Below are 72,089 nucleotides of genomic sequence, written 5' to 3'. Positions count from 1 at the left end.
AGTCGGTTACATTGGTAGGAGATCTACATATCCGTATCGCCAAGCTTGCCTTCCACGCCAAGGAAAGTCCCATCCGGACACAGGACGAAGTCTTCAATCTTCTATCTTCATAGTCTTTGAGTCCGGCCGATGATGATAGTTCGGCTATCTGGACACCCCCTAGTCCGGAACTCCCTCAGTAGCCCCTGAACTAGGCTTCAATGATGACGAGTCTGGCGTGCATATTGTCTTCGGCATTGCAAGGCGGGTTCCTCCTCCGAATAATTTACAGAAGATTGTGAACACCAGGATAGTGTCCGGCTCTGCAAAATAAATTCCACATACAACCGTAGAGAGAATAATATTACACAAGTTCAATTTGCTGACGTATTTTGTGGCGTAACGTCACACCACTACAAAGCCTTCAAATTGTTTTTATTGTTCCATCTCAGCGCGTTTAGCGAGGCGGTTTCCTTGGCACGTCTTGTCGAAGCAGAGATCGTGTTCCCCTTATTCCGGGATTCCCATCAATACGGACGTGGGCAAACCAACCGCGCCATCAATCGCGACGCTTGGGGGATAAGCGAGTTTTACCAGGCCGGTGGGGACGCGTGTTTCTGTCCGCCCATATAAGGGGATAAAGATCCAACCTTTTTACCTGCGCCTTCTTCCTCCTTGGCTTATCCATCTCTGTGAACTCGAGCTCTAGCGCCCAAGCCCGCACATCTCACCTCAGCCTTCTCCAAATATGTCCGGAGTGGGAGGCAAGTGGATGGCCTCCTCCGTCACGGAGGGGCATATCCAGAAGCTGCGCAGCGCCGGATACTTGTCCAGCGACATCGTGCATCGGCTCCCCAAAGAGGGAGAGCTCATCCCCACCCCTAGGCCCCATGAGAGGGTAGTATTCCTTCCCCATTTCCTCCGCAGACTAGGCTTCCCACTTCATTCCTTTGTCCGGGGGCTCATGTTCTACTACGGCCTAGATTTCCATGATCTGGCCCCGAATTTTATTCTCAACATCTCGGCGTTTATCGTCGTGTGCGAGGCCTTCCTCTGCATCCAGCCCCACTTTGGCTTGTGGCTCAAGACCTTCAGTGTCAAGCCGAAGGTTGTGAAGGGCAGCCAAGCGGAGTGCGGAGGCGCCATGGTGGGCAGGATGTCCCACGTTACATGGCTGGAGGGCACCTTTGTGGAAACCATCAAGGGGTGGCAATCGGGGTGGTTCTATATCACCGAGCCGCGTGATCCTGAATGGGCAGCGGCCCCCGAATTCAGATCCGGCATCCCCACACGGCTCACCTCCTGGAAAGAGAACGGCCGGATTTGGGGTGATTCGGAGGAGTTGTCCGGACTCCAAGCCTGCGTCCAAAAGCTGGTGGACAAGAAGCTCAAGCTTGTCAACGTAGTCCAGGTCATGCTCATCCGCCAGATTCTCCCGTGCCAACGACGGGGCTTCAATATGTGGGAGTTCGATCCGGCGCAGCACCAGACTTTGAATGGGCTCTTCGACACTACGTATGAAGAGGTCTGGAAGGTGCTGTTCAAGGGCGCCGAGGCTCCCGCATCCGCTACCGAAGATCGCGGATTCAGCTCGCAACATCCAGCTGACGAGGTAAGTGATATTGTCCTTTACGGGACGCTTGTTATTCATAGCTTGACTCTATGCGGGATCTAAACTCCCTTTCCTTTGACAGGGCTGGCTGAAGAAGGCCGCACAGGCTATCTGTCCGGCCCCATTGCCAGAGGACCCAGCTGACGCCCGCCTAACGGGGCTGCTGGCTCCGGCACCCGACATGGTGCCGGAGAAGAAGGCCAAGAAGAAGGCCACGGGGACTCGGAAGAGTTCCCATTTTCAGGTGCTATCGGACAATGAATCCGAGGCCGACTCCTCCCACCAAGGCGAGGAGGAGAAGAAGAAAGCCTCTCCCCCAGCGGGGCGAGGGAAGAAAAGGAAGGCCTCCCCAACAAGGGAGGCCGAAGGGTCCAAGAGGGGAAAAACTCTTCCCTCGGACTGTTCCACCAACGCCAGTGACGACGACAAGGACTGGCCTCCAAGGGCCAAGCCCATGGCGAGATCGTAAGTATCCGAACTCCCGAATAACTTCAAGGTTTTCGTTTTCCGTCACATTATGTCTTTCTAATGCCGCATACAACCCTGCAGTCCGCCTAAGGATGATCTCCCCACTTTGTCGAGCGGGTCCATAAGGGCGTCAGATATGGATTCTCTTCCGACTGCCTCCACCCATGATGCGGACGATGCCGAGGTGGGATCCCAGGAAGGGAGCCACCAGGAGGAGAGGGCCCCGGAGGTGTCGCAGGACAACCTCCTGGACTTTGCACCGGACTCAGCCCCGGAACCCATAGTGGCTCCGGAGTCCGGCAGGCGACCCCTTCGGAAGAAGGGCAAGACCGCGACGCCGGTTGCCTCCGTCCAACCGGAGGTGCCGGATAATTTGCTGGAGGCGCTCAACGGTGCCCTCATCAAAGAGGAACACCGCACTGTTATGAGTGTGGTGATTCAGAAGGTTCAGCTCGCCAAAAGCGGGCTGACCGAAGCCTGCAGCAGCCTTCTAACAGGCTTTGAGGTAAGAATTTCAATATATGTAAAATGGTATCACATAGACAGTAGCCCCTGATGCTCGGTTTGGTGTTCGGAAAGAAAAGCCGGACTGAGGATCTTTAGAAAGATAAACGCAGGAGTCATGAAAATATGTCAATATGGGATTGCAGGCTGCGCTGCTGACCTCTGCCGCACTGACTGCGGAGGTCAAAACTTTGAAGGAAAACCTCGAGCGGTCCGAGAACGAGCTCGGCCATGCCAAGAAGCAGCTTGAGGAAAAATAAGGTGAGTAATACCTTATGAAAATTGTACCTTACAGAAAAGGATTTGGTTGCAAGAAAAATGACAAGGATAACTGGGGTATTGCAGGGTCCACTAACGAGGTGGCGACCCTGAAGGAGGCGGTGGCCGCGGAGCGCACCGAGCGAGAGAAACAGGAGGCGCGGGTGGCGGAGGTACAGCAAGAGCTCCAGGATCTCGTGAAGAAACATGAGAGCCTGGAGCGTGACTCGAAGACTCGAGAGTCTGAGCTTGCAACGGCTCTTGAGAGTGCCAAAGCCGCTAAGGCCGAAGCCTACAAGGCCCTCCAGGAGATAGAGGCGGTGAAGAAAATAGCAGCGGGTAAGGCATTTTTCATGCAAAGTAAGCATTGGAGTGTTGATTACCTGTTGCTTACCCAAATTCGGAGCTCTCCAGGGGCGTTCGCAGATCTTCCCCGCAGCGTGTCTGATGCTGCCGCATTCTACCGGGTCGAGGAGGGGAGCTCAACGGAGAAGGTCTTCTGGTCTCAGTATGCTGAGGCTGGACATCCGGTGCCCCTTAGCGACCAGCTGAAGCAGCTGGTTGAGCTCCACAAGGCGGCCGAACAGGCCATGAAGGGCCTCATAGTTCGGCTGTGGCCTAAGGAGGCTATGCCTGGGAGCTACTTCGGCCTGGTGCGGCGGCTGGTGGACGCGTGCCCATGAGTTGAAGTTATCAAGCACTCCGCCTGTATCGAGGGTGCGCGTCGGGCCCTTGCCCGCGCAAAGGTGCACTGGGGCAAGATGGATGCCCAGAAGCTTGTGACGGACCCCCCACCAGAGGGCAAGGAGCATCGCACGCCCGAGATGTATTATAGGAGTGTGCTGAAGGGCGCCCACATTATTGTGGGTGAGTGCTCCAAAGATGTAATATTTGAGTAGACTCGCATTTTGTTATCCTGTGCGCTGAAAACTTGGTTCATATGCGCTAAGCAACGCTTGTTAATTTAAAATATTACCTTTTGTGCGGCTGTTTATCAAATCTGAGAGATGGCAAGTCGTCGGCTTCAGCCCCCATGCCACGAGTGCTGGGGTGTTCGGGATAAACTCGAGCGCTCTTGTTCCCATTTTTGGGTCCATCTAGGGAGGCGCTTGACACAACGAACAAGGCAACCGGACTTATAATGCTTGAACACTCTCACTTAGCCATAGAATTCTATAATTTTAAATTTTGGGGAAGCCCCTAGTTTTCGGAAGGCCGAATTTGGGGCGCTATCCACGCCTTGACCGGACAGAATCCGGCTCCTCACTCGAAGCGGCATAAGTCTTTAGGGACTCGCAAAGAACCTCTCGAACAGTGACCAGCTCTCGCCTCATCATGACGGTCAGTTTTAGCTTTCTCCATTGAGGCGTTAACCCAGCTCAACTGGGGCGCAATCGCAGTGGTTCTCCCAGTGCTACCTTAGCCGATAAAACGGAACATAAGGTACCAAAACATGGGAGCCAGGCAAACCCAACTATTGACCCAAGAACATGATTCGGAGCCGATGCATATAATGCTATAAGTTCGGGGTGCCGCACTTGTGAAAGTGTTCGGACTTATCACACCATAACGCGGGAAACATAAGCCCCTGGTGTATTTAGCCGTACCAAAACGTACGGATGCAACATGTCATAGATGAACATATGTGTAAGAAAGAAATGCAATTAGAAGCAAAAATGTGTTGCATTGCTTTATTCAAATAAAAACTGATGTAAGTGCAGGACGATACAAGTGGTGCGGTGAGCAAGGGATGGGACTGTTTAACATGTCCCCCTCCAGGGGTAGGCTACGAAATAATGCATAAAAACAGATTTAATGCTCATAATGGAGACCACCTGGATTTTTGTTGTAGCCTTTCTCCTTCCCTGGCTGTTGTATCGTGGGTTCGGCATGTCTACTGCCGGACAGGGCCTCTGACGAACGGAGTCCTGTGGGTAAAAAATAAAAGGAAAAGAAAAAGAAATGACACACTTAAGAGCCCCTGGTGTGGTTGAGACGCAGTTTGGGCTTACCGTGGTCGAGCCCATTGCCCCATGCCCATGGTATCTTCAGAGCGCAATGGAGTACGCGAAGGGTCTGTCTTAATGTTTTATAGGGGCTGGGGTTGGGGCCGCACTGCTACACGTGCTCGGAACGCGCCAGGTGGTCGTGTTGTAGGTTACACCGGGCACGCTTAGCTATGTCCGGCCTCTTAGCAGCCGGACTCGAGAATTGCCTTAAAAGGCAGCTTTGTACTTGTGCTGCGAGAGCCGCTGTATGTTCCTCCGTTCGGAAGGAGCGTTCAGTGTTTCTGTTGACCGTGATGACTCCTCTAGGGCCTGGCATCTTGAGCTTGAGGTATGCGTAGTGCGGCACCGTGTTGAACTTTGCGAACGCGGTACATCCGAGCAAGGCATGATAGCCGCTGCGGAACGGGACTATGTCGAAGATTAACTCCTCGCTTCGGAAGTTATCCGGGGATCCGAAGACCACTTCCAGTGTAACTGAGCCTGTACAATTGGCTTCTACACCTGGTATGACGCCTTTAAAGGTCGTCTTGGTAGGTTTAATCCTTGAGGGGTCTATGCCCATTTTGCGCACCGTGTCCTGATAAAGCAGGTTTAGGCTGCTGCCGCCGTCCATCAGGACTCTGGTGAGATGAAATCCATCGACGATTGGGTCTAGAACCAATGCGACGAACCCACCATGGCGAATGCTGGTGGGGTGGTCCCTTCGGTCAAAGGTGATCGGGCAAGAGGACCATGGATTGAACTTCGGGGCAACTGGCTCCATCGCGTATACATCCCTGAGTGCACGCTTCCGCTTCCTTTTGGGTATGTGCGTGGCATATATCATGTTCACCGTCCGCACCTGTGGGGGGAAACCCTTCTGTCCTCTATTGTTCGGCGGTCGGGTCTCTTCTTCATCGTCGCTATGTAGCCCCTTGTCGCTGTTTTCGGCAATTAACTTGCCTGCCTGCTTGAACACCCAACAGTCCCTATTGGTGTGGTTAGCTGGCTTTTTAGGGGTGCCATGTATCTGGCACAAGCGGTTGAGAATTCGGTCCAAATTGGACAGACCCTGAGTTGTTCTTTTGAATGGCTTTTCCCGTTGACCGGGTTTAGAGCCTCTGAATCCGGCATTGACTGCTGTATCCTCACTGATATCGCCGTTAATGCGGAATTTGTTTTTGTAGCGACGCGACCTGCCACTACGGTCCTTGATATCCGGACTGCCAGAATTTTTGTTGAGGTTGTTGCTGCGTGCTAGCCAGCTATCCTCACCCGCACAGAAGCGGGTCATGAGTGATGTAAGGGCTGCCATGGATTTCGGCTTTTCCTGTCCCAGGTGTCGGGCAAGCCACTCGTCGCGGATGTTATGCTTGAAGGCCGCGAGGGCCTCGGCATCCGGATAGTCGATGATTTGGTTTTTCTTGGTTAAGAACCGTGTCCAGAACTGTCTGGCCGATTCGTCTGGCTACTGAATTATGTGGCTTAGGTCATCTGCATCGGGTGGTCGTACGTATGTGCCTTGGAAGTTATCGAGGAATGCAGCTTCCAGGTCCTCCCAACTCCCGATTGACTCTGCTGGTAAGCTGTTAAGCCAGTGCCTGGCTGGTCCTTTAAGTTTGAGTGGGAGATATTTGATGGCGTGGAGATCGTCTCCGCGGGCCATGTGGATGTGGAGGAGATAGTCCTCGATCCAGACCGCGGGGTCTGTTGTGCCATCATAAGATTCAATATTGACGGGTTTAAACCCTTCTGGGATTTGATGATCCATTACCTCATCTGTGAAGCACAGTGGGTGTGCGGCGCCTCTGTACTGGGCAATATCGCGACGGAGCTCAAAGGAGCTTTGTTTGTTGTGTTCGGCCCGGCCGGACTTACTGTGTTCGGGGTGACGGTGATCGTCACATATCGTGGGGCGCCCACGTGATCCATAGATCGATCTTGATTGTCTTGCCTTATCCTCCAATATGTCGCGCAAGTCCGGAGTGTTCCCCTGTGGCCTTGTGCTTTTCAAGCGATGCCGGGGTACGGGTCTAGTGAAGGGCCTTGAGGCCTCTCTGTCGCGACCACGGGGTGGTCAATCAGCCGTATTGTCTCCTGGTGAAGCAGGATCATATGCCTCCACCTCTAATCGGGGGAGCAGCTTACGTTTGGGGTAGCTCTTGGAGGGGCGTTCGAGTTCATGCTCTTCGGCCGCGAGGACTTCGGTCCATCTGTCGGCTAGCAGATCTTGATCAGCTCTAAGCTGCTGCTGCTTTTTCTTGAGGCTGTTTGCCGTGGCCATAAGCCTGCGTTTGAAATGCTCCTGTTCGACGGGATCCTCAAGCACGATGAATTCGTCGTCGTCGAGGCTTGCCTCGTCTCCGGAGGGAGGCATATAGTCCTCTACCTCTTCTTCGGCTGCTCTCTCATGAGGGCTGGCGTCCCCCTCCTCCTGTGCTGGATCTTGCTGGAGTGGGTTGTCTTCGGCACTATCCGGTGTATTATTGTCTTCGGTGCCGGAATCCTCATTCTTGCTGTGGCGGGATTTAGAGCGGCGCCGCTGACGCTGGCGCTTGGGCTGTTTCTTGGAGGGGTCATCCTCCGCTATTCCTTCGCCGTTCCCATCCTTTGGGATATCCACCATGTATATGTCGTATGAAGAGGTGGCTTTCCAGTGCCCGGTGGGCGCTGGTTCTTGGTCGTCTCTGGCATCGTCGTCCATACCGTCGATGTCCTCAGAGTCATAATCTAGCATGTCGGTTAGATTGTCGACAGTGGCTACCAAGTGGGTGGTGGGTGGGCTCTGAATTTCTTCGTCGTCCGCATCCCAACCGTCCTGGCCGCAGTCTGGCCAGGCCTCTCCTGATAACGAGAGGTACTTTAGCGAACCCAAGATGTCGCCAAAAGGTGAGTGTTGAAAGATGTCCGCCGCGGTGAACTCCATGATCGGCGCCCAATCGGATTCGACTAGAGGGGGCGCAGGAGGTCCGGAGTCCGGCAAGGAGTCCGGCGCCTCGGAGTCACGAGCTTCATGGGGGACAAGATCGGTGTTCGGCCCTATCGCCGTAGAGGTTGCAGCCCCCGAGGTGGTGTCTAGCCATCCATCCTTGGTCTGCGCAGCCGGCGCCGAGTCGAAGATCGGAGCGGGCTCGAGTGCGGCCTCCAGGGTACTGTCCGGCTGCAGAGCTAAATCATGCCCATCGCGACAGTACGGCACGCTTGGCTGTGGCTCAAATCCGTCGAGGATCAAGTCCCCGCGGATGTCGGTCGTGAAGTTCAAACTTCCAAATCTGACCTGACGGCCAGGGGCGTAGCCTTCGATCTGCTCCAGCTGGCCAAGCGAATTGGCCGGCAGTGCGAAGCCGCCGAATATGAAGATCTGTCCGGGGAGGAAGGTCTCACCCTGGACTGCATCGTTGTTGATGATCGAAGAAGCCATCGAGCCTATCGGTGACGACACAGAGGAACTCTCAATGAAAGCACCAATGTCGGTGTCAAAACCGACGGATCTCGGGTAGGGGGTCCCGAACTGTGCGTCTAGGCGGATGGTAACAGGAGACGAGGGACACGATGTTTTTACCCAGGTTCGGGCCCTCTTGATGGAGGTAAAACCCTACGTCCTGCTTGATTAATATTAATGATGTGGGTTACAAGAGTAGATCTACCACGAGATCAAGGAGGCTAAACCCTAGAAGCTAGCCTATGGTATGATTGTTGTTCGTCCTATGGACTAAAGCCATCCGGTTTATATAGACACCGGAGAGGGCCAGGGTTACACAGAGTCAGTTACATTGGTAGGAGATCTACATATCCGTATCGCCAAGCTTGCCTTCCACGCCAAGGAAAGTCCCATCTGGACACGGGACGAAGTCTTCAATCTTCTATCTTCATAGTCTTGGAGTCCGACCAATGATGATAGTTTGGCTATCCGGACACCCCCTACTCCGGAACTCCCTTAGCCACCATGCATTATTTTTCATACATGTCACTCTTGATTCATTGCACCATCCCGGTACACCACCGGAGGCATTCATATAGAGTCATATCTTGTTCTAAGTTTCGAGTTGTAATCCTTGTGTTGTAATCAATAGAAGTGTGATGATCATCATTATTAGAGCATTGCCCAAATAAAAAAAGAGAAAGGCTAAAAAAAGAAAGGCCCAAAAAAAAGAAAATAAAAAAAGGGCAATGCTACTATCTCTTTTTCCACACTTGTGCTTCAAAGTAGCACCTTGTTCTTCATGTAGTGAGTCTCATATATTGTGCTTCAAAGTAGCACCTTGTTCTTCATGTAGTGAGTCTCATAAGTTGTCCTTTTCATACTAGAGGGAATTTTTCATTATAGAACTTGGCTTGTATATTCCTACGATGGGCTTCCTCAAATGCCCTAGGTCTTCATGAGCAAGCAAGTTGGATGCACACCCACTAGTTTTATTTTGTTGAGCATCCATAGCTCTAGTGCATCCGTTGCATGGCAATCCCTACTCCTCATGTTGACATCAATTTATGGGCATCTCCATAGCCCGTTGATTAGCCTCGTCAACGTGAGACTTTCTCCTTTTTTGTCTTCTCCACACAATCCCCATCATCATATTCTATTCCACCCATAGAGTTATATCCATGGCTCACGCTCATGTATTGCGTGAAAGTTGAAAAAGTTTGAGATTATTTAAGTATGAAACAATTGCTTGGCTTGTCATCGGGGGTATAGAAGTTGGGAACATCTTTGTGTGATGAAAATGAAGCATAGCCTAACTATATGATTTTGTAGGGATGAACTTTCTTTTGCCATGTTATTTTGAGAAGACATGATTGCTTTGATTAGTATGCTTGAAGTATTATTATTTTTGTGTCAATATGAACTTTTGTCTTGAATCTTTCCGATCTGAATATTCATATCACAATTAAGAAGATTTACATTGAAATTATGCCAAAGTATCACTCCGCATCAAAAAAATCTTTTTTATCATTTACCTACTCGAGGACGAGCAGGAATTAAGCTTGGGGGTGCTTGATACGTCTCCAACGTATCTATAATTTTTGATTCCTCCATGCTACTTTATCTACTGTTTTAGGCAATATTGGGCTCTATTATCCACTTTTATATTATTTTTGGGACTAACCTATTAACCGGAGGCCCAGCCCAGATTTGTTGTTTTATGCCTATTTCAGTGTTTCAAGGAAAAGGAATATAAGACGAAGTCAAAACGGAACGAAATCAACTGGAGAAGTTATTTTTGGAAAGAAAGCCACCCAATGGACTTGGAGTGCACGTCAGGAGATACAGGAGGTGCTCACGAGGGTGGGGGGCACGCCCCCTGCCTCGTGGGGCCCCCGTAGCTCCACCGACGTACCCCCTGCACCCATATATACTCACGTATCGTAAAACTTCCAGAACAGAACCTAGATCGGCAGTTCCGCCGCTGCAAGCCTCCAGAGCCACGAAAAACCAATCAAGACCCTATTCCGGCACCCTGCCAGAGGGGGATCCCATCATCGGAAGCCATCTTCATCATCCCGGCGCTATCCATGACGAGGAGGGAGTAGTTCACCCTCGAGGCTGAGGGTATGTACCAGTAGCTATGTGTTTGATCTCTCTCTCTCGTGTTCTCTCTCGTGTTCCTCTATGGCATGATCTTGATGTATCCCGAGCTTTGCTATTGTAGTTGGATCTTATGATGTTTCTCCCCCTCTACTTTCTTGTGATGAATTGAGTTTCCCCTTTGAAGTTATCTTATCGGATTGAGACTTTATGAGAACACTTGATGTATGTCTTGCCGTGATTATCTGTGGTGACAATGGGATATCATGTGCCACTTGATGTATGTTTTGGTGATCAACTTGCGGGTTTCGTGACATTGGGAACCTATGCATAGGGGTTGGCACACGTTCTTGACTCTCTGGTAGTAGCTTTGGGGCACTCTTTGAAGTACTTTTATGTTGGTTGGATGAATCTGAGATTGTGTGATGCATATCGTATAATCATGCCCACGGATACTTGAGACAATGGAGTATCTAGGTGACATTAGGGTTTTGGTTGATTTTGTGTCTTAAGGTGTTATTCTAGTATGAACTCTGTGACGGATTGAGCGGAAAGAATAGCTTTGTGTTATTTTACTACGAACTCTTGAATAGATAGAACAGAAAGGATAACTTTGAGGTGGTTTCGTACCCTGCCATAATCTCTACGTTTGTTCTCCGCTGTTAGTGGCTTTGGAGTGACTATTTGTTGCATGTTGAGGGCTTGTTATATGATCTATCTATGTTATTATTGTTGAGAGAACTTGCACTAGTGAAAGTATGAACCCTAGGCCTTGTTTCCTATCATTGCAATACCGTTTACACTCACTTTTACCGCTCGCTACCTTGCTGTTTTTATTATTTCAGATTACAAATACCTTTATCTACTATCTATTTTGCACTTGTATCACCATCTCTTCACCGAACTAGTGCACCTATACAATTTACCATTGTATTGGGTGTGTTGGGGACACAAGAGACTCTTTGTTATTTGGTTGCAGGGTTGCTTGAGAGAGACCATCTTCATCCTACGCCTCCTACGGATTGATAAACCTTAGGTCATCCACTTGAGGGAAATTTGCTACTGTCCCACAAACCTGTGCACTTGCAGGCCCAACAACGTCTACAAGAAGAAGGTTGTGTAGTAGACATCATATCTCTATTAGCAAGCTTAATAGTAACATCAATATCTTCTAACATACAGGTGCAATATCATGCATAATCTCTTGGTATAAGGAAATAGGTATTGCACTAGCACTAGCACCCATATCACATAAGCCATGATAACAATGGTCTCCTATTTTAACAAAAATAACAGGCATGCCTACAACGGGTCTATGTGACTTAGCATCTGGTTTAACAATATTAGCAGTTTCACCACAAAAGTAAATAACATGTCCATCTAAATTATCATCCAAGAGATCTTTAACCATAGCAATACTAGGTTCAACTTTGATTTGCTCAGGAGGTGTATAAGTCCTAGTATTACTCTTACGAACAACAGTTGAAGCTTTAGCATGATCCTTTATCCTAACAGGGAATGGGGGTTTCTCAACATAAGTAGTAGGAACAATAGGATCACTATAAGTGATAGTCTTTTCTTCAACTGTAATAGGTGCAACTACTTTCACTTCAATAGGAGGATTATATTTAAACCACTTCTCTTTAGGGAGATCAACATGAGTAGCAAAAGATTCACAGAAAGAAGCTACTATCTCAGAGTCAAGTCCATACTTAGCGCTAAATACACGAAAAGCATCGGTATCCATAAAAGATTTAACACAATCGAACTTAGATGTCATACGTGACTCCTTACCATCATCGGAACCCCAATCTTTAGAGTTGCGTTTAATTCTTTCCAATAAGTCCCATTTGAAATCAATAGTCTTCAGCATATAAGAACCAGCACAGGAAGTATCGAGTAGGTTGCGATTATTAAGAGAAAGCCGAGCATAAATTTTTTGAATAATCATTTCCCAAGAGAGCTCATGATTGGGGCATGAATATAACATTGACTTAAGCCTCCCCCAAGCTTGAGCGATGCGTTCTCCTTCGCAAGGCTAGAAATTATATATGTAATTACGATCACGATGAACAAGATGCATAGGATAGAACTTCTAGTGAAATTCCAACTTCAATCGCTTATAATTCCAAGATCCCGTATCATCACATAGCCTAAACCATGTCAATGCATATCCTTCAAAGATAAAGGGAAGACCTTCGTTTTGACAACATCATCGGGGATACTGCAAGCTTAAATAATCCACAAACTTCATCCACAAAGATAAGGTGTAAATCGGGATGCAACGTTCCATCTCCTGCAAATGGATTAGCTAGCAGTTTCTCTATCATACCCGAAGGAATCTCAAAATAAAAAATTTCATAAAGTTCAGTAGGTTGAGGAGCAACTCTTTGATCTACTGGTCGGGGCCAAGATGCCCTGAACAAGCCCCTCAAAGGATTAGTTTCCATAGTAACAAGTAACAAAAATTTCAGCACACTATATAAATGTTTCCTTACCAAGTTCCACTCACCAAAAGCGCTACACTCCCCTACAACGGCACCAGAAAAGAGTCTTGATGACCCATAAGTGTATGGGATCTATCGTAGTCCTTTTGATAAGAAGAGTGTCAAACCCAACGAGGAGCAGAAGGAAATGATAAGTGGTTTTCAGTAAGGTTTTCTGCAAGCACTGAAATTGTAGGTGATAGATAGCTTCGTGATAAGATAAATAGTAACGAGTAACAAATAAACAAAGTAAATAAAGTGCAGCAAGGTGGTCCAATCCTTTATGTAGCAAAGTATAAGCCTGGACAATTTCTAATAATGAGAAAGGAGCTCCCGAGGACACATGGGAATTATCGTCAAGCTAGTTTTCATCACGTTCATATGATTCGCGTTTGATACTTTGATAATTTGATATGTGGGTGGACTAGTGCTTGGGTACTGCCCTTACTTGGACAATCATCCCACTTATGATTAACCCCTATTGCAAGCATCCGCAACTATAACAAAAGTATTAAGGTAAACCTCACCATAGCATGAAACATGTGGATCCAAATCAGCCCCTAACGAAGCAACGCATAAACTAGGGTTTAAGCTTCTGTCACTTTAGCAACCCATCATCTACTTATTACTTCCCTATGCCTTCCTCTAGGCCCAAATAATGGTGAAGTGTCATGTAGTCGACGTTCACATGACACCACTAGAGGAGAAGACAACATACATCTCATCAAAAAATCAAACGAATACCAAATTCACATGACTACTAATAGCAAGACTTCACCCATGTCCTCAGGAACAAACGTAACTACTCACAAAGCATATTCATGTTCATAATCAGAGGTGTAATAATATGCATTAAGGATCTGAACATATGATCTTCCACCAAGTAAACCAATAAGTATCAACTACAAGGAGTAATCAACACTACTAGCAACCCCCAGGTACCAATTTGTGGTTTTGGATACAAGATTGGATACAAGAGATGAACTAGGGTTTGAGAGGAGATGCTGCTGGTGAATATGTTGATGGATATTGACCCCCTTCCGATGAGAGGATCATTGGTGATGACGTTGGTGATGATTTCCCCCTCCCAGAGGGAAGTGTCCCCGGCAGAACAGCTCTGTCAGAGCCCTAGATTGGTTCCGCCAAGGTTCTGCCTCGTGGCGGCGGAGTTTCGTCCCATAAGCTTGCCCACGATTTTTTCCAGGGTAAAAGCCTTCATATAGCGGAAGATGGACACCGAAGGGCCACCAGGGGGGCCAGGAGACAGGGGGGCGCGCCCCCACCCTCCTGGCCAGGGTGTGGGCCCCTTGATGTACTTCTTTCTCTCAATAATTCTTAATAAATCCAAAAATATGTTTCGTGGAGTTTCAGGACTTTTGGAGCAGTGCAGAATAGATTTCCAATGTTTGCTCCTTTTCCAGCCAGAATTCCAGCTGTCGGCATTCCCCCTCTTCATAGTAAACCTTGTAAAATAAGAGAGAATAGCCATACGTATGGAGATATAATGTGTAATAACAGCCCATAATGCAATAAATATTGATATAAAAGCATGATGCAAAATGGACGTATCACCCCGCCATTTCATAAGGTGACGATGGACTTGGGACGCTGGCGACGCGTTGGGGCCACAAACATGAAATGCAGTGTTGGCTTTGCATGACGAGAGACCGGAGGCAACCATGGAAGCAGTGAGGCACGTTGTATTAACCAAGAACTATGTTGAACTAATAGATGACGCATGCAAGAGCGATGAGATAGCGAGGGTGGCAGAAAAACACAGGAAAGCCCTGAAAAGAGAGCTTGATGAGAGCAAAAGGAGGAACGCCGAAGAAGCCTTACACAGGTTCCCCCGCACCTCAAGTGTGCCTTCGTACATGGGTTCGTAATCTGAAAACTCGGAGGTAGGGGTCTGGAACAGAAAGCACGCAAACCCAAGTCAGGAACCCGCCCTGTTCCATCACAAAAGGGCATCCAAAGGAGATAAGATACAAATCAGGGTTGGAAATTCAAGCAAAACACAAGAAAACAAAGAAAGGGGCGGGCAATCCATAAAAGCAATTGTGGAGGATTATAACTTATGTGTTGGTGACATTTTTTGTAAGGTATATGGTTAAGATTTTAGAAATTCGACAATGACTGTTGGTCGATAACAGAATTTGTAAGAAAATGGCATGTATGCACACATGTGCTGCTAAATGTGACATGCAGCTTCCATCGAATCCGCCATGTGATTTCTACTGAATCTGCCATCGTGCATATTTTTCGTTTAGACCACGCATTTTGTTTCTATTTTTTGACATGCCGATCTATAGAAAAGTGGCAACCGGGTAAATTGTAAGCATGAAAAAATCGTAGTTGCCATGTGAAATCATCTACAGTCACCATGTGAAATCCTAAATACAGTTACCTTGTGGACTGGTATCTAGTTGACATGTGACACAAAACTACAATTGCCATGTTTTATGAACTGCGTTTGCCATGTCATATGTTATCCATTTCTCATGTCAAAAATATCATGAAGTTGCCATGTCAAATATCACGCAATTTCCCAAAAAAAGAAAAAAAAACTGAACGATTACTTTCACTAACCATGTCTGAATCTGATCAACTATATTTGCCATGTTTTCGGGCATCATAGTCACATTCAAACACCCAACTGGTACGACCAACCACAAACACATAAAAAGTAGTGAAACATAAACGTAGTTGCTATCAATACCTAAGTAGGTTCACATCCACACATATATTACAAATACGTTCAATGCCACTCACACGCCACCACTATATACTAGACTACGGAAGGGTTGCAGCCATAACATAGTATACGGACATAGTTTTAAAAAAGAACAAGTTGGTACCTTACATTCATCAACCATAGAATGTAAGGTAGGTGTGCGGTATGGAGCACTACGTGATCACTTGTACTTCTTGTTGGGTTTTTTGACAGCTTCCTCTATGAACTCCCGTGCGTTGGCACGCGTGTTGAAATCTTCAGTCATCAACCAGTTCCATGTGTATATTTTGTGAAGCTCAACGACCATTGCAGCTGTGATGACAGGGACCCGTCGGCCTTCCCACTTAGCAAGGTATTCCAACGCATGAAACTCGCAGTCATGCCTATAAAAGAAAAAAGAATCAGGCCAACTCGATAGAACAGAAAAAATCATAAACTTTGATGCACAGGTAACAAAAAGGTTTAGGATTGGTGTGGAGGACACATGAAAAAAAAGATAGTAATTACGGGTTCCCTTGCTTCGTAGTCGCTACATACTCGATTGGAAAATGACTGATCTGGACCCTTGAGTTTCCGTAGTGACGGGTCCACGTCTCTTTGAGGTTGTTGATGAAGAACTTAGCATGTGTGGTAAGTTCTGCATCAGCTTCTGATTGCATCGAATCGAGCACCTCAAATCGTTGGTTCTTTAGGTCAAGGCAAATCACATAGTGGTGACCACACTTGTCATGAGGGTCATGTGGTGCAAGCTCCTGGAACATGGGAAACAATACCTGCAAGTGAAAATAATAGGAAAAGAAAAAGCAGATTTCAAATCAATGGCAAAAACCAGCAAAGTGACCAAAAAATACCCCCACATAGAATGTTTATTTGCCATGTGTAATTAAAAGAAGTTGCCATCCATGTATTGACAAAGTTGCCCACTATTTTAATTCAAGTTGCCGCATGATTTACATTAAAAAACAGTCAAACATAGTTTGCATGGAGGTTGTTGCCACATGAAAACATCTGTCACAAAAACAGTATGAAGCCCAAAGTGTGAAGCATATCTACTAACGAAACATAGCATTGAGAAAAAAGATGTGCAAAACAAGAAGGGACACTCATGCATTTCTTCAGTGTGAGCTTGAAATCACCATGTTGGGCAAAATTCTTCCTCAGGATTTTATGACTGAAGTCGCCATCCGATATCCTGCAGGTCACACTGTACTGCATGATCGTTTTGTCAGAAGACATATCCATATGCCTGTTGATGAAGTCAACCCCACACGCAACTACATTCTTTGACATTTTTCCAAGTGGCCTCACAAACTCGGCAAGATCACCCAGGTCAACGTACGTTGCATCACATTGAATGACTTTGGTTCTGTCCAAACATAAGATGTATGAAAATGATATAACATGAAAGAATCATGTCTATTAATTAAAAAAAATAAAAAAAACATAAGCAAAAGCATGTCTGTAATAGCAAAAAGGAAAGCAAAAGTAAGAGAAAAGCAAGTGAGGGGTATGTGGTGTGGACATTACGCTTTTAGCTCCTTCATGTGCTTGCTACTGAACCTTGCATTTCCAAAACGCTTGACAATATCATACAGCTGGTTCTGCTCCTTTGTGGCCTTGACTTCGGGCACGTAGTCACCCGTGGGAGGTGCGTGAACTACCCTATGCTGCCTCACAGATCTAGGGGTGGCACTTCTAATGGTATCTTCGGATACCGACTTAGCAGCCACGTTAGAACTTGATTGCCCCTGACCCCGTGAGGACCTCCTATTCAATGCTTCATCCTCAATCCTATAGTAAGTGGCATCAAGTGACGCCGAAATCTCATCTGGGGTAGCTGTAAGGATCAAAAGAGTGTGTTAGGATGCTTGGAAACAAACAAGTTGATGTGAAAAAAGGATGCATAATATGAAATGTAGGTGCAAAAAAGTAGTGAGTTGCTGCGCAGAGACAACTGCAGTTGCCATGTGGCAGCAACTGCAGTTTCCATGTGGCAGCAGCTGCATTTGCCATGTGCATTGAACTGAAGTTGACATGTCGCAACAACTCCAGTTGCCATGTGCTTGGCGAATGGAATTGCAACATGGCAACAAACTGTAGGTGCCATATTGTAGCAACTCCAGCTGCCATGTGCATTAGATCAGATTTGCCATCACTGGTGACAAACAAAAAAAACTTGGGACAAACTTCAGACTAGAAAAAAATGTAGAAACTAAAATGATAAACAAGCAAAGAAATGTATCTTGAACTATCGGCTCTGCAAACTTCACAGCCTTCCTGCCCTCAGTCATTGGCTGTGCCATCATTGGAGCTATGCCTGCCGGGAAAGCAAAGGCAACTGCCATATGATCTTGCGCCACTAGTTCATCTTGACTGCGATCGATGCCAAGGCTACATCTCGGTGGGGTGAAGGCCATTGCATGCCTGTCCTCCCTACTAGCCGGACCATGAACGAGATGTCCGACAGAATCCAGGAGTGAAAGATTAACAAACATTTCTGCCTCATCTGTTGCAGTATCATCAGGCTTATTAGTAGGGCAGGGCATGCTACCATCGACATCACCAACACCTTTCTTGCCAATCTTCTTGTTTGGGCTGTACAGGACACCAATGTTGACCGGTAGCTTAGGAGTGCGCAGATTTAATCTGGGTTCTCCGCAGTGCTGAGAGACGCAGTTTGCTCTAGACGTTCACCTCCGTCAGTCGTGCCCAGCATGCTGCGTGCCTCGGTTGTACCCTGGACTTCCGTTTTCTCCATAACATTGCTTCTGGCAGGTGGTGGGAACAGTGTAGAAGCAGGCACATACCCAGAGTCATATCTGCTGCTCCTGACTACATCTGGTGCATTGGGTATGTCTGCAGATTGCTTGCGGGGGCTACGACGCCTAGGTGGAAGACCAGCTCGCGCAACGGTCGCCGTAGCAACCTCTAGGCCACCGGAAGCTGGAGCTGTTGTGCCATGAGACTCACCTGTGGATGGCATCTCATTCTGAATTGTCGCCACAACCCTTCCTTTTGTAGACGCGTGAGTGCCAGCAGCCACGCGCTTGGAATCCGTATCAGATGAGTGGGAATCTTCCTTGCCTAGGTTCATATCGGGAGCATCCACTTCTACACTTGTTGATCGGGTGGCAGGGGTCACAGCAGCATCCCTCATTGCCAACAGAGTGGGCAATATCTTAGCAGTCTTGGAAGATACTGAATCATCACTCCCAGATGTACGGATGCCTGTTGTTGTAGCATTGAAAGTGCAACTACCCCTAGGTGGTTTTGGTAATTAATAACAACATATAGCTCATTGAGCTAATGCTATTCCAAGACATGTATTCCAGGAAAGCTCAATGAATGGCATGGCATGGATGATGAAAGTGGATCCCTCAAAATATCAAGGACAAAGGATTGGCTCAAGCTCAAAAGCTCAAGACTCTTCATTTTATATTTCAGTGATCCAAGATCACATTGAGTCTATAGGAAAAGCCAATACTATCAAGGAGGGATGAGGTGTTGCTTAATGACCCTCTTGCTTCATGTGCTTAGTGATATGCTCCAAAACCCTCAACTACTTTCTCACATCCACATATGACCTAAACCTAAAGCCAAAATCGGTCACACCGATTCTTTCTATCCGGCGCCACCGAGTTCAGATGTCATAGCCACTGCCACAAACCCTAGGCAAATCGGTCTCACCGATAGGGATCTCGGTCTCACCAAGATGGGATTGTAATCTCTCTGTTTCCCTTCATAACCTTTCGGTCTAACCGAAGTGAGCGATCGGTCCCACCGAGATTGCAATGTAAACTCTCTGTTTCCCTTTTGTAACATTTCGGTCTCACCGAAAAGATCAAAACGGTCCCACCGAGTTTACCTGACCAACTCTCTGGTTAGCTAATTACCAAAATCGGTCCTACCGAGTTTGTGTAATCGGTCTCACCGAGATTATGTTATGCCCTAACCCTAACCATATTGGTCTCACCGAGTTGCGTTTCGGTCCCACTGAAAATCCTAACGGTCACTAGGTTTACTAAATCGGTCTGACCGAGTTTATTGATTCGGTCCCACCGAGATTGGTAAATTGTGTGTAACGGTTAGATTTTGTGTGGAGGCTATATATACCCCTCCACCTCCTCTTCATTCAAAGAAAGAGCCATCAGAACAAACCTACACTTCCAACTTACCAGTTCTGAGAGAGAACCACCTACTCATGTGTAGAGGCCAAGATATTCCATTCCTACCATATGAATCTTGATCTCTAGCCTTCCCCAAGTTGCTTTCCACTCAAATCTTCTTTCCACCAGATCCAAATCCTATGAGAGAGAGTTGAGTGTTGGGGAGACTATCATTTGAAGCACAAGAGCAAGGAGTTCATCATCAACGCACCATTTGTTACTTCTTGGAGAGTGGTGTCTCCTAGATTGGCTAGGTGTCACTTGGGAGCCTCCGACAAAGATTGTGTAGTTGAACCAAGGAGTTTGTAATGGCAAGGAGATCGCCTACTTCGTGAAGATCTACCGCTAGTGAGGCAAGTCCTTCGTGGGCGACGGCCATGGTGGGATAGACAAGGTTGCTTCTTCGTGGACCCTTCGTGGGTGGAGCCCTCCGTGGACGGACTCGCGCAACCGTTACCCTTTGTGGATTGAAGTCTCCAACGTGGATGTACGATAGCACCACCTATCGGAACCACGCCAAAAACATCCGTGTCTCCAACTGCGTTTGAATCCTCCAAACCCTTCCCTTTACTTTCTTGCAAGTTGCATGCTTTAATTTCCGCTGCCTATATACTCTTTGCATGCTTGCTTGATTTGTGTGATGATTGCTTGACTTGTCCAAAGATGCTAAAATCTGTCAAACTCTAAAATTGGGAAAAGGTTAAGTTTTTAATTGGTCAAGTAGTCTAATCAACCCCCCTCTAGACATACTTCAAGGTCCTACAAGTGGTATCAGAGCCTTGGTCTCCATTTGCTTTGATTTCCATAGCTTTTGATGGTCATAGCCTTGGTTTCACAACCTAGGAGAGTATGGCGTCTAGCAAGGGAAATTATCACCGTAGAGGTCCTTACTTTGATGGAACTAATTTTGCTAGTTGGAAGCATAAGATGAAAATGCATATTCTCGGACATAACCCCGCAGATTGGGCTATTATTTGTATTGGCTTACAAGGTGACTTCTTTGATGGGAGAGAGCCGAACCGTGAAGCTAATGCGGAAGAATTTAAGATGTTGCAATACAACGCTCAAGCTTGTGATATCATCTTCAACAGATTGTGCCCTGAAGAATTCAACAAAATCAGCCTTCTTGAGAATGCAAAGGAAATTTGGGACACTTTGATTGATATGCACGAAGGTACCGACTCCGTCATGGAATCCAAGTTGGATGTGCTCCAAAGTCAGCTTGACAAGTTCAAAATGAAGGATGGTGAAGGTGTCGCTGAAATGTACTCTAGGCTTGCTCTTATCACAAATGAGATTGCCGGCTTAGGGAGTGAAGAAATGACCGACAGATTCATCATCAAGAAGATCCTAAGAGCATTGGATGGAAATATGATACCGTGTGCACATTGATTCAAATGATGCCCAATTACAAGAATCTCAAGCCAACGGAGGTCATTGGTAGAATTGTTGCTCATGAGATGTCACTCAAGGATAAGGAGGGACTTCACAACAAGTCAAGTGATGCTTACAAAGCCTCATGTGAAGCCCCCACATCATCAAGTGAGAAACAAACCTTCAATTAAGAATTGAGCTTAATGGTGAAAATTTTCAACAAAATCTACAAGAGTAGAAGCAAAGAAAGAAGCTCTAAGTCAAGGTCCTACAATGACAAAAGATCTTCCAGTCGAGAGCGCAACTGCTACAATTGTGGGAGACCCGGACACTATTCCAATGAGTGTACGGCACGCTACAAAATAAGAGAAGATTCTCCAAAAAGAAGAAGTAGAAGAGAAGAATCACCACCAAGAGAGAGAAGGAGTAGAGATGATCGTTATGGACGAAGACCCTCACGGAGAAGCAAAGATTCGGAAAGGAAGGACAAGTCATCAAAGAGCTACACAAAATGAAGACATCAAGCTCATGTTGGTGAATGGGTATCCGGTTCCGAATCTGAACATCACTCCGAGAGAAGCTATCACTCCGACTCCAAACATACTCAAGATGAAGGTGTTACCGGTCTAGCACTTGTGTCAACCAACTCCTATGACATATTTGACTCACCAAATGAAGGAATTGGAAGATGCTTCATGGCCAAAGATCCAAAGGTAACACATCCCGAGTATGTTGATTTCAATAGTGAAGAAGATGACTTGCTAGGTGATGATGATTTACTTATTGACAACTCTAGTGATGATTGCTATGATGAAACGTCAATTAATCATGCTAAAAAGGATAAAAACGAATGACAATGATAAGGAGAAGATTCAGCTTCTAACTAAAGAACTAAACACTCTTAAGTTAGCTCATGAAACTATCTTTGAAAATCATCGAGAACTTTTAAGGGCTCATGAGAAGTTACGTTTTGAAAAGCTCAATCTTGAGCAAGAGCATGAGTTCTTAAAGGCAATCAATGATGATCTTTGCAAGAAAAGTTCTTCTTATATTGCCAAGCGTTTACTCTTATCTACTTACATGCCTCAAGTCAAGTCTAGTAACAAGAACAAGAAAGATTCTTCCTCTAGTAGTAACAATAACTATGCTAAATCCAATATTGTTGCTTCTAGTAGTTCTCTTGATTCCACTAATGATTCTCTTAGCCAAGTTACACTTGAGCAAGAAAATAGCTTATTGAAGGGAATTATAGAGAAAGGTGTATACTGTTGGGGAACGTAGCTGAAATTCAAAATTTTCCTACGAGTCACCAAGATCTATCTATGGAGAGACTAGCAACAAGAGAGAGGAGTGCATCTATATACCCTTGTAGATCGCGAAGCAGAAGCGTTACAAGAACGCGGATGAAGGAGTCATACTCGTAGCGATTCAGATCGCGGTTGATTCTGATCTAAGCGCCGAACAACAGCGCCTCCGCGTTCAACACACGTGCAGCCCGATGACGTCTCCTGTGCCTTGATCCAGCAAGGGGAGAGGGAGAGGTTGGGGAAGACTCCGTCCAGCAGCAGCACGACGGCGTGGTGGTGGTGGAGGAGCACGATACTCCAACAGGGCTTCGCCAAGCACTACGAGAGACGAGGAGGGAGAGAGGTAGGGCTGCGCCTTGGGAGAGAGAGACTCATATGTTGGGCAGCCCCAAGACCTCCACTATATATAGGGGGAAGGGAGAGGGGGAGGCGCCCTAGGGTTTCCCCTAGGGGGGCGGCGGCCAGGGCAGATGGGATCTCCCCTTTGGGTGACTTGGCCCCCAAGCCAGGAGGTGGGAACCCTAGATGGGGCGCCCCAAACCCCCTGGTCACGTGGGAATAGGTGAGGGGGCGCACAGCACCTTAGTGGGCTGGTTTTCCCCCTCCCCTTGGCCCATGAAGCCCCCCAGCACTTGTCGGGGCTCCCGAAACACCTTTCGGTCATGCTGGTCATCACCCGGTACCTCTGGAACACTTCCGGACTCCAAAACCCTTCGTCCAATATATCAATCTTCACCTCCGGACCATTCTGGGACTTCTTGTGATGTCTGGGATCTCATCCGGGACTCCGAACAATATTCGGTAACCGCGTACATACCTTCCCTATAACCCTAGCGTCATCAAACCTTAAGTGTGTAGACCCTACGGGTTCGGGAACCATGCAGACATGACCGAGACAGCTCTCTGGACAATAACCAACAGCGGGATCTGGATACCCATGTTGGCTCCCACATGTTCCACGATGATCTCATCGGATGAACAACGATGTCAAGGACTCAATCAATCCCGTATACAATTCCCTTTTTCTAGCGGTATAGTACTTGCCCGAGATTCGATCGTCGGTATCCCGATACCTTGTTCAATCTCGTTACTGGCAAGTCTCTTTACTCGTTCCGTAACACATCATCCCGTGATCAACTCCTTGATCACATTGTGCACATTATGATGATGTCCTACCGAGTGGGCCCAGAGATACCTCTCCGTCACACGGAGTGACAAATCCCAGTCTCGATTCGTGCCAACCCAACAGACACTTTCGGAGATACCCGTAGTGCACCTTTATAGCCACCCAGTTACGTTGTGATGTTTGGTACACCCAAAGCATTCCTACGGTATCCGGGAGTTGCACAATCTCATAGTCTAAGGAAAAGATACTTGACATTTAGAAAAGCTTTAGCATACGAACTACACGATCTTGTGCTAGGCTTAGGATTGGGTCTTGTCCATCACATCATTCTCCTAATGATGTGATCCCGTTATCAATGACATCCAATGTTCATGGTCAGGAAACCATGACCATCTGTTGTGAGCTAGTCAACTAGAGGCTCACTAGGGACATGTTGTGGTCTATGTATTCGGTTTCCGGTCAATACAATTATAGCATGAATAATAGACAATTACCATGAACAAGGAAATACAATAATAACCATTTTATTATTGCCTCTAGGGCATATTTCCAACAGTCTCCCACTTGCACTAGAGTCAATAATCTAGTTCACATCACTATGTGATTGTAATGAATCGACACCCATGGGGTTTGATCATATCTTGCTTGTGAGAGAGGTTATTAGTCAACAGATCTGAACCTTTCAGATCCGTGTGTGTTTTGCAAATCTCTATGTCATCTCCTAGATGCAGCTACCATGCTCTATTTGGAACTATTCCAAATAACTGTTCTACTATACGAATCCGGTTTACTACTCAGAATAATCCGGATTAGTGTCAAAGTTTGCATCGGCGTAACCCTTTACGGCGAACTCTTTTACCACCTCCATAATCGAGAAAATTCCTTAGTCCACAAGTTACTAAGGATAAGTTTGACCGCTGTCCTGTGATCCATTCCTGGATCACTCTTGTACCCCTTGACTAACTCATGGCAAGGCACACTTCCGGTGCGGTTCACAGCATAGCATACTATAGAGCCTATGTCTAAAGCATAGGGGACGACCTTCGTCCTTTCTCTCTCTTCTGCCGTGGTCATGTCTTGAGTCTTATTCAATACTCACACCATATAACACAGCCAAGAACTCCTTTGCTGATCTATTTTGAACTCCTTCAAAATCTTGTCATGGTATGTATTCATTTGAAAGTACTATTAAGCGTTTTGATCTATCCTTATAGATCTTGATGCTCAATGTTCAAGTAGCTTAATCCAGGTTTTCCATTGAAAAACACTTTTCAAATAACCCTATATGCTTTCCAGAAATTCTACATCATTTCCAATCAACAATATGTCAACAACATATACTCATCAGAAATGCTATAGTGCTCCCACTCACTTCTTTGGAAATACAAGTTTCTCATAAACTTTGTATAAACCCAAAATCTTGATCATCTCATCAAAGCGTATATTCCAACTCCGAGATGCTTACTCCAGTCCTTAGAAGGATTGCTGGAGCTTTGCACACTTGTTAGCATCTTTCAGGATTGACAAAACCTTCTGGTTGTATCACATACAACCTTTCCTCAAGAATATCATCGAGGAAACAATGTTTTGACATCCTATCTGCAAGATTTCATAAATCATGCAGTAATTGCTAATATAATTCTAACAGACTCTTAGCATCGCTACGAGTGAGAAAGTCTCATCGTAGTCAACTCCTTGAACTTGTCGGGAATCATCTTAACGACAAGTCGAGCTTTCTTAATGGTGATACTTACCATCATTATCCGTCTTCCTTTTAAAATCCATCTGTACCCAATAGCCTTACGACCATCAAGAAGATCTTCCAAACTCTATACTTTGTTTTCATACATGGATCCTCTCTCGGAATTTATGGCCTCGAGCCATTCATCGGAATCCGAGCCCACCATCGCTTCTCCATAGCTCGTAGGTTCATTGTTGTCTAGCAACATGACCTCCAAGACAGGATTACGTACCACTATGGAGTAGTACGTATCTTTGTCGACCTACGAGTTTCGGTAGTAACTTGATCTGAAGTTTCATGATCACTATCATCAGCTTCCACTTCAATTGGTGTAGGTTCCACAGGAACAACTTCATGTGCCCTGCTACACACTAGTTGAAGTGATGGTTAAGTAACCTCATCAAGTCTCCACCATCCTCCCACTCAATTCTTTCGAGAGAAACTTTTCCTCGAGAAAGGACCCGATTCTAGAAACAATCCCTTTTGCTTCCGGATCTGAGACAGGAAGTATACCCAACTGTTTTTGGGTGTCCTATGAAGATGTATTTATCCGCTTTGGGTTCGAGCTTATCAGGATGAAACTTTTTCACATAAGCGTCGTAGCCCCAAACTTTCAAGAAACGACAGCTTAGGTTTCTCTAAACCATAGTTCACACGGTGTCATCTCAACGGAATTATGTGGTGCCCTATTTAAAGTGAATGCGGTTGTCTCTAATGCCTAACCCATAAATGATAGTGCTAATTCGATAAGAGACATCATGGCATGCACCATATCCAATAGGGTGCAGTTATGATGTTTGGACACACCATCACACTATGGTGTTCCAGGCGGTATTAGTTGTGAAACAATTTCCACAATGTCTTAATTGTGTACCAAACTCGTAACTCAGATATTCATCTCTATGATCATATCATAGACATTTTATCCTCTTGTCACGAAGATCTTCAACTTCACTCTGAAATTACTTGAACCTTTCAATAATTCAGACTTGTGTTTCATCAAGTAAATATAGTCAGCATCTACTCAAATCATCTGTGAAGTAAGAACATAATGATATCCACTGCGTGCCTCGGCACTCATTGGACTGCACACATCAAGATGTATTACTTCCAACAAGTTGCTCTCTTGTTCCATCTTACTGAAAACGAGGCTTTTCAGTCATCTTGCCCATGTGGTATGATTTGCATGTCTCAAGTGATTTAGAATCAAGTGGGTCCAAACGATCCATCTGCATGGAGTTTCTTCATGCGCACATACCAATAGACATGGTTCGCATGTCTCAAACTTTTCAAAAACGAGTGAGTCCAAAGATCCATCAACATGGAGCTTCTTCATGCGTTTTATACCAATATGACTCAAATGGCAGTGCCACAAGCAGGTGGTACTATCATTACTATCTTATATCTTTTGGCATGAACATGTGTATCACTAGATCGAGATTCAATAAACCATTCTTTTAGGTGCAAGACCATTGAAGGTATTATTCAAATAAATAGAGTAACCATTATTCTCCTTAAATGAATAACCGTATTGCGATAGACATAATCCAATCATGTCTATGCTCAACGCAAACACCAAATAACAATTATTTAGGTTTAACACCAATCTCGATGGTAGAGGGAGCAGGCGATGCTTGATCACATCAACCTTGGAAACACTTCCAACACACATCATCATCTCACCTTTAGCTAGTCTCCGTTTATTCCGTAGCTCTTTTATTTTGAGTTACTAACACTTAGCAACCAAACCGGTATCTTAATACCTTGGTGCTACTAAGAGTACTAGTAAAGTACACATTTAATACAATGTATATCCAATATACTTCTGCCAACCTTGCCAGCCTTCTCATCTACCAAGTATCTAGGGTAGTTCTGCTTCAGTGACCGTTCCCTCATTACAGAAGCACTTAGTCTCGGGTTTGGGTTCAACCCTGGGTTTCTTCACTGGAGCAGCAACTGATTTGCCGTTTCATGAAGTACCCCTTCTTGCCCTTGCCCTTCTTGATACTAGTGGTTTCACTAACCATCAACAATTGATGCTCCTTCTTGATTTCTACTTTCGCGATGTCAAACATCGTGAATATTTCAAGGATCATCATATCTATCCCTGATATGTTATAGTTCATCACGAAGCTCTAGTAGCTTGGTGGCAATGTCTTTGGAGAAACATCACTATCTCATCTGGAAGATTAATTCCCACTCGATTCAAGTGATTGTTGTACCCAGACAATCTGAGTACAAGCTCAACGATTGAGCTTTTCTCCCTTAGTTTGTAGGCTAAGAAGCTCGTCGGAGGTCTTATACCTCTTGACGTGGGCACGAGCCTGAAATCCCAATTTCAGCCCTTGGAACATCTCATATGTTCCGCGACGTTTCAAAATCGTCTTCGGTGCCTCAATTCTAAACCGTTTAACATTACTGAACTATCACGTAGTCATCAAAACGTGTATGTCAGATGTTCGCAACATCCACAGACGACGTTCGAGGTTCAGCACACCGAGCGGTGCATTAAGGACATAAGCCTTCTACGCAGCAATGAGGACAATCCTCAGTTTACGGACCCAGTCCGCATAATTGCTACTATCAACTTTCAACTAAATTTTCTCTAGGAACATATCTAAAACAGTAGAACTAAAACGCGAGCTACGACATAATTTGCAAAGACCTTTTGACTATGTTCAGGATAATTAAGTTCATCTAATGAACTCCCACTCAGATAGACATCCCTCTAGTCATCTAAGTGATACATGATCCGAGACAACTAGGACGTGTCCGATCATCACGTGAGACGGACTAGTCATCATCGATGAACATCTTCATGTTGATCGTATCCACTATACGACTCATGTTCGACCTTTCGGTCTCTTGTGTTCCGAGGCCATGTCTGTACATACTAGGCTCGTCAAGTCAACCTAAGTGTTTCGCGTGTGTAAATCTGGCTTACACCCGTTGTATGTGAATGTTAGAATCTATCACACCCGATCATCACGTGGTGCTTCGAAACAACGAACTTTCGCAACGGTGCACAGTTAGGGGGAACACTTTCTTGAAATTATTATGAGGGATCATCTTATTTACTACCGTCGTTCTAAGCAAATAAGATGCATAAACATGATAAACATCACATGCAATCAAAAAGTGACATGATATGGCCAATATCATTTTGCTCCTTCTGATCTCCATCTTCGGGGCTCCATCATCATCATCGTCACCGGCATGACACCATGATCTCCATCATCGTGTCTCCATGAAGTTGTCTCGCCAACTATTACTTCTACTACTATGGCTAACAGTTTAGCAATGAAGTAAAGTAATTACATGGCGTTATTCAGTGACACGCAGGTCATACAATAAATAAAGACAACTCCTATGGCTCCTGCCGGTTGTCATACTCATCGACATGCAAGTCGTGATTCCTATTACAAGAACATGATCAATCTCATACATCACATATCATTCATCACATTCTTTTGGCCATATCACATCACATAGCATACCCTGCAAAAACAAGTTAGACGTCCTCTAATTGTTGTTTGCATGTTTTACGTGGCTGCTATGGGTTTCTAGCAAGAACTTTTCTTACCTACGCAAAGACCACAACATGATATGCCAATTGCTATTTACCCTTCCTAAGGACCCTTTTCATCAAATCCGATCCGACTAAAGTGGGAGAGACTGGCACCCGCTAGCCACCTTATGCAACAAGTGCATGTCAGTCGGTGGAACATGTCTCACGTAAGTGTACGAGTAAGGTCGGTCCGGGCCGCTTCATCCCATAATACCGTCGAAACAAGATAGGACTAGTAATGGTAAGCATATTGAACAAAATCGACGCCCACAACAACTTGTGTTCTACTCGTGCATAGAATCTACGCAATAGACCTAGCTCATGATGCCACTGTTGGGGAACGTAGCTGAAATTCAAAATTTTCCTACGAGTCACCAAGATCTATCTATGGAGAGACTAGCAACAAGAGAGAGGAGTGCATCTATATACCCTTGTAGATAGCAAAGCGGAAGCATTACAAGAACGCGGATGAAGGAGTCGTACTCGTAGCGATTCAAATCGCGGTTGATTCCGATCTAAGCGCCGAACAATAGCGCCTTCGCGTTCAACACACGTGCAGCCCGATGACGTCTCCCGTGCCTTGATCCAGCAAGGGGAGAGGGAGAGGTTGGGGAAGACTCCATCCAGCAGCAGCACGACGGCGTGGTGGTGGTGGAGGAGCGTGATACTCCAGCAGGGCTTCGCCAAGCACTACGAGAGACGAGGAGGGAGAGAGGTAGGGCTGCGCCTTGGGAGAGAGAGACTCATATGTTGGGCAGCCCCAAAACCTTCACTATATATAGGGGGAAGGGAGAGGGGGAGGCGCCCTAGGGTTTCCCCTAGGGGGCGGCGGCCAGGGCAGATGGGATCTCCCCTTTGGGTGACTTGGCCCCCAAGCCAGAAGGTGGGAACCCTAGATGGGGCGCCCCAAACCCCCTGGTCACGTGGGAATAGGTGAGGGGGGCGCACAACACCTTAGTGGGCTGGTTTGCCCCCTCCCCTTGGCCCATGAAGCCTCCCCAACACTTGTCGGGGCTCCCGAAACACCTTTCGGTCATGCTGGTCATCACCCGGTACCTCCGGAACACTTCCGGACTCCAAAACCCTTCGTCCAATATATCAATCTTCACCTCCGGACCATTCCGGGACTCCTCGTGACGTCCGGGATCTCATCCGGGACTCCGAACAACATTCGGTAACCGCGTACATACCTTCCCTATAACCCTAGCGTCATCGAACCTTAAGTGTGTAGACCCTACGGGTTCGGGAACCATGCAGACATGACCGAGACAACTCTCCGGCCAATAACCAACAGCGGGATCTGGATACCCATGTTGGCTCCCACATGTTCCACGATGATCTCATCGGATGAACCACGATGTCAAGGATTCAATCAATCCCGTATACAATTCCCTTTGTCTACCGGTATAGTACTTGCCCGAGATTCGATCGTCGGTATCCCGATACCTTGTTCAATCTCGTTACCGGCAAGTCTCTTTACTCGTTTCGTAACACATCATCCCGTGATCAACTCCTTGATCACATTGTGCACATTATGATGATGTCCTACCGAGTGGGCCCAGAGATACCTCTCCGTCACACGGAGTGACAAATCCCAGTCTCGATTCATGCCAACCCAACAGACACTTTCGGAGATACCTGTAGTGCACCTTTATAGCCACCCAGTTACGTTGTGACGTTTGGTACACCCAAAGCATTCCTACGATATCCAGGAGTTGCACAATCTCATAGTCTAAGGAAAAGATACTTGACATTTAGAAAAGCTTTAGCATACGAACTACACGATCTTGTGCTAGGCTTAGGATTGGGTCTTGTCCATCACATCATTCTCCTAATGATGTGATCCCGTTATCAATGACATCCAATGTCCATGGTCAGGAAACCATGACCATTTGTTGATCAACGAGCTAGTCAACTAGAGGCTCACTAGGGACATGTTGTGGTCTATGTATTCACACATGTATTGCGGTTTCCGTACAATACAATTATAGCATGAATAATAGACAATTACCATCAACAAGGAAATACAATAATAACCATTTTATTATTGCCTCTAGGGCATATTTCCAACATATACAAGAGCCTTGCCGGGAGTAAGCAATTCGAGGAAATTGTACGCAAGCAAGGAAGGCACCGGAAGAATCAAGGTGTTGGTTTTGAACGAAAGTTCAATGCCAATGGAGTTGAGTGGGAAGAAGATCAATACCCCAAGACAAAGTTTGTTCCTCAACAAGATAAGTATGATCCTACTTCTTTCAAGGGAACACAAGCTCAAGATGATCTTCCACCACAAGACCATAAAGGCAAGGACAAGCTTCAAGAGGAGATTGATGCATTTGAAGAAGCACCTAAGGCCTTGGTCAAGTGGGTTCCCAAGACTACGTCAAGTTCTACTTCATCAAGTACAACTACAACTCCAAGGATTCCCATCAAGATGATGTGGATCCAAAAGAAGAAGAACTAGAGAGTTCTTGAGGGTGACTCCGCCAATATTCTTCATTCATATCTTTATGGCAAGAACAAGTGCAATCAACCTCCACATCTTGCACTAGTTCAAGGAGTCACAAACCCTCATGTTGGTAAGGCAAGGGACAAGGTAACCAAATGATTTCATGGACATCATCTTGTGTGTCCATCACTCTATGTCTATGGATATTCTTGTTTTGTTCCTTGTGGGACTAACCCGTGTAGGTATTGAAAGTGCAACTCACTCCAAAGGATTAATCCAAAAGATCTACATCAACATTGAGCATCCACATCTTCAACACCTACATGAAGTCATCATCGACAAAACCCAAGGTTAGTTCATGCCTCTAAGGGGGGATCTCACATCTAGGGGGAGCTTAACTCTAAGAATTGAGTCAAATCAACTCTAATGATGTGAACACATCAATGCATTATGTAAAAGTGATAACCCCACTTGAGCTTAAACGATGAGTATGACCTATGATCAAATGTTCTCATTTGACTCCTAAGTCAATATACTCATATATAGATGACCTAGTCATCGCCAATTGTTTGATAGATGCTAGAATTGGTTGTGCATGCTTTGCCACATATTTAATTTGTCACTTTATTGTGTGAGCATGCTGGTTGCATATTTTACTCATTCGAGGACATCCACTTGTTGTTTTGATTGATTGGTTTCCTTTTCTTTTACCAAGTGGATGGACAAGAATGCCTAAGAACCTTCTCTAGCTATCTATGATTTTCTCGTCTCAAACTCTATTCATGCTACATCACAAAATTTGATCAAGTCAGATTTGAACCACTCTGTGTGAGGAGCACTTGGAGTCCCCGATTCGTCATAGACTTAAACTTCCAAAACTTCTTTGTGATTCTCGGTCTGACCGATTCCTCCATTTCGGTCCCACCGAGATCACTAAGTCGATCTAGGTTTTCCATCTCGGTGCAACCGATATGAACTTTTCGGTCACATTGAGTTGCTGTAACTGTTAACAATTATGCATCTCGGTGCCACCGAGTTGTTCAACTTGGTCACACCGACAGTGTCGGGCTATATATAGACACGGGCAAAATTTTGGAAATTCCTCCAAACCCCTTCGCCCGCGCATAGCTTGCTGTGCCTACTAGGTCTACGGATCGTCGACTTCGTCGCTAGCCGCCTCCTGTCGCTGGTCTCCGCCACCGTCAACGGGTTTCTTCTCCGCCGTAGCGAGTTCACCGCCGAACTAGGGTATGAACTCAATCACAGTGCTTTCCTCATCTGATTCTCAACACATTGTGTTCGTAATGCATCTTGCCATGATTGAAACACTCCTATCCAGCCAATGTGATCCTTAGAATAGATGTGATTCGAAAATTTAGGGTTAGGTTTCCGCCGAAACCATCTCAGACCCACCGAGTTGAAAAACTCGGTCCCACCGATTTGGCTAACGCCATTGCACTAGTAAGTCCCGGTCTGACCGAGAATTACAAATCGGTGTGACCGATTTTAGAACTTTGTGAAACCCTAGCAGTCTCGGTGCCACCGAACTGTGACTCGGTCTGACCGAGATCACTAGTTTAGGTTCCAAAACTGCTTCGGTATCACCGAGTTTGAAAGTAGGTAGATCCGAAATGCTTTCTGTGGAAACTAAAACTAAGTTTTTAAATCATTCTTTTGCAAAAATCTCTGCATTTTGTGATGCTCATCCACTCTGTCTCAACTATAACTATTCACAGGGTCAGCAGTAAGTGATTTGCAGCATGTCAGACCTTAGTGACAGTCAGAACAGGGAAGAAGAGCAGATTCACATGAGTGAGGGCACTAGTCCCTCAAGTACTTCAGATGAAGGGAGCAGAAGCACTCCAAGAAACTTGCCCAAAGCAGCCACAAGAGCTAGAAGGAAGAGAACCTCGGACTCAGAGGATGAGGACTATGTGGCAGCAGAAGATGAGGCTACTTCCAAGAAGGTAGTGCTCAAGAAGGTGCTCAGTTCAACTGCAGTAAAGCCAGGCATGAAGATCAAAAGGCCAGCAGGGAGACAGCCAATGTCTAAAGCCAGAGGATCAACTCAAGTACCCGAGATGCCCGAAGAGCCAGCTGTAAAAGGAAATAAAAGGAAGGAAAGGGTCAAGAAGACCATGGCCAGAGTTGTTGGTCAACCTTCCATGATGGAAGAGGAAGAAGAGGTTGTTGCACCAGCACCAAAGGCACAGAAGCTTATGGGTGCTGCTATAAAGTCAGGGGCTGCAACATCAAAGCCCAAAGAAGCACCCAAAGCTGCCCCCAAGCCCAAGACTGCACCAAAGAGAAATACCAGGAGTATACCAGCAGCTGAGAAGAACAAGGCCCCAATGCCTAAGATTGCTGCTGAGGAAGATGAAGAAGGGCAGGTCCTAAGAAAGCTCAAACCCAAGATTCCAGACCGCAATGATGCTCATCCTGTGGCTGAGAACATGAAGATCAGGAAAGACTCGGGGTTGAGGCTATGGAGATTGTCTGATCCATATGCCACCAGGAGAAGGGCTGCTGTAGATTACAGGTTCCACACCAAGGAGCAGCAGGACTTCTATGAGACAATCTTGTTGGACAAGAAGCCTATAGTGTGTGATATGAGATGGGTCGACTAGACCTACATAAAGGAAAATGAAGAACACTATCCTGGAGTGCAAGACAGTTTCATTGCTTGTGGAGTTGTAGACTTTGTTGGGCAGAAGCTCACCAACTGGAATGATGAACTCATTATGCAATTCTACTCCACAGCACACTTCTATCCAGATGGCAGGATAGTTTGGATGTCTGAAGGAACAAGATATCAGTCAACCATAGAGGAATGGGCAAAACTGATCAATGCCCCAAAAGAGAGTGAAGATGATTTGGATATATATGCCAAGAAGAAGATGGGACACAATTCTATGTCACATATGTACAAAGAGATCCCAGACAAAGCCCTTGAGAATTTCTCATTTGGGTTAGTCCATTTTCTTCTGTCAGGGCTGCCTACGATCAACTGGATCTTGAGGCACACTCTTTTGCCCAAATCAGGTGACCACAACATGATAAGAGGGCATGCAATTAACATGCTTCTCATTTTTTATGTGCCCCAAAAATTCAAGGTCATGAGCCTTATGGTAGAAACCATTAAGAGGACTGCAGCAGATCAGAAGAGAAGTTGTGGATATGCCCCACAGATTCAGGAGTTGATTAACTCAAAGATGGGCACAGGAAAGTATCAGTTGGATAAGGAACATTTTCCTCTCTATCCAGACTTTGAGGACAATCAAGTTGTCATGAATGAGAATGATCCATCATCAGTGCAAGCTCAAGAGAAGAAAGAGAAAGCAAGGAAAGAGAAGGCTGCCAAGATGCCAACTCAAGAGGAGGCATCTGAGTATTTCTTGAAGAACAAACAGGAGCAGCTTGGTTACTTGATAGCATCAACACTGAGGATTGAGAAGGGGTTGGCCACCCTAACTCAAAACCAGGAGAGCCTGGAAAGGATCATGGAACAAAAATTCTATGATCTTGATGTCAAAGTAACTGAGATTCAGTCAGTTGTGGAGCAGCTATAGGATGACGTGCAGGAGAGGAAGGGCAAGACAACCACAAATGCATTTGCCAGAGTGCCTAGAGCTCAGAGGTCAGCTACAGTGCATGTGTCAGACACAAGAGCTACATCATCTGCACCAGCTACATCTCCTACAGCTCTAGGGCAACCAGCTCCAGCACCAACTCCTCCAGCTCCCTCTACATCAACTGAAGCCTTCATTCTTGGAGTCATCCGGACACCACCACCACCTGAAGACCAAGCCTGAGAGACGATCTAGCACTATGCATTTTCTATGAACTTTTTGGTAACTTGTTGCCAAAGGGGAGAAAAATGTATAGATCATAGGCTTCGAGAGAGAGATTTGCTGTTTTTTGTTCTCTCTTGTCTTCTTGGTTAAACTTGTTTGCTTTTGATTGCTTGAGATACTATGCATTACCTGTGAGACATTGATGATCATGTGTTTGATCATAAGCTACACTTATGCTTGATTATATGTTATTATCTTACTTATCCTTATATGATCATTCACTTTGCTTGGTGATGAGTGCATGTATTCAATCTTTATTATTTTGAGCGCTCCACCAAGATGTATGTGACATGGAAGAGTAACCCATGAGCCTAATTCCTTGTGCATTTGCAGTCCAAAGCAAATCTTAAACTGTGCACAAATTTAGGGGGAGCTCTTGCTTATCACATACTTCTCAAAGCGACGATGTTTTTCAATCTTATTATCATATGTCGAAGCTTTGATCTATATGTTGTCATCAATTACCAAAAAGGGGGAGATTGAAAATGCAACTATCCCTAGGTGGTTTTGGTAATTCATAACAACATATAGCTCATTGAGCTAATGCTATTCCAAGACATGTATTTCAGGAAAGCTCAATGAATGGCATGGCATGGATGATGAAAGTGGATCCCTCAAAATATCAAGGACAAAGGATTGGCTCAAGCTCAAAAGCTCAAGACTCTTCATTTTATATTTCAGTGATCCAAGATCACATTGAGTCTATAGGAAAAGCCAATACTATCAAGGAGGGATGAGGTGTTGCTTAATGAGCCTCTTGCTCCATGTGCTTAGTGATATGCTCCAAAACCCTCAACTACTTTCTCACATCCACATATGACCTAAACCTAAAGCCAAAATCGGTCACACCGATTCTTTCTATCCGGCGCCACCGAGTTCAGATGTCATAGCCACTGCCATAAACCCTAGGCAAATCGGTCTCACCGAGATGGGATTGTAATATCTCTGTTTCCCTTCGTAACGTTTCGGTCAAACCGAAGTGAGTGATCGGTCCCACCGAGATTGCAATGTAAACTCTCTGTTTCCCTTTTGTAACATTTCGGTCTCACCGAAAAGAGCAAATCGGTCCCACCGAGTTTACCTGACCAACTCTCTGGTTAGCTAATTACCAAAATCGGTCCTACCGAGTTTGTGTAATTGGTCTCACCGAGATTACGTTATGCCCTAACCCTAACCATATCGGTCTCACCGAGTTGCGTTTCGGTCCCACCAAAAATCCTAACGGTCACTAGGTTTACTAAATCGGTCTGACCGAGTTTATTGATTCGGTCCCACCAAGATTGGTAAATTGTGTGTAACGGTTAGATTTTGTGTGGAGGCTATATATACCCCTCCACCTCCTCTTCATTCAAAGAGAGAGCCATCAGAACAAACCTACACTTCCAACTTACCAGTTCTGATAGAGAACCACCTACTCATGTGTTGAGGCCAAGATATTCCATTCCTACCATATGAATCTTGATCTCTAGCCTTCCCCAAGTTGATTTCCACTCAAATATTCTTTCCACCAGATCCAAATCCTATGAGAGAGAGTTGAGTGTTGGGGAGACTATCATTTGAAGCACAAGAGCAAGGAGTTCATCATCAATGCACCATTTGTTACTTCTTGGAGAGTGGTGTCTCCTAGATTGGCTAGGTGTCACTTGGGAGCCTCCGACAAAGATTGTGTAGTTGAACCAAGGAGTTTGTAAGGGCAAGGAGATCGCCTACTTCGTGAAGATCTGCCGCTAGTGAGGCAAGTCCTTCGTGGGAGACGGCCATGGTGGGATAGACAAGGTTGCTTCTTCGTGGACCCTTCGTGGGTGGAGCCCTCCGTGGACTCGCACAACCGTTACCCTTCGTGGGTTGAAGTCTCCATCAACGTGGATGTACGATAGCACCACCTATCGGAACCACGCCAAAAACATCCGTGTCTCCAACTGCGTTTGAATCCTCCAAACCCTACCCTTTACTTTCTTGCAAGTTGCATGCTTTAATTTCCGCTACCTATATACTCTTTGCATGCTTGCTTGATTTGTGTGATAATTGCTTGACTTGTCCAAAGATGCTAAAATCTGTCAAACTCTAAAATTGGGAAAAGGTTAAGTTTTTAATTGGCCAAGTAGTCTAATCACCCCCCCCCCCTCTAGACATACTTCAAGGTCCTACAAGCATGCACATCTGCAACCGACGGAGATGGTAGACCACTTGCATCAGAGTTGGTGGGAACAATGGACGGTGCAGCAGCAGTTTTCTCGACTGGTGCCTTATGAACATCTGAATTGCCACCTGTCAACAGCTTTGAATGGATGCGCTCGAGTGGGTCTCTACCGTTCTGCTTGGCCACACGTGTAGTAGTCTTCTTCACCCTGCAATAAAGCACATGAAGAGTATGAAAATTTGAACAAAAAATAGTTGTCATGGTAGTCATATTTAAAAATGGAAAAATGTGTGATGTGGCAGAGCTGCCAGAGCTGACATTTGAGAACAAGATATGGATGAGCACACAAGACAACTGTTGGGGGGTGGAAGCCACTGGAGAGATGCTAGTTGCCATATGAGTTGGGTAAGAATTGCCATGTGGCCTACTTAGCAATTGCCATGGACTACAAAACAGGAGTTGCCATGCAGCAAAAAAATAAATCATTAGAAAAAAAAAGAAGTTGCCATGTGGTACTGATGGCACTAGCCCATATGGCAAACTGAATAACTGCAACGAAAAGCAGACGAATAGTTGCCGCAAAAAAAGTTATCAACTGAAAAAGTTGTGTATGATCTAGAATGAAACAAGCAAAATGAGTAGCACTATGATAAATACAAAAACAAGGATAACCTATGTCTTGGTTGTCTTCCTCAAGTCTTCCAACATGACAGGATCACCGGTGTTTGATGTCAACATACGAGGAGACGACCTAGTGGAAGTGGTGTCACGAACAATGGGAGCTCCCTTGTTAAATCGAGTAGAAGCACGGGTTGGCGTTGGTGCTTGTTTCTTCTTAACTGCTCGTCCACCAGCTGTCGCCTCGCTGCACGAAGAAAAAATATGGCAAAAAAGGATACCAGGAGTGAGACACAAAAATCATGCCATGCTTAGCAAAACAATGAAAAAAAGAGGGTCAGTCTGTTGAAAAAGGAGAGAAAAACAAAACACAAAAATAGATGTCGAACCTCCTCCTAGCAGATACGGGATCGGTCCTAGTCCTCTTGCCAATAGGGCCCTGCCCAACATCCTCTGGAACTTTGCCCCTCTTTGACGGCGACACCCCCGTGTCTCCCGCACCTGTTTGTTCAACTACTTCCTCCGCTGGAGGGACACTACTGCAACCTTACCCTTCGTACCACCTGCACAAACTTCACCATATTCATCGTCGTCGATTGCATGTTGCACATTCTCCATGTCATCGTCTCGTCCTTGTCGAGACCGGCATCTCCATCTAGATCATCTTGCGTGTCAGGAAGCTCCTGTGAGCTGTTGTAGTCGTACCGGCCATGGCAACCAGTTGGTCGGTGTGTCCGTTCTTCAACGAATGATGTGAATTGCCTCGCAACCACGTTGTTGTCGGAGCCATTAAGTGTCGTCCAACCCTCAACCAACTTCCCGAGCAAGCTGGTCATGCCGGAGGCAAACTGCCCAACTAGATGCTCGATAGGTGCCCTCGCCTAAGCACAAAAAACAGAAAAGTAGCAAAAACCAAAGATATTAGAGTCACGTGCGTAAGAACAAAAAAACCAAAACAACCATAAGATATATATCAAAATGCAAAAGAAAAAAACACAATTTACAAAAAACAAAATGAACATCCTTGATTACCTCAGTAGGACAAGATGGAGCTGAATGCACATCCATCCACTTGCCAAAGTTTTGTGGCCCACCAAACACACTGTAGTCTATGGCATTCTTGGCCATCAGCTGTAAAAACCAGCAAAAAACAGCTAAGATGTGAGAGAGAAGTAAGATGCAGTGACTAACAATTCATGTATTGCAAAAAAGAGGAAAATAAAAAAGGACTTTCGACATGGATGGCGGAGTTGCCATATGTGGTCAGACATGGTTGCCATGTGCAAACAGCCATGCCTGCCAAAGGTACTTATCTCGTGTTAGTCATACATGATTGTCGTACGGGGATTTTCCACATGTTAAACAACATCCAAGATTGAAGAATATCGTGCAAGAAAGAAGGCAAAACTAACCTGCAGTTTTCCATATTTTGTATCGGTTATCCTATCTGTGGCAAGCACAGCCTTGACAGTAACATCCGTCCACGCAGAGACATCAAACTTATATGCAGGCGGCAGGCCTCCTATCCCGGTAAAGTCAACGGTGGACAGATCAAGAGAATCGACATACATGAGCTGGTATACACAAAAAAGGAACATATGTCATTGTCAATCATGATATAGTAAAAGAGGAAACTTATGTATCTTTCTTCAGTCATTAAGTTGAAGATAATGGATATAAAAAAGATTTGTCATCTATCTATGGTGGTTGCCATGTGGCAGCAACTGCATTTGCCATGTGGCAGACTGGTAGTTGCCATGCAGTATATAAAAGAGATAATGAATGTATGAAATAAAACATTCTTGTGTTATTGAAAAATACTGGTACACACAATAAAAAGGGAAGTTATGTGAATTACAATCATGCTATGGTGGAAAGGAAGCATGATGGTTGCCATCTTGAGTCATCAAGTTGAAGAGAATGAAAAAGAAAAAGATTTGCCCTCTATCTATGTTATTTGTCATCATGCTTTGTTGATAGTTGCCACCTTGTTATGATGGTAGCTACCACCACCTCAGCATCATGGTTGCCATACAGATTGTATAGAAAAAAGATTGAATGTATGAAATGAACACTTTATTGTGTTGTTAAAAATGCTATTGTCTTGTAGTCAGCAACGATAGTTGCCATGGATTAAACAAAATTCACTTTCGCATATAAAAGGATTCACATAAAAAATGAAACAAAAAAGGTTGCCATGCACGATCTTGTACGGTCCACACTTATCAACCGCTAAGATGTTGATTTAGCAAAAATCATTGAACCGTGATAAAGAGTATTTGCAAAAAGAGTGGGAAAAAATACCATTAGGTGCAATCAACAACCCTTCTGGTACATCTTGTTTGAGAATGCATCATGCAGGAAGTCAGCGATGAATTTACACCAATTCATTTTCTTCACGTCTTTCAGCTTCTCCTGCACAACACAAAAACTCGGGACAACAAAAGTTGCTGCATCAGCATTCGAATGGAAGCATCAAAAACTGGCAGTGACTAGCTTCCAGATGACATCAGAATCAAAAAGAATTGAAGGGGACAAAGAAGTTGAGAAAGAGCATTCACCAGGATGGGGAAGCACTTGTTGCTTGGGAGAAGAGACGTGGTGATATGGCCACGCCTAATGTTAGTGTTGTGGATGATCGCAAAATAGTATCGCATGGGAGTGGGTTAAAGAAACTATTTTCTGTTACAAGAAAACAAGATGTTGCTTCATTTGCTCTTTACTCCATCAAGAAGAAAAAGAAGTCCCTGGACGTGCCTGTATTGAAGGGGGATAATTGCATGCGAGGTAAATTACTAACTCAAGGCAGGAGATATTCATGCAATATTGACAAGGCTCGGTTTGGCAAGGAAATACCAACATGCATTAATTCCTTGGAAGAAAAGGTTACCTATGCTAATGGAAGGAATTATGTAAGATTTGATTTGTTTGCATCGGTCAACAAGATAAAAGGAAGGGATATCTTTCTGTTTATTCCACTCCCACGCAAGTTAAAGTGTATCAATTGCATGAGGTGTACAAGCAGAATTAGAGACATGCTAAGCTTGAGAGGATGCGGGTGGGGTCCACCTTCCCCAGGAGAAGTCGTGCCAACCAAAATAAGGAGTCCAAGTTTGTTATACGGTACTAGGTGATCAAAGCCGCCGGATACTTTATTAGTTAAATCTTTGATTAGTTTGAATAGGAGAGAGAGTCCGTTTCAATCTGGAGTTGTTAGGTCGGTTTTGTTATTCGTGGGTTGCTTATAAAAAGGGCAGGCTACAGCCAATGTATGGAGGATATATTTTTATGAATAGACACGACGTGTTTTTAGGGTAAATACCCGTATCGAGTTTTGGGGAAAGCTATCTAAAAATCCCTAAGTTTTGGAGGAAGCTTTAGAAAACCTCTGTGTTGCGATTTCTCTTCGTGGAAATTGTTTTGTGCGTGAGTACCGTCATCGAGATTGGTTTTCTCGTGCTGGACCATAAGGTTCAATCCCTCTACTTCGCGTACACCGCGTGCGCGGGCGAGAGGCTACGACTGCTGAAGGTGGAGTGTCGTGAAAGGTCGGGCCGCAACAACGTATCGGATCTCGCCACGAGGTTCGGTCCATATCAGGTGGTATCAGAGCAAAGGTTGTTCACGACACAATATATTTCTTCGAGTTACTATTGAAGTTTTTTTATCATGAGAAAAGATTGTAGCTCGCAAATGATGATGGCGGTGGAGAAGGATCCATTGCATGCTTTTCCGTGGTACCAATGTTTTACGCGTGTGCGTGTAGGGCCAGCGAGTTGTGCAACATTGATGAATTGCTATTCCAATATGAATTTGGTGAGTAAGACTATGGTTGATGCTTTGAACCTGCGGTTGTTTGAACATCCAGAACCATATGAGCTTTGGTGGAAGGACAAGTTTGTCAAGATCATGCATCGCTTTGAGGTACAGTTCATTCTATGTGGATATGAGGATCTAGTCATGTGTGATGTGCTTCCTGTGCACATGCATACACGTACGATACTGCTAGGAAAACCATGGATAGATAAAAGACAATTGACATATCACTCGGCTGGAGAATTTTCTTTTGTTCGTGGAGGACAATATGTACCACTTGATTCGTACACATCGGAGAAGTATATGGCTGATCGTAAGAAGCGGGATATTGCTCAAGCTACATCAGAAGTAATGGAGAAGGTTGAAGCTCCTGAAATTGTTTTGGTCGCCCCTCAGTTTGCAAATGAAAATATTATTGAAGAGACTGATTCAAAACCGAGGACGGTTTCGTTTCAAGGAGGAGAGGATGATATGGCCACGCCTAATGTTAGTGTTGTGGATGATCGCAAAATAGTACCGCCTGGGAGTGGGTTAAAGAAACTATTTTCTGTTACAAGAAAACAAGACGTTGCTTCATTTGATCTTTACTCCATCGAGAAGAAAAAGAAGTCCCTGGATGTGCCTGTATTGAAGGGGGATAATTTCATGCGAGGTAAATTACTAACTCAAGGCAGGAGATATACATGCAATATTGACAAGGCTCAGTTTGGCAAGGAAATACCAACATGCATTAATTCCTTGGAAGAAAAGGTTACCTATGCTAATGGAAGGAATTATGTAAGATTTGATTTGTTTGCATCGGTCAACAAGATAAAAAGAAGGGATATCTTTCTGTTTATTCCACTCCCACGCAAGTTAAAGTGTATCAATTGCATGAGGTGTACAAGCAGAATTGGAGACATGCTAAGCTTGAGAGGATGCGGGTGGGGTCCACCTTCCCCAGGAGAAGTCGTGCCAACCAAAATAAGGAGTCCAAGTTTGTTATATGGTACTAGGTGATCAAAGCCTCCGGATACTTTATTAGTTAAATCTTTGATTAGTTTGAATAGGAGAGAGAGTCCGTTTCAATCTGGAGTTGTTAGGTCGGTTTTGTTATTCGTGGGTTGCTTATAAAAAGGGCAGGCTACGGCCAATGTACGGAGGATATATTTTTATGAATAGACACGACGTGTTTTTAGGGTAAATACCCGTATCGAGTTTTGGGGAAAGCTGTCTAAAAATCCCTAAGTTTTGGAGGAAGCTTTAGAAAACCTCTGTGTTGCGATTTCTCTTCGTGGAAATTGTTTTGTGCGTGAGTACCGTCGTCGAGATTGGTTTTCTCGTGCTGGACCATAAGGTTCAATCCCGCTACTTCGCGTACACCGCGTGCGCGGGCGAGAGGCTACGACTGCTGAAGGTGGAGTGTCGTGAAAGGTCGGGCCGCAACAACGTATCGGATCTCGCCACGAGGTTCGGTCCATATCACGTGGTAGGCGCAAAGACAGCTGACATCAAGTACATGAGCAGCTTCATCTTAAATACCTCGCCATGACTTGTCATGCCCTCCAGCGAAGTAGCCAGCACAGTCGTATTCGGCATGGTTGACATCCCAGGAAACAAACGGGGGAACAGGGCTTCCTCAATCTTATTATTCACCTCATATGGGACTTTGATTTCTCCACGGGGCACACCCAAAGTGCAAAACACAGATTCCTCATCCAAAGGCAGTCTTCCCCGTCCCGGAATCACAAATTCTCTGGAGGCAGGATCATAAATCTCACCGAGCCAGTCGCATACAGGGTTCACTAAGTTCTTGCAGCGAACATCCATCAGAGCCTGCATCCCCATGGAACCGGTAGCTCCCTTGTGCTCATCAGTAAATCCTTCATTCAAAATGGTCAGGCATTCTTGCGAAGCCGTATTGCGATGACGTTTCTTCTTCTGCATAACAGCAAAAGGATCATTTGTTGCCATGTTCAATGTCGTGAAAATTTTGGCTCTAACCGAAGATTGAAAACACAATGTGACATTGAAAAAACAAATGGGGGTGGAAAAGTTACCTCTTCGCTATCTTTTGCCCGACCAGTAGGGTGATTCTGTTGCGGTGCATCCATGAAGTCATCATCATCGTCTTGCTGGGCGCCACGAGCCATTGTGCTGCAACAAGAACAAAACACACATTATGCTGAAATGAAACCACAGCCGATGGATATAGACAGAAATTCATACAGTAAAAATATTCATTGGATATCATCGATGAACAACAATAAAAACTCCATGGCTGCCCAAGGTTTAAACATCTGAAAGGAGCAGTAATTGCCATGTGCCGAACATGCAAAAAAAGATAGAAATAGTCAAAATGGAAGAGCAACTGCAGAAACATGGCAACTGGACATGTACTTGTCAGCTAGCACAGTCTACTTGCCATGTTGGCTCCAATTAAAGTGGCAAATGAGGCACATCATTTGAACACCCACTCCCTCACCCCCACCCCATCCCCTACCCTAGGATTGCCCAACATGAGATGTGGCAACTAACACATTGACTTTATAAAAAAATGTACAGAACACATCTTATATGTTGAAGTTGCCATGTTAAACACAAGGCACTCCAAAAAAAGGGCACACAACTTCCACTACTCAGCATGTAATAAGGTCACTCACACCCTGGCATCACATAAAAATGAGTTGACATGTATTCACAAGCAGCAATTGTACTATGTTCAAGGTTGCCGTGTCAAACAAAAGGCATTTGAAAAAAATGGCACACAAACTTCTACTACACAACATGTAATGTGTCAACTCACACCCTGCCCTCACATAAAAATGAGTTGCCATGTAATGCAGTGAAGAAAGCATTCAGGTATCACAAAGCCAGCATGGCAAACGCAAACTGATTCCTGGATATGGCATGGCAACAGGCATAGTGTGTTCACAAAACTTAGTTGCCACATGGAAAGTGTAATCATGGCAAAACTGACACGATTGTTCAGGAAATTAGTCGCCATCAGTGATGATAGTGACATGGCAACAGGCACAGTGTGCTCACAAAACTTAGTTGCCACATGTAAAGCATATTCATGGCAACTCACACACTTGGTCATGAAATTAGTGGCCATCAGTGATGACAGTAGCATGGCAACAACATGGTGTGTTTGCAAAATTAGTTGCCATATGCTAAGCATATTACTGGCAATTGACACAGTTGATCAGGAAAAAGTTGCCATCAGTGATGACAGTTGCTGAAAATGCCATGGCTGCCATTATCCTACACTTTGTAATGCAACTACCTAGATCTAGGGTTCGTTCGCAACTATCGTACCTTGAAAATTGACAAACAAAGTAGTCACTACATTGATGGCCATAGCATTCCGAGGCAAAACGCCCGCTCAATCGCAAAGGCAAACAACGGATTAGGCTGCGGACGGGGACGAGGACGGATTTGGCCCACACCAGCATGACTGCCGTCGCGGGCGGTGACAAAAACTACACAATGTCGTCCTAGATGGCAAGCAGGCGACTCCACCGCCGACGGGGACGCCGGAGCACCTTGAATCGGCCGGAATCTCGACGAAACTCGATCAAAAATTGTCCAAAAAGGGAGGGGGCGCAAAATCGCGGGCAGGAAAATGTGAGCACGGGAAGGAGTCTTACCTTCAATCTGCGGCTCTCCGGCGACGACACTCCGGTCCGGCGAGCCCCACCAACGGCTGCGAATGCGGTCGATCTCTTCGGCCACCTCCGTCGTCGCCTTCTCCACTCGGTTTCTCCTCGCAATCGATTGCGACTGGTGTGAATGGGTGGGTTGTGGAGAAGTGAATGGGAGGGGAGTAAACTATATCGCGAGTGGAGGGCAAAGTGGCGAGACGAGGGAGGAGGCAACCGATGACGGGCGTGGCGTGCGGGCACGACGACAGTTCTACCGCACGCCCGGACTTGAAAGCGCTGACTTCGGAACGAAAACGGCATGTGGGCGAACTATCTTACATGCCACACAATCGACTTGTACTACGTGACACACAAAATCATCAGGTTCGTGCCAAGATTCGTGCAAATAGGGGTGGACGGCGATTGACGCGTGTGGGCGAGTTGACTAACGCCCACACGTGTTGGCGTTAGTGTTTTTGAATAAATTAGCTTTCACGAGTTTGCCTAAAAAAAATCTGATCTACCGTGCGGTTGCACACACACCACCACACGACGTACGTGCACACCCGCAGGAGTGCATCCTTGGCCACACGATGCAATTGATAACACGAGCATCCTGACCCCGTCACCTAATCAGAGGCGGTCCTCGTTTCGAACTTTCGTACTCCTGCTGCAACGTTGACAGGACTGTGTCGCCACCCGCAAAAAACCCAAAGAAAAAAAAATGACAGGACAGTATCACACGCCCGGCCTCAATAGCTCAAACGCAAATGCAGCACAAAACACGCGCCGAGTGCATTCCCGTGCTCCGACCCACCAAGTAGTACTGCACGACTTTTCCGCAACAACAAAAAAGTACCTGCACGACTAAAAGACCGTGACACACACACACAGGACACGCGGTACTGCACCATGCGTGCAGGGATCCAAGTCGCGCGGTACCCGTCCCGTCCGCACAGAAGGCTACAGCCTACAGGAGGCCTCGAGCCGTGCGGCCTCTGTGTGTGCGCGCGCGTGTGTGTCTGTCAATACTCAATACGACTAAGAGGCGCACAAGGCACAGTCCACCATCGCACGCCCAAAACACAAGGCAGCACGAAACACGCCCGTGGTACATTCGATCGCACAAGTTTGGCACCGCCCCGTGCTCCGACCCAGCAAGGACCGCACGCACGCACGCACGCACGGTAGTAGTGCACCATAGTACATGCATGTGCAGGGAACCGAGGTCACGGCCACGGCGCCTCTCCATTAATCTCGGGAGCACCGGTGCGTGCGGTGCAGCACTACGGGCCAGTTTTTTTGGCAATTCTCCCAGAATTGACCCCCTCCCCAGCTTCTTCCAGAATTGCCACTCCATCTTTTTTTACAATTCCTAGCTAGTTAAGGTCTAATTACTTAGGAATTGTAAAAAAATATCAAGTGGCAATTCCGGGAGAAGCTGGGGAGGGGGTTCATTCTGGGAGAATTGCCCAAAAGAACTGGCCCTACATGCCCGTCCGCCCCCAGGAGGTCTCGCGCCCTACTACTCTACTGCGACCGATCGCACGGGACGTACCCACACTTGGCACGGGAGCCGCACCTCGTGTCCCGCATGCACCCGGACGACGCGTACGTGCGTACGTGCGTGCACGGCCACTGCTGGTGCCAAACGCCCAAACCGAACCGCCCGGCCGGGATGGTGGCGGTGCGTGCGTGCGTGCGTGACGGAATCATATCTGTCCTTTCTCCGCGCCTCGGTATCATCGACCACCCCGAGTACGACCCCCTGGCTGGCTTTGGGATCACGTGAAAACGCCAGTGATTTCCACGCCGAGACAGAGGCGCACCCCAGCATATGCTCTCCAGTGGTTCCGCTTCCACCACCTGTGCCGCGCTCGCCCGACGGCCGCACACTTGTCGCCCGGCCCCCGGCGGCGCAACGGACGTGTGGCGGCAGCCTCCGTCGCACGTACGTGTACTACCGACGTCGCCAGCCACGTGAGCAGTCTCGGCACTTGGCGTCGCCGCTCGCACTGCACTGTACCATGGACATGGAGGGGTGGTGGAGTACAGGGAAGAGTGCGTGCGGCGGGGGGAGACCGGCGGCGTGTGGAATTCCGGTTGTGCCCATGCAAAGTAGCTAGGCTCCGTTCATCAGTAATAAACAAATTATTATAGGAATAAAAAACATACGTTGTCTCCAACGCTGGGATATTCTTACCCACTTCGGCCTCGCAGCACAACGTTGCCCACCGTTTCAGCTTGGTCGACCGTGGTATACCAATGCCGGTATGTTCATCCACCGCTCGCTGGCCGCATGTCGCCGTCAGGACGCAACCGTGCGATCTTCTGGATTTAATGACAGGTTATTTTTAGGGGACGTAATGAAAGAAGTTGAATTGCACACATGATCCCCCTTTTTTTTTTCGTGTGTTACTCTAGTCCCATCCCCGCCTCCTCTAGTGTCTTTTCTATGTTTTTTCCGCTCGGATTTCTTTTCAGGCATCGTGGTTTTCTACGATTATGGTTTGCTTTGCAAACGCGAAAAGGGAGCTGTACAGTTCTCCGCATGGAGGATTGACTTGAGAGGACGCGCCGGACACGAACAAGGAGGGGTTGGGGGATGGTTGAGGCGGCGGAGGTTTGGCGGTTGAGACGACTAAGGCAAACGGGACGGGTGGTCAGCCGGTGCGACAACGGTGTTGTCGTGAGTGGCGGTGGACGACTGTTAGGGTGGTGGCAACGAACTAGTCGACGACGGCGGCGGAAGGGGGGATATACTGAAGCGACTTTTTATTCTAAAGGCAACTAACCAACATACGAAGTCAAATTTGATAGTTGGCCGCACCAATCAATCTACTTAGAAGTGCAGAAATGCTAACCGGTGAACGCTCATCGGAAAGGAACTCCCAATCACCCTCGCATCCTAAACCCACCCCTCCCCCCTACAACTAAAACTGTCATGAAAGAAACTAGCATTATTTAGTCTGAAGAAATTATAAACCACCCCTCCCCCTACAACTAAAACTGTCATGAAAGCCGTTCGCAAATGCTGTCCTACCCCGCGAACGTTTGTCACCCATTGAAGTCCTAAAAGTGTTTTTTTGAAACGGGTTGAAGTCCTAAAAGTAACTAGCATTATTTAGTTTACCTACAAACAACAATCCACATAAAATTAGACCAAAACAGTGAAGAGGAAAAAGAGCGAAATCGCCTTTACTGAAAAGGCGAAGATGACTCGTCCTCCACTTTAAGAAAAAGGAGATCTAGACTCCACCCCGGCGTGTGTAGAAAAAGAACAATCTGGCCTAGCCAGCTGCCCCGGTGCCGACCAAGTGTGATAAAAATGCTGACGGGCGAGGCCAAATCAGTATTATTTATTTATTTTTGAGTTGAAGCGAGGCCAAATCGGTAAAAACGTGACGACCGGAGCAGCAGCGAGCGAGGAATAAATAAGGGCGCGGCCGGGTGGCGGCCCAGCAGTCCGCACCCGTGGCTTCTGTCGACCGCGGTCCAGCCCTCCCTCCCACACTGACACCGCCGCGCCGCGGGGGCAGAGCCTCAGGGAGAAAACCTGAGGCTGAGATCGCGCGAGGCGAGGCCAGCCCACACCCCCGCACCGCATCGGCATCTCTCCTCGTCACCACTCGCAACCCAATCCACCCGCTCCTCGGCGCCGGCGGCGTACCACGGCCACGGCGGCGCTCGGCTCCCCCCCGGCCATGGCCTCCAGGATGGCGCTCCGCCCCCACGGCGTCACGCCCCCGCTCGCCGCCGCCGGCCGCGCTGGCCGCAGGAGCGGCAGCGTCAGGGTCCTCGCCATCGCCTCCTCCGCCTCCGCTAAGTAAGCCGCCCCTCTCTCCCCATCAGTTCGTCTCGTGTTCTACCCCCGTTCGTCGCGGCGAGATTGGTCTCCCTATCTCTCCGTGGATAGATGGGTTGGATGGATCGTCGTTGGGTGCCCTCTGTTCCCGATTGGCGGCGATGCGCGCTAGTGCCGACACGAACAACTTTCCCGTAATGTGAATTCAGTCATTTTCTTCGTCATCTTCTTCGTTCCGGTCGTCAGATCCGCACATGGCCGCCGCACTCTCCTCCTCAGATCAGGCGCAAACACTACAGCAGTAGAAGCACAACTGTTGCCATTAATTTTCTGCGAGCGCAGGCCACCAGTTCCCCTGTGCGGATCGACCCCAGCCCCGCCTGCTCCCACGGTTCGTTTTGCCTTCCCTTCCCACCGCACCCGAACTGCAAAGTTGCCAGTCAGGCCGTTCCACATTAAACTCCGCTGGGGCCTTCATGTTGCGTGCCGCGGGCGTTTGCCCCTTGACGACTGTTGCATCCCAGAATGGCTCCGGACGCGGTACCACTCCCATGTAGTCGTCTCCATTAACTGCGCTCTGTTTCGGTACTGGCCGGTGGTTCAGGTCGGTTTCATTCGGCTCAACGACCTGCAATCATCGCTCACTCATTCACCATCAGGCACTCCACTTCGTTATGGTACATCGGAGACCGAGGTGAACTATCGTTGTCGGCCTGATTCGGCAGCCCTGCTGCTGTGGTCCATGCCATGTTCTTGGTACCGGTGGGATTTAATTTTTCCCAGTTGCTTGCTGTCCTAGGTTGTTGCTGCTGTTTTTATGACGGCTCTGTGTTGTTCATCTGCTCGCTTGACGGGCTATTAAATACATGAGGACATCTGAAGGGGGATGGGTTTAGTAGCATGGGTTTAGGAGGCTGACATCTGATGGAGGATGGGTTTAGGAGCATGACACCTGATGGAGGATGGGTTTAGGAGCATGACACCTGATGGAGGATGGGTTTAGGAGGACGACACCTGATGGAGGATGGGTCCGATTGACTGACTGATTGTGCCATGTCATAGGTGCTTTGACATCCACGGTTCCATACTGGCTTATGTTTCTTAGAAATTAAATGAGTCAAGATTTTCATGCCGAAAGTTTGAAAATGACGAGGTTTCTCGCAGAACATGGATACTCTGCTGTCTGAACTTCACCTAAGTAGATTTTGTACTACTTGATTCTGTAACACAGAACCTGGTTTGCACCCGAGAGTAGATTTTCCGAGTTAGATCTGGCAGTGAGGTTAGAGTACCAGAGTGAGTGTGACAGCTTGCTAGTGGTAGTTATCTTTCTGTTTCTCACACTATCTTAGTTCTTCCATCCAGGGTTCGTTCTCAGAGAGCGATATGCAGAACTTGGGACTTAGATATCAACGAAATACTACTAGCTAATAAGGCTGATGCAATCCTTGCATTAATAAGTTCATTATGGGGGTCACAGTCACATCGTGGTTGGTATGGGATGCAGCATGGGCCTGTAGGTCAATGACATTAGCTACTAACCTAACCACCTGTGTGCATTTATGGACGTATACTAGTAGCATCTCCAATGCATCATACCATATCTGAATGTAACATCATTGCCAAACAGTACCGATACAGTCGCACTAGCCCCTTGTATCTTGGTATGTAACTCATATAGAGTATTTATAATAACTTGTTTCTTGGTCTGCGTGGTGATATCATATCTCTTGTAATCTTTGGTGGCATGGGTTCAGATTTAACAAAATCCAGTGTACAATCTGGTTTCATGCATACTTTGCTTATGATGTCAAAATAAAAAATTGCAGGCATGACTAAATTAATTTGAAAAGCTGAGGAAATATAAGGTGGCCTGGTGGACTATCTTTCTGAACCCATATAAATTTACTAAATACCTTTTTCTTAGAAGTCATATGTTCCAAGTATAGACCTTTTTTACACTCCTATATACACTGTAAAAATGTTACTGCAGGCGTTAAGAGTTGCAACTCCATCGCTTCTGGGCTTTAGTTTTGATGTCATGACCTTTTTGTTTTTGCCCTTGCATATGCTCCAGCAATTCTTTTCCAGGTTATATGTGCTATTCATTGCAAATCGAACAAGACAAAAGTTTGGTTGTTAATTTTCTAGGGCAGTTCCATGCTCGGGACACACGTGAATTACGTGGGTGTTTCTGCATTTTTTTTTTGCTGTGTCATCCATAGCATACTGTAGCAATGCATGTGTTTGTTTTGCATGATATAGGTAAATAACTGGTTTAAATCTCTAGTATTTACCATTGCAACCTGAGTAAAAATAAAATAAAATAACTTGTCATGTTAACAACATCAACATAGGTCTTCTCCAATATAAGTGTCAAATGTCTAAAGCAGGTGATGGAGTTGTCATCACATAAGTGGGTATTGCTGAACTTGTTTTTGTTTTGTATTCCAGGATTGAGAGCAAGAAGACGTTTGCTCCTCCAAAGGAGGTCCATGTCCAGGTTACACATTCAATGCCACCTCAGAAGATGGAAATATTCCAATCTCTTGATGGTTGGGCTAGAGATAATCTGTTGCTGCATCTGAAGCCAGTTGAGAAGTGTTGGCAGCCACAGGATTTCCTCCCTGATCCAGCATCTGATGGATTTCACGATGAAGTTAAGGAACTCAGAGAACGTGCCAAGGAAATTCCTGATGATTATCTTGTTTGTTTGGTCGGAGACATGATTACCGAGGAAGCTCTTCCTACATACCAGACTATGCTTAACACCCTTGATGGTGTCCGAGATGAAACAGGTGCAAGCCCCACTGCTTGGGCTGTTTGGACGAGGGCATGGACTGCTGAGGAGAATAGGCATGGTGACCTCCTAAACAAGTATCTGTACCTCACTGGGAGAGTGGACATGAGACAAATTGAGAAGACAATCCAGTATCTTATTGGCTCTGGGATGGTAAGTTGGTAACGGCTTTTGTCAATGCTTATGTTGGCCATTTTACTTGCTATCTTTTTGAACCACATATTACTTGTTCGCCGCCTTACCCATCGTGTACTAACATGATGCTTTCATGAAATTCTTTTGAGAGCACCTCTTAGGACAGTAAATCACACTTCGAAAATTTGAGCCATCTTCCAATTAATTCTCTACTTTACCTTGCACCACTTTGAACTGTTCTGTTAATGTTGGCTACTGCACAGTGCACACAGAAGTATGTAAAACTGACACATACCTCTTTGCTGTTTTCTTTTCAGGACCCTAGGACAGAGAACAATCCATATCTTGGCTTCATCTACACCTCCTTCCAAGAGCGTGCGACCTTCATCTCACATGGAAACACCGCTCGCCATGCCAAGGACTTCGGTGACCTGAAGCTCGCACAGATCTGCGGCATCATCGCCTCGGATGAGAAGCGGCACGAGACTGCATACACCAAGATTGTCGAGAAGCTGTTTGAGATTGATCCAGATGGCACCGTGCTTGCTCTGGCCGACATGATGAGGAAGAAGATCGCGATGCCTGCCCACCTGATGTTCGACGGGCAGGACGAGAAGCTGTTCGACCATTTCTCCATGGTGGCGCAGAGGCTCGGCGTCTACACCGCCAGGGACTACGCCGACATCCTTGAGTTCCTCGTTGGCAGGTGGAAGGTCCCCGAACTGACCGGCCTCTCCGGCGAGGGACACAAGGCCCAGGACTACCTCTGCACCCTTGCTGGAAGGATCCGGAAGCTGGACGAGAGGGCCCAGTCGAGGGCCAAGCAAGCCGGTAAGATGCCCTTTAGCTGGGTCTATGGCAGGGAGGTGCAGATGTGAGCACGAAACGCCGCCATCACGCTCCACCTTGGGTTCCAGGCTTCCCGCGTACCTACCCGTCAGTCGATGCATGTGGAGAGTCTGTCTTTGATATAACGAGGTTCGGACTCGCCTCGTTTACATAGTTCTTCGGTTCAGGTTCGTCAGTCAGTACCGTTCCTTATAGCGATAGGGAGATGTCGTCCGTCCGTGTGTGTGTTGTTAGTTTCGTGTACAACTTATGCTGGCCGTGTGGAGCGTGGACTGGACATGAACTGAGGCATGCATGCAGTGTGCTGTTTGTGTTGTTCAGATCCCTTGAGTTTTGTGACCGATAAACGTTTGTCGTCCTGTGATCTGCCGTGTTAGATAATAATAATGCGGAGCTCCAACTGAAGATCACTCACTGGTACGGACTCTTCTTTCTTCAGATGATGGAAACAGAGGGTGTAGCCATCTGCCTGTCTGTCTATCTGAGACAGCATACGATTCGGCCAGTGGTGTTTCCGTATCTGCATAAATCAGTTGTTGCTGTCCGTCATGATATGCTCGATTGCTCTGTCTGGGATGTGGCCAAATGCGTGCCGTCGTTGGTGCATTTCAAAGAAAGCGTTAGCGTACGCGCAAAAATATGCTGGGTACAGACGGTTTGATATACGAAATGCTCAGGTGCATTCGTGCATGTTGGCATCGTGTCTGGTAGCCATACGCCGCTGTGCAAGTTGAGGACCGAGCGATCTGCCAAAAACTGCCTCCGACCACTCGGCCTTGCCATTTGCAGCATCTTCGTTTTTGTTCTTTTCTGAGAAGAGGCCATTTGCAGCATACGACCTCAACTTGTTGCCATTCATCAAGCATTTTGCATTTTGGCAAAATACGAATCCTGAAAATGCCCGTAAGGATATTATCATTATCGACGCTGATACCGAGTCAGATCGAAAATGCGGGCAAACCAAAAACCTGCAAATTCGGAAATGAACCATTCCCTTGTGCCATCACCGTGCTCTCAGAAGTGAAAACAAAATGAGAGGAGAGAGGAGAGCCATCATCCTCTGTTCTGTTGAGAGCCATCATCCTCAGCTAGAAAAAAAGAGCCATCATCGTCCGTTCTGCTCAGCACAGTATGCTAGTAGATTGCTGACACGTGGCGTCAAGGAAAGATGCCGGGCTTCAGTCCAAGCAAAGCCTCTATCTAAATCGGCACCAGTTGGCCTGACACGGAGATCCTCTCTGCCACCTGAAAGGGAGGTGACGTCCGGAGCCAAAGTTTTTTTTTCCCTTGATGGAACGGCAGGACTCATTTCGTTTTCTGTCAGCAAAGGGAGAAGCGACCTCTGCCCATGAAACAGCGCCTCATCGACAAGCCTCTGATGAGATCCCCTCAAAAGAAGAAAAGACAAGGCTCTGAGATGGAACTTGGAACAATTGATCGGCTGGGGAGTGGGAACTCGTGGACATCGTTAACTAGCTCGTCGCTTTCGTAAGATAGTATTCTAGTTTCTCAAGGAAGTGGCTTCTGAATTAGGTCAGATGAGTTGCCCATCTTTGATGGTTAGCACTGTGGGTTCAGATTAGAGAAAAGGCTTACCTCTCATAGATGTTCTTTTTTGACACTTACCTTCCATAGATGCCTCATGTAACAGCACATCTGTACATGTAGAGAATGCTATATGTGTTCTGAATGCATGTAGATAACGGACAGTTGTTCTAAGGTGCCATGTTTGGTATGTTCTGTTGAATCATAGATGGGCTTTAGGCCCATATGAACAATGATTCCTGGTTAATCTTGAGGCTTATGTATGAGATGACAAGTGGTGGGAAGTTTAGTCCCACCTTGCTAGTTGAGAAGAGTTGAGACCCCTTTATAAGGGCTGCTCTAACACTTGCCATTGGGAGTTTGGGAAAATGAGTGGTACACGCGCGCTCCTCCTCCGCCGCCCGCCCTGCCGCGATGCGCGCCGACCCGGAGCTTATTTTTGCCGCTCAGGAATGAACTAATTAATCAGGAGCTTATTTTTGCCGCTCAGAATGAACTAATTAATCAGGCTCATGAGATACAGTGCATTGCTAAGGAGCTAGAGCTCCTGAAGTGTGAGTTACCGGACAAGTTTGTCGCGGGTTGCATTATTGCAAAACTCCCTCCTAGTTGGAGCAACTTTGCTACTTCTCTCAAGCACTTGAGACGTGAGTTCGCTATTGAGGATGTCATCGGTCATCTCAGTTTTGAGCAGAACTCGAGAGCAAAGGACTCACACGTGAAGGGGACAAAGGGTTCTTTTAGCGCCAATGTGGTGCAGAAGAACTTCCACAAGTTCAAGGGAAAGAATTCTGTCCAGCAGAATACTACCTTTAAGAAGAAGGGTAAGAAGAAAGACAAAAGGAGAGATGACTGCTTTACTTGTGGTTCAGAGGAACACTGGGCAAACAAGTGCCCAAACAAGTACAAGAAGTCAGGACATGACTCCAAGTCTGTCAATGTCATTCTGAGCAACAATGACGCGACATCTGGGTATGGTAATCTGTTTACCATACTTTCAGTTTGTCAGTCCACCGATTGGTGGGATGACACTGGGGCCAATATTCATGTGTGTGCTGATGTGTCCTTGTTTTCTTCCTACCAGGTTGCGCGAGATTGTTCCGTCCTGATGGGGAATGACTCGCATGCTTCTGTTCATGGTGTTGGCACGGTAGATCTGAAGTTTACTTCGGGAAAGATCGTGCAACTGAAGAACGTGCAACATGTCCCCGCCATCAAGAAGAATCTTGTTAGTGGCTCCCTTCTATGTAAATAAGGGTTTAAGTTAGTATTTGAGTCTAACAAAGTAGTTGTATCTCGGTATGGACTATTTGTTGAAAAAGGATATGATTGTGGTGGTTGGTTCCGCCTTTCCCTGGAGGATTTCTGTAATAAAGTCATGAACCAAATTCATTCTAATGTGAACGAATCTGAGGCTTGGCATTCACGTCTTTGTCACATAAATTGCGGTTGTATGACATGGTTAGCTAAGATGGATTTAATCCCGAGTTTCACTTTAGCCAAAGGCTCTAAGTGCCATGCGTGTGTGCAAGCTAAGCAACCTCGTAAGCCTCACAAGCTTGCGATGGAGAGACACCTGACACCGTTAGAGCTCATACATTCAGATCTCTGTGAGATGAATAGTGTTGGGGAACATAGCATGCAATTTCAAAAATTTCCTATGATCACGAAAGATCTATCTAGGAGATGCATAGCAACGAGAGGGGGAGAGTGTGTCCACGTACCCTCGTAGACCGAAAGAGGAAGCATTAGTTAACGCGGTTGATGTAGTTGAACGTCTTCACGATCCAACCGATCCAAGTACCAAGCGTACGGCACCTCCGTGTTCAGCACACGTTCAGCTCGATGGCGTCCCTCGAACTCTTGATCTAGTAGAGAGTCGAGGGAGAGTTCCGTCAGCACGACAGCGTGGCGAAAGTGTTGATGATGTGATCCGCGCAGGACTTCGTGTAAGCACTACAACGCTATGACCGGAGGAGTAAACTATGGAGGGGGGCACCGCACATGGCTAAGAGAATTCTTGGTGTGACTTTAGGGTGCTCCCCGCCCCCGTATATAAAGGAGGGGAGGAGGAGGCCGGTGGCCTAGGAGGGCGCGCCAAAAGGGGGGAGTCCTACTTGGACTCCTAGTCCAAGTACGATTCGCCCCCTTCCAACCAACGAAGAGGGGAAATGGGAAAGGGGGAAGAGGGAGAAGGAAAGAGGGGCGGGGGGGGGGGGGGGAGGGTGAGGGAGTCCTGGACTGTGGGGTCCTCGGGGAGCCGGCCTATGTGACCTGGGCCGGACTGATGGGTCGTGAAGATACAACATAGAAGGCCTTCTCCTGTGTCCGCATGGGAGTCTCCTTTTGTGTGGATGGCAAGCTTGGCGTCCGGATGTATAGTTTCCTTCCTCTGTAAACCGACCTTGTACAACCCTAGTCCACTCCGGTGCATATATAAACTGGAGGGCGTAGTCCATAGAGATCATCACAATCGTACAGGCTAGACATCTAGTGTTTAGCCACTACAATCTCGAGGTAGATCAACTATTGTAACCCCTATACTTATCAAAGTCAATCAAGCAAGAAGTAGGGTATTACCTCCATTAAGAGGGCCCGAACCTGGGTAAACATCGTGTCCCCTGCTTCCTGTTACCTTTGATCCTTAGACGCACAGTTCAGGATCCCCTACCCGAGATCTGCCGGTTTTGACACCGACATTGGTGCTTTCATTGAGATTTCCACTGTGCCGTCACTAGAACGCTTGATGGCTCCATCGATCATCTACAACAATACCGCCTTGAGGGAGACTTTTCTCCTCGGCCAAATTTTTGTATTCAGCGGCTTCGCACTACGCGCCAACTCAATTGGCCATCTGGAGCAGATCGACAGCTACGCCCCTGGTCATCAGAACAATTTTGGAAATCTGAACTATGTCGCTGACATCCGAGGAGATTTGATCTTCCAAGGGTTCGCGTCTCCAATCACCGCTCTGGCCTTAGATCCCGAGCACACCACCATGTCCGAAGACGGGAGTTTAAAACCCGCCGGACTCTCTGCAGCTATAGAGCCTAACACCGGAGAATCAGAGGGGATCACATCACCGGCAGGCCTGGAGTCACACAAGGCTCCCTCTATCCTCATGCAGTCGGACTCGCCTCCGGACACTAACTCCGAACTCTCAAGATCCGCATCATATGAGTTTGGCCAGGGAACCTCTATCCCGCCCTGCTCCACGGACTCTCGCTTCCTAGTCCAAACCTCACTCTTAAACGAGGCCCTAGACTTAATGCGATCTCTCGCTATTGCAGAAGAATCGTTGTCAAACTACGCCCAGCGCACACTAGGGGCCGAGAGCGAGGAATTTTATGTCCCACGCACCATGCACTTCATAGCCACTGTTGAGGACTTAACCGACATGCTCGACTACGCCTCTGAAGACATCGACAGTATGGACGACGATGCCGAAGAGGAGCAAAGCCAAAACCCGTCATTCATCGGACGTTGGACGACCACTTCCACATATGATGTGTACATGGTGGACACACCGAAAGAGGATGACGACGATGGTGGGAAGGGTCCCGTCGAGGACAAGCCCTCTGAGGCACCACCAAAGCGTCGATGTCAGCGACGCTGCTCGAAATCGCACCGCGAAAAAGATAGCAATACCGACACCGGAGACAATAATACTCCGAATAACGCCGAAGACCAAGAAGCCCCTATTGAGCCAATATCCGAACAGGATGATTGGGAGGATGGGTAAGTTAACCCCGACGATCCCGTCGGGAACGAGGGCTCGGAGGATAGTAACTACCTACCGATCTTCGAAGAGGATGAGAGCCTCGGTGACGAAGATTTCATCATACCAGAGGAACCCCTCTAACAAGAGCACTTTAAGCGCCGGCTAATAGCCACTGCCAGAAGCCTAAAAAATAAGCAGCAACAGCTTCAAGCTGATCAAGATTTGCTCAATGATAGATGGACTAATGTCCTGGCAGCCGAGGAATACGGCCTCGAACACCCAACTAAGAGTTACCCGAAGCTCAAGCTGCTACCCCAATTCGACGATGAGGCCCCAAAGCCTATACCGCCAATGCGTAACACTGCCGATGGACCTGACCGACCACCACGTGGCTGGGACAGAGCGGCAACTCAAGCCGAACACCAGCCTGCACCACCCCGCCATAAAGGTAGAGAGACAACGGCTGCAGGATACACTTATGACCTACGACATGACCTGGATAATAGAGCTGGTCAGAACATATCAATCTATGGATCAAGGGGGCGTGCCCCAGCACGAGAAGACGACCATCAGGCCTGGCGCGACAAGCACACCTTCATCCGGGTCGAAAACCGCATACAGACTCCATCCGAACTGCGTCGTGACGTTGCCCGATACAGAGACGCCGCGCACCCCCTATGCTTCACCGATGAGGTAATGGAGCACCAGTTCCCAGAAGGGTTTAAACCCGTGAACATTGAATCATACGATGGTACAACAGATCCCGGAGTATGGATTGAAGACTTTCTTCTCCACATTCAAATGGCTCGCGGTGACGATTCACATGCCGTCAAATACCCCCCTCCCTAAAACTTAAGGGACCATCTCGACACTGGTTAAACAGCCTCCCAGAAAACTCTATTGGAAGTTGGGAAGACCTAGAGGATGCCTTCAAAGACAACTTCCAAGGCACTTATATCCGGCCTTCGGACGCCGATGACCTCAGTCACATAGTCTAGCAGCCTGGAGAGTCAGCCAGAAAATTCTGGACCCGGTTCCTAATTAAAAAGAATCAAATTGTTGATTGTCCGGACGCCGAGGCTCTAGCAGCCTTTAAACACAACATTCGCGACGAATGGCTCGCCCGACACCTCGGTCAAGAAAAGCCGAAGTCCATGGCAGCCCTCACATCACTCATGACCCGCTTTTACGCAGGCGAAGATAGCTGGCTAGCCTGTAGCAACAACAGTACCAACGACCCTGGCACTTCTGAAGCCAAAAACAACAACGGCAGGCCCCGACACAACAAAAACAAGCGTCGGAGCAACACGGACAATGCCGAAGACACGACGGTCAACGTAGGATTCAGTGGCTCCAAACCCGGTCAGCGGAAGAAGCCATTCAAAAGAAACAAAGACGGTTCATCTAGCCTGGACAGAATACTCGATCGACCTTGCCAGATTCACGGCACCCCTGACAAGCCTGCCAACCATACCAACAGAAGTTGTTGGGTCTTTAAGCAGGCCGGCAAGTTAAACACGGAGCACACGGGGAAAGGGTGGCCCAGCGAGGATGACGACGAGGAGCCTCGCCCACCGAACATAGGGGGACAGAAGAAATTTCCCCGCGAGGTCAAAACAGTGAACATCATATACGTTACTCACATCCCCAAAAGGGAGCACAAGCGTGCGTTAAGGGACATCTATGCGATAGAGCCAGTCGCCCCAAAATTCAACCCATGGTCAGCTTGCTCGATCACTTTTGACCGCAGAGACCAACCGACCAGTATCCATCATGGAGGTTCAGCCGTGTTAGTCCTCGACCCAATTATCGATGGATTCCATCTCACAAGAGTCCTCATGGACGGCAGCAGTAGTCTTAACCTGCTCTATCCAGACACAGTCCGCAAAATGGGTATTGACTCATCAAGAATCAAGCCCACCAAAACTACCTTCAAAGGAGTAATACCGGGTGTAGAGGCCCGCTACACGGGCTCAATCACATTGGAGGTCATCTTCGGCTCGCCGGACAACTTCCAAAGTGAAGACTTAGTCTTCGACATCGCCCCTTTCTGCAGTGGCTATCATGCACTGCTCGGACAAACTGTGTTTGCCTGCTTCAATGCGGTCCCGCACTATGCCTATCTAAAAATCAAGATGCTAGGACCACATAGTGTTATAACAGTCCATGGAAACATGGATCGCCCCCTCCGTACTGAGGAACACACCACGACCCTCGCAGTGGAAATACAGGTTGGCCTTATCAAGCCAAACCCCACATCAGCAGTGAAGCCCCCGGACACTGTCAAACGAATCCGGACTACCCTGCAGAATGTCAGTCCAGCTCGTCAGGAGCTCGATTAGAAATTCGGCCTCTGTCTTAGCCCCAACCGAACTGCGGCGTATGTACCGCGCACACATAACTACGCGGTAAAGGTACCATGGGTGACGATGGAGGCATATCAAGGATAAAATCCAGAACACGGCTCAACCGTACCTAGACCCTCATACCTACCTATTTCTTATCTTTGTTTTTTCAGGTTCCCTACAACCCACATCACCTTTTTATGGTGCCAAATGCCCTTTTCTCGGCCCCTTATGAAATCCTGCTCAATGATCCTCTCAAAGGATCACATACCAAGGCGAAAAGCAGCACAGATGTATAGCAGAGTATCTAAAGGATCTTCAAAGATCATCTCTTCCCATTTTTAGTACCTGTACACAGCTTTCCCTTGTGCTCGACATGTAAAATAGCCTCGATGCTTATAGCATTATCTGTACAAATACGTTTTGACGTATCAATCAGACTATAATGGAAACCGTTTTTCCCAACCTATTTGGTACATGCTTATTTATTAATCTGTATTCCCTCTTTTTCTTTAGTCCAACTGCCATGTACACCTCGGCATGACTTAAATCGCCAGGGGCTCCATTCAGCCGTGTACACTTCTTCAAAATACAATAAGTCTGAACACTTTTTATAGTAGAATTCGGCGTCCCAAATATAGCATTATATGCATCGGCTCCGAATCATGTCTTTGGTCAATAGTTGGGTTGCCCGGATCCTGTGGTTACTACCTTACGTTTCGCTTGTTTGGCTAAGGTAGTAAAGGGAGAACTACTGCGATTGTGTTTCTGGCTCATCCGGACAAACACCTTAGTAGAGAAAGCTGAAAACTGACTATCATGATGCGACGAGAGCTGGTCAGCTATTCGGTGACTAATTAAAAATCTCTTGTGATTTTTTCCGCGTTATGCAGCAAACCGGTCTTCACCGGGACATGCGTCTACAACACCCATGTTCGGACCATCGAACAATACCAGGGGCTGTGCCCACAATCTTATTGTCAAGCTTCTATGGCTAAGTGGGAGTAATAAAGCCACATAAGTTTGATTGCCTGGTTTGTCGCACTAACACCTCCTTCAAGGACCAGGTCGTTGGGTTAAATGTGTTTTTGTGCTACTCCAAACACCCCCATACTATCTACATGAGGGGATGAAGCCGACGACTGGCCAACTCTCAGATTCAATAAATGACTGCAATGGAGGGAAAATAATTTCAGATGAAACAAGAAAATATTATACAAATGACTTGTTTTCATAAATACAAAGTTTGGTCAGCACAGATACATTCATTCAAAAATGATGTCCTTCGAACACTGGCCCTCTACAATGCGGGATCCTTCAAGGACATCGTCGAAATACCGCTCCGGTATACGGTGCTCCTTGCCTGCGGGCGGTCCCTCGGTTGCAAGATTGGTGGCATTCATCTTCGCCCACTGCACCTTGACACGGGCGAAGGCCATCCGGGCACCTTCGATACAGACCGACCGCTTTATAGCGTAAAGCCATGGGTAGGCATCGACTAGCCGCTTCACAAGCCCAAAGTAGCTACTGGGTATGGGTTTGGCTGGCCAAAGACGGACTATAATGTCCTTCATGGCCAGTTCGGCCACCCTATGTAGCTCGGTCAGTTGTTTCAGCTGATCACTGAGGGGCACAGGATCCTCTGACGCAAGGTATTGCGACCAGAACAGCTTCTCTGTTGAGCTCCCCTCTTCGGCTCGGAAGAAATCCGGAGCATCAGCAATACTTTGGGGTAGATCCGCAAATGCTCCTGGAGAACTCCAAATGCGTGTCAGTAAGGTGTACTTTCTCCTTACAAATTTGCTCTGCATATTAAAGGCCTTACCCGCCGTGATTTGTTTTGCCTCTCAGATCTCCCGACAGGCGCCTTGGGCTTCAACCCGGGCCTCCTTCGCACTTTGGAGCACCGTAGCAAGTTCGGAGTCTCGATCCGACACCTTGCACTCCAAGGACTCACATTTGCTTATAGCATCCTTGAGCTCTTGTTGGACTTCATCCAACCTCGCTTCATGTTTTCAGCGGGCGGCTTGCTCCTCGCCCGCCTCCTTCTTGGCCTCAGCCAGCGCGCTCTTGAGGGCCTCGACCTTAGACGCGTCACCTATGAGCGTAATCATTAAACTCATTTAGGTTACAAATCGGAACTCATATCATTTCAGATATGCTTCGGTATCACATACCTTGCTTTTCCTCCAGCTTCTGCTTTAGTTCAGACACTTCAGCGGCATGGGAGGTTGCCGCCTGCATCGAAGCCTGTTTATCAACATAGACATATATGTCAACTCCTGAGAAGAATTATTCGATCCTCTGTTCGTCCTTTCTTTGCGAACGCTGAATAGATTCTCAGGGGCTACTATCTATACACAGGCATTCCTTTTACATATGCAAATAGCCAAAAAATATGTATTACATCACATACCTCAAAGCCTGTTAAAAGGCTGGTATAGGCTTCATTCAATCCATTTTTAGCGGATCTAACCTTTTCAACCACCGTGCCCATAAGGGTACGGTGTTCCTCCACAATGGAAGCACTCTGAAGCGCTTCCACCAGAATGTTCGGCGCCTCTGGATTGATAGAGGACACCAGTGGAGATGGCGCGCCCCCTTCTCTCGAAGGAGGCTGCTCGCCCGATTCCGGAGCCGTATGGGTCTTCGGAATAATATTCGGTTGGGGGGCAAATTGAGCTTGGCCCCTGTCGCCGGTCTCCATGGGGGTCGATTTCCCCCTCTTTTCGGCAACAGAGGTATTACCCTCCGTCGCCACCTTCACGGCCTCCCGCACCTCCCCGTGACCTGGAGAGGTTCTTCGAGACAACACTTTGGTGTTGTCCGTAGCGGTGGGTGGAGAGACCTACGGAGGAGACTCGCTCTCCATCGCGTTCGGCCCTAGCGAGTTCCTAGATGACGATGATCGTTGGGGGAGATCGTGAGCCGGACTGCAAATCACAATTCAATATGTTAAAATCGCAAGGCATAAATTCGGATATGTGTACGGTGTCTTCGGATACTTACAATCTGGCTAGGGGCTTCGGCCTGGGGTGCCACTCAGGGATGGCGTCGGCATCCGACTCGAAATCATCCGAAAGGGAGAGTTTTACCTTCTTGGATGCCTCTGCCTCCAGGTCCATGGAAGCCACCCTTTTCTTCTTTCCCCCCTTAAGGGGAGAATTGTTCTCTTCCTCCTCCTCATCTTCATCATGAGAGGAGAGAGTCTCGGTTTCTTTGGACGCAACGTCCGAAGCACCTTTATGACGAAGGCCACCTCTGGCCTCCTTGCCTTTCTTCTTGGCCTTCTTCTCCGGCGCCTGATACGGTGCCGGAACCAGCATCTTCATCAACAAAGGGAGGGCTGGGTCTTCGTGTAGCGGAGCCGGACACTAGATCCGCTCCGCCTTCTTTTCCCAGCCATGTGGGGGTAATGGAAAGTTCAATATACTCCTTGAATTTACAAATTAAAGTTATTATAAACTTACGGGAGTGTCCAAATGAGTGCAGTCGAGGCCGTGGTCTTCGGTCATTTTTGGCCATAACTTTTGAGCCTTGAAAAGAAGCTTCCATATGTTTTCATGTGTCTGCAGGGTCTGAGGACCGGCCGGGTCGAATTCCCACATGAACTGAGTCCGGTGCTGGCAGGAGAGAATCCGGTGAAAGAGCATCACATGGATCACATTGGCAAGACTAGTGTTCTTGTTTATCATACCCTTAATGTGACTCTACAGTGTCGTCACCTCGTCGGGCGACTCCCAATCCAGGCCCTTGTTGAGGCATAAGGTAAGCCGCATTGGAGGCCCGGACTTGAACTCGGGAGTGGCGGCCCATGTGGTGTCACGGGGTTCCATGATATAGAACCACCCCCGCTCCCATCCCTTGATAGTCTCCACAAAGGTCCCCTTTGGCCAGGTGACGTTGGGAAGTTTGCTCACCATGGCACCGCCACACTCTGCGTGTTGACCTTCAACCACCTTCGGCTTCACATTCAAGACCTTGAGCCATAGTCCGAAGTGGGGAGGGATGCGAAGGAATTCCTCGCACACGACGATAAACGCCGAAATGGTGATGAAGGAATTTGGGGCTAGATCATGGAAATCTAGCCCGTAGTAAAACATGAGACCGCAGACGAAAGGATGGAGGGGAAACCCTAGTCCATGGAGGAAATGGGGGATGAGCACTACTCTCTCATTAGGCTTCGGGGTGGGGAGGATCTGCTTCTTGGCAGGGAGCTGGTGGGCTATGTCCGCGGCCAAGTACCCCGCTTCCCGGAGTTCCTCGACTAATTCCTCTATGATAGAGGAAGCCATCCACTTACCCTGTGCTCCAGATCCAGACATGGCTAGAGTGTTTGGTGGAAATGGAAAAGATTGGAACTCGGGCGCTGGAGCTCAAATGGCAGATGGGCTGAGGATGAAGAAGGTGTGGGGTTAAAAGACGGGTCCTTATCTTCTTATAAAGGCAGTGGATATCAAGCGTCCCCTCATAAGCCTTCAATCTCGCCTATTCCCAAGGGGACGTGTGAATGGCACGGTTGGATTACTCAAACCCCTATTGATGAGAATCCCGTGATAAGGGGAAATGATCTCTGCTTTGACAAGACCTGTCAATGACCGCGCCTCGAAACACGAAGCGAGGATTGTAAAACGGTTCAGGATACTAACAAGGCCAGGACATAACGCCTCGCCGAAAAAATCGCCTATGGACGTGACTTACTTTGTTTTGAGTATTTTTGCCCTTACAGCTCAAAGTTGTAATTATTAAACAGGGCCGAATACAACTATTGTGTGTGGAAGACTGCTTTGGAGTATTCGGAGAAGGAACCCGCCTTGCAATACCGAAGACACTCTGTGCGCCGGATACATCGTCATTGAAGCCTGGTTCAGGGGCTACTTAGGGAGTCCTGGATTGTGGGGGTCCTCGGGGAGCCTGCCTATGTGACCTGGGCCGGACTGATGGGCCGTGAAGAGACAAGATAGAAGGCCTTCTCCCGTGTCCGGCTAGGAGTCTCCTTTTGCATGGATGGCAAGCTTGGCGTCCAGATGTCTAGTTTCCTTCATCTGTAAACCGACCTTGTACAACCCTAGTCCCCTCCGGTGCCTATATAAACCGGAGGGCATAGTCCGTAGAGATCATCACAATCATACAGGCTAGACATCTAGGGTTTAGCCACTATGATCTCGAGGTAGATCAACTATTGTAACCCCTATACTTATCGAAGTCAATCAAGCAGGAAGTAGGGTATTACCTCCATTAAGAGGGCCTGAACCCGGGTAAACATCATATCCCCTGCCTCCTGTTACCTTCGATCCTTAGACTCACAGTTCGGGACCCCCTACCTGAGATCTGCCGGTTTTGACACCGACAGGGGGCGCCCCCACCCCTTGTCCAATTCAGTTTAGGCAGGGGGGCGCACGCCACCTCCTGTGGCAGCCTTCCCTCTCTCCACTATGGCCCATGAGGCCCATTAACTTTCCCGTGGGGGGGGGGGAGGGGTTCCGGTAACCTCTCGGTACTCCGAAAAATCCCCGATCTTCTTCGGAACCATTCCGGTGTCCGTATATAACCATCCAATATATCAACCTTTACCTCTCGACCATTTCGAGACTCCTGGTCATGTCCGTGATCTCATCCGGGACTCTGAACAAACTTCGGTCATCAAAAACACATAAGTCATAATACAAATCATCATCAAACGTTAAGCGTGCAGACTCTACGGGTTCGAGAACTATGTAGACATGATCAAGAAACATCTCTGATCAATAACTAGTAGTGGAACATGGATGCTCATATTGGCTCCTACATATTCTACGAAGATCTTTATCGGTCAAACCGCACAACAACATACGGTGGTCCCTTTGTCATCGGTATGTTACTTGCCTGAGATTCGGTCGTCGGTATCTTCATACCTAGTTCAATATCGTTACCGGCAAGTCTCTTTACTCGTTCCGTAATGCTTCATCCCGCAACTAACTCATTAGTCACATTGCTTGCAAGGCTTATAGTGATGAGCATTACCGAGAGGGCCCAGAGGCACCTCTCCGATACGTGGAGTGACAAATCCTATTCTTGATCTATGCCAGCCCAACAAACACCTTCAGAGACACCTGTAGAGCATCTTTATAATCACCCAGTTATGTTGTGATGTTTGATAGCACACAAGGTGTTCCTCCGGTACTCAGGAGTTGCATAATCTCATAGTCAGAGGAACATGTACAAGTCATTAGTAAAAAAATAGACTTCCGTGATGATACGTGTTTGTCACAGTAGGTCATGTTTTCTGTCATGCATGTACATCCATGACGATTTTATGATAGAATCAAGATAGTCATACCTGTGCTGTCGTAGATGTGTTCCATGACATTACCAAAATTATCATCACGGAAGTGTCCACTTCCATGACGATAAATTGTGCGTCACATAAGTGCTTTCGTCAAGGGTGAGCGACACGTGGCATCCACCATAACGGAACATCGTTAAGCTATCGGGTCTGGTTTTGGATCCGATAACCCGTTAACAGCCCGGACCAATGGGGATTTTCCACGTGTAAAATTATCATTGGCTGGAGGAAACACGTGTCAGCTCTGCGTTGGCACAGGTGTCACTTATCCAATGGGAGAGATGCACCTATGATATGTTGACACGTGGACCGGCCCAAAAGTGTCCCATAAAGTTTAAATGGGCTGGCCCAACTAAAGGCCCACAAGATTTTGTGGGCCATAATGGGCCGGCCCAGCTAAAGGCCCACAAGATTTTGCGAACCATAATGGGCTGGCCCAGCTAAAGACCCACAAGATTTAGGGGGCCATAATGGGACGGCCTAGGTAAAGGCCCAAGAGATTTTGCGGACCATAATGGGCTGGCCCAGCTAAAGTCCTACAAGATTTAGCAGACCATAATGGGCCGACCCAGGTAAAGGCCCACGAGATTTTGCGGACCATAATGGGCTGGCCTAGCTAAAGGCCCACAAGATTTAGCGGGCCATAATGGGCCGGCCCAGGTAAAGGCCCATAAGATTTTTGCGGGCCATAATGGGTCGGCCCAGGTAAAGGCCCACAAGATTTTTGCGGACCATAATGGGCTGGCCCAGCAAAAGGCCCACGAGATTTCGCTGACATTAATGGGCCAGCCCAGCTATAGGCCCAAAAGATTTTGAGGACCCTAGTAGGCCGGCCCATTAACTAGCTGCCATGTTTTGGGCCAAATGCCGACCCATATTTGATCCGGTCCATTAATGGCCTGCCACGTTCCGGGCCTAATAATGGCCCATATGAGATCCGACCCGTTAAAAGCCTACCACGTTCTGGGCCAAATTACGGCCCAGATCAGGTCCGGCCCTTTAAGAGGCTTTGGGCTAAATTATGGCCCATATCAGATTCAGCCTGTCAACTAGACGCTATGCTTTTGGGCCCACTTGCTAAAGGCCCATTCAGTAATTCGACCTGATATTAGTTCCAGCCTCTTAAGGGCTCGTTTATCATTTCGGCCCTATATTAACTTCGACCTATTAAAAGCCCGTCATATAGTTGGGCCTAACTACAACCCGGTTTGCATCCGGCCTGCTCGCAGCTGATAATCTGATTGGGCCAAACAAGGACCAAGACAATTTTGGCCTGTTAAAAGCCCGTGATTTGATTGGCACAATCATGGACCGGGGTCCATTTCGGGCTGTTGCCGGCCTGTGAGCTGTTCGGCACGTTTCAGGCCCAACCTACTTCTCAGCGTCCTAAAAGCCCATTGGGTTTTCTTGCGAAAAGATGGCTGGCGGTTTACTCGGCCTATTAAAGGCCTGAATATACTAGTGGGCCAGTTTACACCTAGGCCTTTTAACGGACCAAGATGATGGGGCCCATGATGCAGATCATACATCGTGATTGCATGACGGCCCGATTATGTACCGTAATTTTACGGTTTGGCCGGTTTACTGCGAAGACAGGATATATATATATAGTAAAATAACTATAGCATCGGGAACAAGAAAAAACCTAGACTATACAATAAAGAAATTATGGCATATTACATCCACTAGGCATCAAAGTTCGCCACTATGATAATAAAGCACAAGCAGACAACAGATTACATACACTGGGCATCAAAGATCGCCACCAGTGCAAATAAACACGCCGACAAAATAATATACAAAACCGACAACATTTCAATAGAGTTCAAGAAAGGTTAGCCCTGCTGGGGAGCTGCAGCACAAGCAGCTAAGCAAGCTGATGAGACTGCGCTTGTTTAACACTTATATCCTCCTCACTTTGAAAGATAAACAAGCAGACAGATGACAGGTTTTGCACATAAAAGTATTAGTGCTGACAATTCATCACATTTCTTACTGACAAATAAAGTGACATCGTTTAAAATTGCATTAACACAATATGGTATTGTTCAGGTCAAGACATGGCAGGAAATGACATTGTGAAGGAGTTGGCAGCTTCACGACACCACTGGATTACAGATCAAGAACTCATAAGTATCAATGGTTAGTGTGCTATCAATTTATCCCATTTCAGATTGGCAAAAAAAGAGATGGTTTAAATAATAGTAGAATGATATGACATTGTTCATAGTTAAGACATTGCATAATATGACATTGTGCTGTAGTGGGTAGGTTCACCACACCACTGGATTACGGATCAAGAACAGAAGCATACATGCGGTGCAAAAGAAGATCACTTACTCTGTATAGTTTAATTTACATGGTATGAAGAAGGAACTTGGTTGTACAACTGAAAACTTAAATTGAGAAGGACAAACTTTGTTTATGAACTACATAATAAACTTTAAACATGCAATTTGATGCAAACACCAAAAATAAACAGCTGTTGCAGTCATGCCTAACCAAATATACACAACAAAGTTTGAAGGCTTGAGAAGGACAAACTTACATTATTGGTGAAGACATGCTCTATAAAGCCCTTGTCCATGATGATTGGGGGGGGCAATTCAAGAAGTTTACCACAGAATCTTCTTCATAAGCATTGCCTTTATTCTACATTTTGTTCAGAGTAAATATAGATGTGATAATATAAGAAAAAATGGAGAATATTTAAGATAAGATGAAGAGTGATGCTACATAACCAAGTAGCTATAAATGTAAGTACATCGATACAGGCAAAAGGTACAACCAAGAGCAATGCACAGCTAAAATTCTTCAGTACCATCGGTGTTATCCAACCTTATGGTAAGAGTAAATATAGATCTGATGTGTAGAAAATGGAGGGCAAAGGAAAATAAGCTGCAAAGTGATGGTACATGAACAACTACCTATCAATATAAGTACACTGATAAAGGATAACAAGTATTTACAAGAACAATGCAGAGCTAAAAAAATTCATTGGCGTTGGATATATTCTACACTAATGTAACCATTCATACAGATCAGATAATTTGGAGCAAACAATTGATAAGCAAGCTATCATGCATACTGCTACCACATAATGAACCAGGTATATATGCAAGTGCAGTGATAGAGGACAACATGTACTAACAAGAGCAAAGCAGTGGGCAGCATATTTGTGATATCCTGTCGTTCTTTTCAAACCAAAATTCTTTTTCGAGCAGATTTCCTGCAAAAAGATCCGTAAGACACATGCGGAAAAGTAGAAGTTCAAATTGTCATGTGATTTCATACACAGTACCTCATCCTGGGAACGAGACCAGTGCATAACAAGGTTTTTCCATTCAATGCCTTCTAAATTTAGCACAGGAGACTTCACCGGAAATTAGTTTATAGACTTGCCATCAAAGCGTGATTTCCTTAGGTAACACCGATACTGCTGCAATGCTTCCTTGAAAAGCACAAGCAAGCTTTGCTCGTCATGACTATCCAGATTGACCCTCGCCTACTTACAACAATGTAATGTAAATCATTGATGTGTTCAATCAACAGAAAACAGGAAAATAATAACCATGAATAATAGCACTTACACGTAAATTGGATAGGAGGATGTGAAAATGGTGTTTGTCTTCACTATAATCTTCCCATGATGGGAATATATGCACGTAGTCCCTAACAACATTGAAAGCATTGTCTTTTAAACCGGGAATAACTGGAATGGGGTTCCAATTTGCAGGAATTGGCCGTCTCTGCAGTTGGGATAGGTCTTCGGCCGGTGGACTTGCTGTACTTTTTGCTGGAGTGGTTTTTTTTGTGGTACGGCTGGTGCTATGGCAACTGAAATTGGTATACCTTTTGCTGGAGTGCAGGTCCTGTGTGGTGGGGCTAGTGGTGTGGCCAGTGAAGTATGGGTATAGTCTGCTGGAGTCGGTCCTACGTTTTGTGTCACTCGTTGTACAACCAATATAAGTGGGTTGCTGTCTGATTTCTCCGACACCATCATGTTTTTCAAGGACTTTGCTGGTGCTCCTTCAGGTTCGACAATCACCCTCTTCCTTTTTGATGTCTGATGCATAAGAACAACATTTGAGTGGAAAAACATGGTATGATGACAGATGGAATATGTATTGATAATGGATGGGCATGGCATCTCGACATATATGATGAGTAAACTAAGCAGATGGCGGTGCAACAAAGTAGAAGAAATGCAAGACAACATATGCAAGATACGTGCAATCAATAAAACCTTGCCAAATTAGAACAGGCACCTTGATGGGTGAACAGGACAGGCCATCTGCCTTTGATTCCTCGAGGTTAGAATAGTCATTAGGATCATATTCTGAACAAGAATCAACAGGTGGGGAGTGTATGAGTTTAATTGCATCTAGAATGGCACTTAATGCCTTGGTGCCAATTTTGTAAGTCATTGCAGTGTTTAGCTTCAAGAGTGGACTGCTGCTAGTGCGACACAAAGCAGCTACGCAGATCATAGTGTAGATATAATGGGAAAACCGTAAGCATCAGAGTAAAATCAGCAAAGTGGAACTTGCTGGAATATATGTGCTAGTATTGCCGGTGCGGCTAGAAAGGCTTCGGATAACAACTCTCTTCAACTAAAGGTGCATCATATCAGATTCATACTTGAGCAACAAGTTTGGAATCATGAGTGGCACGTTGTTTAGCTTGATGGATTCAGGAGCAGTGCTAAGCAGGTACGACGATGGTACGGAATATAAAGGCATGTCTGCATGCAAGTCGTGTGACTTTTGTCATTTGGGTCAGTCGACCATTTCAGGTGGTTGGATGAAGATCCTACGTCTCCTAAGCCTTCTTCTTCCTTGTCTCTGATTCTTCCCATATACAGAACACTGCATGGGCTGCCGGCCGGACCATCGACCCCCACCGCCTGTGTTCCTCCACCACCCCCACCCCACCCCCACCCCCACCCGCGTCGAGTTTTCTTCGTTCGGTGAGGCCCCACCACCACCACCACCCCACAACCACCGTCCCCACCCGATCCCCTTCGTTGGCACCGGCGAACTCCGGCGAGCTCTGAAAAATCGACCGACCCAATTTTGAAATTTAGTCTACTGTGATTTAACTAGTGTGGAATATAAAAGGGGAAAACCATAAGCATTGGGAGTATAGTGTTGAGCGTGCCATGGCGGATCTGAAGGTGCAAATCGGACAAAGGCAACTTCACAACCAATGTTTGCTTTCAAGTAG

At 46.7% G+C, this 72,089-nt stretch overlaps 1 protein-coding gene across 1 annotated transcript; it reads left to right on the top strand.

Moving 5' to 3' along the window:
- Positions 1 to 48,795: 48,795 nt before the first annotated feature.
- Positions 48,796 to 53,332, top strand: LOC123071997 (stearoyl-[acyl-carrier-protein] 9-desaturase 2, chloroplastic). Its single transcript, XM_044495573.1, has 3 exons — positions 48,796 to 49,164; positions 51,598 to 52,096; positions 52,396 to 53,332. The coding sequence occupies exons 1-3, from the start codon at positions 49,043 to 49,045 to the stop codon at positions 52,954 to 52,956; spliced, it is 1,182 nt and encodes a 393-aa protein (XP_044351508.1). The 5' UTR covers positions 48,796 to 49,042; the 3' UTR covers positions 52,957 to 53,332.
- The last annotated feature ends 18,757 nt before the right edge of the window (positions 53,333 to 72,089 follow it).

Source organism: Triticum aestivum, chromosome 3B (assembly GCF_018294505.1).
Source record: "Triticum aestivum cultivar Chinese Spring chromosome 3B, IWGSC CS RefSeq v2.1, whole genome shotgun sequence".
Lineage (NCBI taxonomy): Eukaryota > Viridiplantae > Streptophyta > Magnoliopsida > Poales > Poaceae > Triticum > Triticum aestivum.
The sequence above is the reverse complement of the archived record's forward strand: the minus strand, read 5'-3'. Positions and strand labels throughout refer to the sequence as shown.

What these genes read in the sequence shown, in the direction of transcription:
- LOC123071997 (XM_044495573.1), top strand. Translation starts at nt 49,043, where the DNA reads ATGGCCTCCAGGATGGCGCTCCGCCCCCACGGCGTCACGCCCCCGCTC. An exon ending in GCCTCCTCCGCCTCCGCTAA is followed by an intron (nt 49,165 to 51,597) that starts GTAAGCCGCCCC and finishes TTTGTATTCCAG; the next exon opens with GATTGAGAGCAAGAAGACGT. An exon ending in ATCTTATTGGCTCTGGGATG is followed by an intron (nt 52,097 to 52,395) that starts GTAAGTTGGTAA and finishes TTTTCTTTTCAG; the next exon opens with GACCCTAGGACAGAGAACAA.